The following is a 71,008-nucleotide window of genomic DNA, read 5'->3' on the forward strand; positions in this document are numbered from 1 at the left end:
TTTGCATGAATAATATCAGGGCACCCCACGGCGAAACGCTCGGCCTAATGAATTCCTTGTCGAGAAGATCCTATAATTGATCTCTCAACTCCTTCAGCTCGGCCGGCGCCATGCGATACGGGGCCTTAAAAATCGGTGCTGTCCCGAAAACCAAGTCAATCATGAACTCGATCTCCCGGTCCGGCGGCATACCCGGTAGCTCCGCGGGAAACACGTCGGGGAACTCCCGTACAACCGCCAACTCTTCGAGGGTCGGAACCACTCGATCAATCTCCACAATGGTCGCCAAAAAGGCTGCACAACCGCTGTTCATCAACTTCCTCGCTCTAGTCGCCGATACCTTCGCGGCGAAACACGAACTCTTGCAAGCTCGGTAGGTGAACTCATCATGACCCGGCTCCCGAAATGTGATAACTCGAGTCGAGCAATCGATCGACACATAGTACTTCGAGAGCCAATCCATGCCCAAAATAACGTCGAACTTCTTCAACCTTTCGAGCACCAACAAGTTGATCGGCATAACCCAGTCATTCACTTGCACTGGACATGCCAAACATCGCTCCCTAACCACAAAGGATCGCCCGGGGCTCTCAACATGCCAAATGTGCTCCCCCAGACGATACTCGATATCGTGTGCTTGTGCGAATGATCGACTAATAAATGAGTGTGATGCGCCAGTATCAAACAAAGCTCTAGCTCGAACACCTTTAACCAAAATTATACCTGCCACAACATTGCGCTCGCCGGCCTCTAAAGGCTCCTCAACATGCACGGGTGCGGCATACATCTCCCGCTCGGCACAGATCGTGCAGGCTGAGGTTGGCGTGGCGTCGCCGCTCGCCCAGTAGATGCTGCAGGAGGGGGCAAGGCATAGCGAGCTGGAACCGCCTGGGCCGAAGCAGTCGACATAGCGGGCGAAGCTCCTCCCTGAGGACAGTCGCGGATGACATGTCCCGCTTGCCCGCACTTGAAGCACCTCCCTCGGCGCTGCTCACAAACACCCGGCCGGTGGTCTCCACCGCAGAAGATGCATCGCTGAGCACCACGACCCTTGGGCTGAGAGCGTGGATACTTCGGGGGCCTCTTGGAGCTAGACTGACCGCCCGAACCACCGCCCTGTCTCTTCTTGCCTTTAACCTTATCGAGCGCCTCATGGTCCTCATGCTCGCAAGCGTTCCCGTGCTCGACCCATAGCGCGCGGTCTAATGCCTCCGCCAGAGAGTGGGACTTGAAGGCATGCACCAATCTGAATACTCCGGGCCGTAGACCTCAAACAAAACAATCCACCTCGTCCTGCTCTGTCGTCGCCACGCCCGGAACGCAGCTCAGGAGATGGGTGAACTCCCGCTCGTACTCCCGAACCGTGCGGTTGTCTTACTTGAGCTTGCGAAAATCTTCCCGCATCTTTCTCTTGTCACTGTCGGGGAAGTACTCGGCGAACAGTAGCTTGCGGAACTCCGCCCAATCGATCAGGGGAAGCTCCGGGGATCGGTCCTGCTTAACCCTCTTCCACCAAGTCCTGGCCTGCTTCTCGAAGCAATGCGCGGCCAGGTTCACCTTGTCCTTCTCCAAAGTGAAGATGTCCTCAAATAGAGTCTCCATAGCCGTCAGCCAAGACTCCACCATCGCTGGATCCACAACCTCTCCGTCGAAAGTAGGCGGGTGAAACTTCGTGAACCTCGTGAGCGCCACGTAACCGTGCTCACCCTCCGCCTCATCAGCCGCCACCGCGGGTGTAGGAGAACTCGAACTCGCCGGAGGAATATCCATCGGTGGGGGTTGCGCCACCACCGGAACCAATACGCCGCCCACACCCTCAGCCACATCAGGGGCATGAACCGAAGGCGCAGGCGGACCGCGGCCTAGAACTGCCGCCGCAGCCGCCGCCACAGCCTGCTGCTCCGGCAGCTCCTGGATCCTATCGAACCGCCCAGTGAGCGATGCAACCTGCGCTCGCAGCTCCTGCACCTCAGTAGGCCCAGGTAGCCCTGGCGCCACTGGAGGCACGGCTGGCCCGGGCACCTCTCGAGGTGGTGCCGGAGCGGTCCTACGCACGTAGCGTCTCTTTGGTGCCATAGCTCCTGAAACGCAAACAGTTGGTTAATTACTTAACCCAACAACGTCGTCGTAATTGTGAAACATAACGATTAAACAACATCAATCAGGCGGTAGCTTGCAAGTGTCTTAGTTCTCGACTTTCGGCATCGTGTTGTCGGCCGCCAACACAATCAACTCAAGCCAAAAATTAATACCACTTGGATCATCTCTAGCCATAGCTAGAGTAACAACACCAACTCCAAACCCAATCAATTAGCTTCCGCCGCGTCATAGGTTCACGTCGCACTCACGCACCTATAACCTTAGGGTTAACCAACCTAGGGTCTCCTAGGTCATCATAGACTCTCTCTTTTGCTTGCTCTTAACTCGCTCTGATACCACAACTGTCACGCCCCAACCGCACGACCCGAAAACGGTAGCTATTTGGTCCGGTTCGAGAGCGGCGGGCGTGAGGCCGAACGGACAGAGTCTTCCCCGTCCGCCCAAGGCTAACCAACGAGATTGTGTACAACAAGTCCCCAGGAAAAACAACTTGATTTCATACACAATCGAAAAAACGATAACACAAACAGTGTTAAAACTATCAAGAGTAAGCGATACTAGTAAAAGCATACAAGTATACAAAAGAGAGAAACTTAACTATTTGAACCATGAAACTAGAAGCATTTAAATACAACTTGCATTAAACTTCCTTTAAACCTTCATACATGTTTTTCCATCTTTTCCATAATGAAAATACATCCAAAAACTCTCCGAAATCTCACCCTATGCAACACCTACTCTCAAAATATAAAGACATGGTGGAGCTAATGCAAGTAGGAAGTAAGCTACCAACTGATACCGCTAGGGCGCCAAGCCCTCGCCGCGATCCTCCCGCTCGGTCGGGACACTCGAACTAGCGCCTACAACAACGGGTGTGAGAACTACGAATAGTTCCCAGTGGGTTCGGCCGCCGACTCCACCGATCTACCCACTAGGTCGAAGCAGGCATAGAGAGATATATGCAATATATATATAAAGCTAAACCAACTAAAAGCAGGTATGGAAATTAAGCAAGTAAGGAAACGTAAGCAAGTAGGTAGAATCATGAATATCTAGCTATGCCTCAATCTGATATCATGCATGCATGAACAATAGATAAAGCTGGGTAGTAAGCTATTATGAACAACAACAACAAGTAAGCTAAAATGAACAACCATAGGGAAGCTACTACAACAACAAATAATGAGTGTGACTCAATAGGTTACCCAATTTTATGGTGAACTCGAGGTTCACAAGCATAACTCACGTGTAAGTCTCATAGGGAAAGTCTCACTGAACTACTCCCGAGACCGCCTGCGGACAACACACAGACCGTCCAGACAGCACACTGACTGTCACTCTAGTGACCAACCTTCGAAGTGCACAGCTTGCGGGGAGCGACCCCTCCAAGCGCAGACAGGCTATGTGAGCATGATCAACTCACGACCAACAGCATTCTACCCTCTGAGGGTAATCTCATCTTAGAATCATGGTGTTCTAATACTGTAAGGACTGAGATTTTTGACAGTGCAACTAAACTCTCTGTTGACGATGTTTATCTGTGTAATTTAATTACATAAGCACTCGTCAAGTTTCAGGAGAAAATGAGCTTAAACGGAGAAGTTACGCGATTATTAGTTTTCACTTAAGTGAATAGTAACTCCGGTTTTCCGGAGAAGCCACGGAGTAGAGTTGGCTTCTGGTGCGTATCGGACTCCGTTCATATCAGTCCAATAGCTCGTTTCGACCGGTTCAGCTGTTCTGGAACTAGTGGCGCTGATGGATTTTGAGTTTGACGCACGGATTTCGAGAAAATCCAAAAATACATGTTTTATATGTATTTGTGTGTGTGTGTTTCCTTCTATTGGAAGAAGGTTGGATTTTGTTGTGAATCCGTGGTCGATCGAGATGAATCGTAAGTGTAGCTTTGTTGTCTCCGAGGTGCTGATCGCACTGGTGCAATCTGTTCGCAAATCTGACGGACGGATCTGCGGAGATCGCGCGTTGATCGAGGAGAGGTCAGGGATGGCAAAACGGTAATTTCGCGAAAGTCGCGATATTTTATGTACCGTTTCGCGAGAGATCGGGCATGGAGGGGTATTCGTGCCTTTTACTCACGCCGTGAGGGATTCGGATTGAATTGCTGAGTTTGGAGGGACTTTAGCGCAATTTGTTACCCTATATATATAATGTAGTTAGGGTTCACTATGGAAACCCTAACCCTAATCCGCCCCTAGCTGACCCAGACCACCCTTGCCGTCCCAGCTGAGCCCTGCCCTGCCCGTGCGCGCGCCCCGGCCGCCGGCGAGCTGCTCCGGCCACCGGAAACCCGCCAACAGCCTTCCCAGTCCACCCTCTCGGCCATCCTCTCCCCCACCTTGGCCGAGAGCAGGTAGAGAGGCTCCACCACCTCTGGAAGGGAAGCCCCAGCCGTGATCCACCTCCAGCACGTTGTTCCCCCGGCTCCGGCCATCCCCGGACACCGCCGGAGCCGCCTGAGGGAGCTGCGGCCAGCCCGGGTCAGCCCAGACCGAGCCGGGCCAACCTTGGAGCCGCGCCGCCCCCTAGCCCTGCCGCCGCTTCCCGACGGCCGCGGAGGTCTCCGCCGACCGTCCGGCGACCACCGCACCCGACCCCGGCCACCCTTGAGCGCCGCCGGCCGCCGCAGGTGCCCCCTGCCGCCGCCTTCGTGCTGTACGGGCCGAGCGCGGGCCGCCTTCACTCCCGGGCATCGCCGCCGCCCGCCGACGCAAGCTCGGCCACCGCCTCGTCCCCCGCCGTCGTCCCCGACCGGCCCACCAGCCCCGGCCGGCCACGCCGCCGGACGACTGTTGGAAGGCACCAAACCGCAAGGGAGTTGGCGGCTCCGGTACGCTCGCCGCCGCACCTCCGGCCCCCTGCCGCCGCCTGACGTAGGCCCGGAGGCCCGCCATCTGGTGCACCCATATCCCGCCGACCGCTCCGCGAATATCGCGGCGGCCACCCTAGTCCCCCCCCCCACTGTGAGTAGCCATTTGATGGTTCAGCATTGCGTGTTTTGCGTTCCGGTCAACTTTTTCCTGGGATACCGATGACTCCCTGGCAGCCTTCGGGAGGTGAGCACAGGTGATCGTTGGCTCGTTGCTGAACACGATGCTCACCCTCCATTTAGGTTAGCGGTGCCCTGGTTGTGTCGTAAATGTGCGCATTCTTCGCGCTGTGCGCACGTTCCGCTGAGGTTTTCGTCGGCTCATAGCCGCGCGTGGTTGCTGCCGGCAGTTGCTCCGAAAGGTGAGCAGGTCTCTGCACGTGAAAACCTAGGAATAAGTGTGATGGCACCACTCCGTAAATCCTCTGGTTTGCGTGGTACGCCCGTTGGAAGCCATGAAATCAACATAAAAATATGTGATTTCATGAGTGCCGGTTAGGGTTCTTTTGCGTTTCGCTTCGTCGTGGCTGCTGTTGGCGGCAAGTTAGGATGAGATAACCTCTGGACTGATCGTGCCAAGGCCCCAAGGCCTTTGCATAGTGTCGGAAAAAGACGACTTTCAGCGCAGGTTTCTCGCGGAAATCGCCGACGGGAACGCGGGATCGGTTCGGATTCCTTGACCGACAGTGCTTCGTGATGAACTATGGTAGTCGCTGGAGCCTTGTCGTCCTGTCACCTTGCATCATTTTGAGGGTTGGAAATTACGGAGGGGTGACGACGTAGGTTCCGTGTCGGATTAGACACTTCCGGGAACCCGGATCGAAAATGATTATCGACCGATATATTGCTTTCGACGTGAGGAGTGGTGTTTGCTGCCATGATGCACGATATGTTTTAGTGCAGCGGATGACTCGTAAGCACGAGCGGTAGTTCCTGGGGCAGTTCGTGCGGTCCCGACGAGGTTCCGGTTGCGGATTGCGGACATTCCAGCAGTTACGTATCGGTTTAGGAAACGACATGTGGGTTTGTTTGTGAGTTGTGAGAAGCTAGTGTTTGTTTATTTGTGGGTGAACTCTACACCGGTGGAACCTTCTATAGGGTCCGGTTGATGCTCTTCACAACCGAGAGAGAGCTGGCACCATATTTGTGCAGGTGGGTTACATTCGATCCGAAAGTCCGGTACAGGTGCACGCTCGGTGATATTCTTCCTTCCCTGTCTTCTGTTGCTCATTTTCGTATTATCATATATTGAGGCTTGCATCCCGTTGTTTCTTTTATGCCTATCATAGTATTCTATCTTAGTATCATGTGTAGGAGTAGAGTATGTTTATCCATATGTGATACCCAGGACCTGATTGGTCGGTTCTCTGTACTTCTTTCGGTGACCCTGACTTTGGTCGGTTTCTCGTTACTTCGTTTCGTGACCTAGCTTGATCGGTGCCTTTATCTTATATCTGTTGACCTGGTTTGGTCGGTTGTTGAACTATAATAGGTTGTCTGTTCTTGGACCATCTGTCGTTCGATGACCTTGAGGTCGGATATACCCTGAGGGGTAGGATTGTCGGCTGGTGCTGAGCGGTAGTTCTGGACTATATCGAAATACACTCCCGTGACCTATCCGTCGGTTCTTGCGGTTCGTACTTGTAGTTGACATCGAGCAGTATCTACCATACTATACTTTATTTACTCTGCTCCTGGTTGTTCTATGGTGTAGTATCCTGTATAGATCGGCTAGAAGTAGATGGCTCGTATTATATACTTGTGACCTGTTGTCGTTCTCCTGTTTCATCGGTGACCTTTGGTCGTCGTTACTTTCCGATATATTGACTCTCTGTCGGTTCTCCTGTTGCATCGGTGACTGTTTGGTCGTTCGTTACGTCCGTATATTGACTCTTTGGTCGTTCACGTTGTTACTTGATGACCTTACGACGTCGGTTAGCCCGAGGGGCAGGTGGAATTGTCGGCTGATTGTCGGACGTTAGGCTATTGACTCATATCCGTCATTGATCGCCACAGCTTCGAGTGCAGTTTCAGCGTACACCAGCGGGTTGATCCCCCCCGCAGTAGGGTGTTTTTTCCGTGGAAAATGGTCGTACATTCCGACCCGGAAGCCCAGCGGGTGTTCTCTTGTGTAGGGTTACATGCAAGGTTGTGAGCAGTAGTAGTGGCTTTTGCCTGAGGTCCTTAGACCGACACGTCGGTTGTAGATTGGTTACGTTGACTTCTCGTCCGGTGACGCATATAGCTATAGAGCGGTTGGCATATTAACTTTCTTATTTCTTCTTTACAGTTTCTTTTACTATAGTTTTGATATCCTTGTAGCTTGCAGTTGCACATTACAGGACTGGTAGTGTCTTTCATATATATATCTCATTCGATTCATTATTCGTTTGCTACTTATTTTATCTTAACCCCATACTGTTGTTATCTTTCCTGGATCCGGTGATGTACTCCCTCGCCCTTCTTCGTCTTCTGGTACCCGCACTGGGAGGAGACATGTTTTACATGTTCTCCCCCCACTATTTTTCAAGTACTGCATACGTTGAGTTTTGGACGGACGTGAGTACGTTTAGTATGCGGTCGATAGAGCTTCGACCCAGGTTATGTTTAGTTTTAATCCTACTATTCTTTTTATAGCTTAGATCAGTTTATATGGTTCAGTATTTTATTACATTGAAGTATATGGACGTTCATTGAACGTATTAAAAGTATTTCTGTATTTTGGAAAATAAAAGATTTTCTACCCCTCGGTGGTAGCTTCTATAAAAGATAAAAGTTTTCGCGTAACGAAACAGTTTTCAAAAGATTTTTCGTGGACTTCTGTTAAACATCGAATGTAAAATACGTGTTGAAATGTGAATGTATGAATGTATAGTATCTTAATCATTTGATTCGTGTTGGTATACTGTTTGTACTTTATACTTGTTTGACGCCGTGCAAAGTACAGGGAGACTGTGTCCGTTGTAAGCAGTGGATCCCTGTATTTGTGCGCGATTGCATACTCTTGGGTCAGGTTTTCAAAAAAAAAATTCAAACGCTTTTCCGCTGTGTTTCAAACAAAAAGGGGACCCCGGGGCGTGACAAATACTCAATCTCATAGTGTTTCAGCTACACTAGGGTTCTCATGTCATAAGCGATCAACAATCATATGCCACTTGTCATAGTTTTCTATGTTAGATGCTACTTGTCATTTTGACTCGTTATCAATACTAGTTACATTATACTAGTTCTTTAACAACATAAGCATTAATCATCTCATATAGGGTCTAGGTTTTCATCATATAGTTTTCATGCATACTAGATCATGAATCAACCAACTAAATATATAGCTACTAGCATGCAAATGTAAACAGCAACAATCATCTACTAGCCCTATATGCACATGAATAAGATGCAACTAGATCAACATTAAAACTTGGATATAGAACGTAGCCCCGCGGCTTCGGGAAGGTCACCATCCACCTTGTGGTAGTGCGGAAAAGCTAAGATACTCGGCATCGCGGTCGACGTGCGCCGCTTCAACACCTTGGGTCAAAACGAACCCTAGAGCACCCAAATCGGCGATATCTCCACGCTCGCTCGACGGATCGACGAACCGTCTTCGCCTATGCGTTCGAGAACATAACAATTAGGTTTCCGACCCATCAAAATAGATCAAAACCCTGTATTCCCAAAAACCCCAAAATCAAACCCTAGGTTTAGCACCCACGGGAAACCATAGTTTCTAGCTTCATTGTGAGCTAGATCCATATCCTCTAAACTCATTAGGTTTCATTTGAACCATTAAAAACAACAAAAAGCTCCCAAACCCAAGAAATCACAAGTTAGGGTTGAGGCTTATCTCTAGGGTTTGCTCCAAAGCAAGCCCTAGCTTGAGGAAGAGGAGGGAGAGAAGCTTCTTCTTCTTCTTCTTCTTGATCTTCTCCTTCCTTTCCTTCTTCTTCTCTTTATTTCTCTCCTTCTTTTCTTCTTCTTCTTCCCTTTTTCGGTTTAGAGAGAGAGAGAGCTAAGTGAGAGGGAGGGGAGAAGCTAAGAGTGAGAGAGGCTGAGAGAGAGAGGTATACAAAGTCTCTAATGTAACAAATCCCAAAAAGCCCCTCTATTTCCTAATTTCCAAAGCAGACCCACTGTTTCGGGTCCCTTGTACCGGTACACGGTTTCTTGTACCGGTACAAAGTCTGGGTCACAGCCAAACTCGAGCGCTCGGTTTCTCGGTTTCGCAGGGCTTGTACCGGTATAAGGCCCCCTTGTACCGGTACAATGTCTGGTAGTTCCAACCCGAGAGCTACGATGGTTGTACCGGTACAACCATCACTCTTGTACCGGTACAACAGCTCCAGAATGCTGTTTTTTTCTTCTCTTCGGCTCTACTTCGCCCCGGTCGATGTCAAAACCATTCCAACACCTTTGGAACTCATTTTTGCTCTTCCAAACTTGTTGGAACGCCGAATGGAACTTGTCCAAACCGTTCAATTGCCCACTTTGATCCATTTGGCCAAAGTTAGCCAAATTCCATCGAGTTTCAATATCTCACACACACACTACGAATAGTATTAAATACTATTCGAACACTAGAACCTTACAATTTGCTAAAGTTCAATGTGCTACACCTGCAACCACTGGTCACTTGCAAAGCGAGGAGAACCACACATACCTACAAGTATCAACCTAGGGATTCCGGAATCCACTTCCCAAGTTTCAAGGGTCCATACATTTATCCTATGTTGTCAACCTTTCTAGGTTCATAGTCACATGTCCAAGGGGTCATCCTACCACTATGTTTTCCAACCAATGTTCAATGACACTAGATTCAATAACATTCCAATCCAAGTGGTCTTCCTACTACTATATTTTTCAATCTATATTCAATGACATTAGGTTCAATACTCAATTGTGTTCTTTCCAATCCTAGTTGTTCACACCTAGGATTCATAATTTTTATAACATCTAGTCCTTGATTCCACACTTGTTGAGTTCTCTAATTTTCCTAATATATGTTTTCATATGTCTATTGTTCTCGTCTAATGGTAGGTAATTCCATCTATTAACATATGATTCATATATCCATATCTGCCACATACAACCTACCACTACATGCATCAAGTAAACATATATTAAATTTTACTCTTTCGACGTGGAAATGACCTAATCACTTTGGTGAAGCACAACCCACCTTGTAGTGCTCCCAATTGCTTGTAGACACTTGCAATTGGGCCAAACTCTTGGATCTCCAAGCTTACTCCCAAGCTTTTCTTGTTCTATACAAGAGATCCATTTATTACCAATTTCGAAGCCCTAAATAATTTTTTCTCTTGAAATCAAATTGCCCCATTTGATTTCCTAACCCTCAATTAGAGTTTTAAAGGGTTAAAACATTTTTAAAACCCTCCATAAGAAAATCCCTCTTTCAACATAGGGTTTTCCAATTTTTCAAGAATACTTCGAAATTTATGGAGAATCCTTAATCAAACTAGTGAAGAATCATCTAGGGAGCTCAGAAACCTCAATTTCAAGAGATTTAACAAAAACCCTAAACCTTAGTCCAAGAAACTCACTTTGGATCGCAAGTTTTCCAAGTCGCCACGCGCACTAGGGCTCCGTTCTCCACTCCTACGAGCTTTCTAAGCTCGATCTCCACCAAAACCTTCAAGTTTGGAGAAGAAAAGGAAGAAGATGAGAGTGAGAGAGAAGAGCTTCTCTCTCCTCTTTCTCCCTGTGTGTGTGCATGTGTTTGGGTTAATAGAGGAAAAGGGAGCAGGCTACCTTTTATATAGCCCCACATTGACTTTACCAAAATAACCCTCAAAAACTACATTCTACATAACTGCATACCGGTACTCGGATATGCGTACTGCTACTCGGGCATTTAGTTCCTGTACCCCATCTCCAGTTCCTAAAAAATCTGAACATTGAATTTTTAGATTTTCTACTGCGTACTGGTACTTAGTTTCCAGTACCAGTACCCAATACAAATTCAGTATCGCTACTCAGGTTTGATTTCTCAAAATCCGAGAGCTCATTTCTCACATTTTGTATTGAATACCGGTACTGAAAACTAGGCACCCAATTTCCAGTACAAATACTCAATACAAAATCTGCAGGTTTGACAGATTTAGCATTCCGAAGTCCGTCTTCGCATCCAATTTGTGCCGAAAACACTCAAATACTCCCCAAATTTCGCCGAAATTATTTTATTAGCTCTTAAGTAAGTTCCCACCAAAACTTCATAATTGTAGAAGTTCGGTATATTACAATACTAAAGTCCTTTAATGTCATCATCGGAACTCCTTTCGATGGACCAAAATACTTTTGGCTCTTCCAACTAAGTGTGATTAATTGTCTTAATTTCTCGTGGGTTCCACAACTCACAAATGACGCCGAGCAGTATGTTATAGCAATCCAAGTACAATGAATAATGGTCTGAACCTCTAAATATAGTAGTTGTGTGATTAAATCCTTGTATCATTTATTCCGATTGAGTCCAATTGAGCTGAGATTATGAATAAATCGTCAAACCCAATTACTCAATCATATGTCTCGTCCGATTAACAGTTGCTGGCATATGAAAACTCTTTTCCATAAATTCACAACCTTGGATAAAAACTTTTACATCTTGTAAATTAAATAGTATAAAATAATTACCTCTCTACTGAGGATAATAGATTTCACCTTAACACACCTCACAAATTTCATACTAGAAGTGCGTCCGAAGCAAGCAAATGGAGCACGCTCAAGCATTACATCTTTGTCACATTCCCAACGGAAAAACACTCACTAGCTTCAGAATATTCCCAACGGCTTTTTCAATCCTCCTACGCGTTCCTCAAATAGCTTCATAAGATGCAAGTGCCGGAAAAATAAAAAAACTCAGACAAGATTGATACCAAATTAGTAAACCGCAAAGAAACAGCGGACATCAAAATAAGGGAAAGAAAAATGAAAACAAGAGCCCGAATAGATTATTGTTAAGAGGTTGAAGGGGATGCATGTAATTTTACACTTTCTGATGAGGTTGAACATATGAGCAGAAAAAACTCTCGACCAACTCCAAACAAATTGGAAAATTATACACAATTTCACCGCATGCTGTGAAGATTATGACTACACATCTACAGCACCACAAGAAGTCCGAAAATCGTCCCCTCAATGAGAGCGCAGTTCTTGAAGCAGAGGGCCTAACTTTTGAGTCCCAAGATACAACGCATCCACTAAGATAATAAGGCCAATCTGTAATATCAAACAAAACACAATTATACTTCAGAAGTAAACAATTTAGTTAAACCAAATTTTCTCATCACATAGAAACAAGTTACTTACCAGACGGCCGGTGAAAACTAATCGATAACTCCATCCTTCTTTCGCAGCTAACGCACGTTGCTGATCTGTCCAACTGCAATCAGCATATAAATTAAATAGAAAAATAGAGGAATTACAAATATTTTCCTAAGAGAACAAGGGGAAGCTAAAGCTTCTAAGGAGACTGCCATTTTAGTTCTCAAGGGTGAGGTGGTACCCGAAGAACTCAGAAACTCCCCCAATTCCTGCAAGTTTGAAAGGTTGAGGACCTTCCCTTTGAAGATCCTGCTCATGGAAAGGTTTAATGTGTGAAAATTATAGGAACTGAACGAGTATCCATAAAATAAGGACTGCTTTATATCCCAAAGTATAAAAAGAACATGATTGTGGATCTCTCTACGGCAAACAAATGTAATTACAGCATTTTCCTTCCACCATGTACCTCTTCTTCAGCAGCTTCCAGACCTCCTTGTATCCAGAATAGGTTTCGAAAACCAGCATTGTATAGCTGCTCACAAGCCGCAAGGGATCTGCAGAAAACCACGCATATTTATGAGATGGGATGTTCTCTTTAAGGACTCACCTATATATTGTTAAATTAGAGAGTAGAAATTAGTATTTCTTGATAACTTTTAATGAGATAAATAGCTACAAAAGATAAAAGAAAATAGCTTGAGTTGTGAAGTTATGCTTGTGATGCTTTCTGTAGAGTCTTGACTCTTGAACGCCTCCAATGGTGCACAAGGATGATCCACATGGTATTCCTTACGATACAATCATACTCCGCTAGCATCCAAATGTTACATGCTTGACTCTCAATCCGGGGACTTAGAAGGACCTTAATTTGATCCAAGCTCAGTCTCTTTAATGCTCTAACGGTGTATAGATCGATGTTAATCTAGTAGAAATGTCGGGTGCAGGTCTTTGTCTAGATGTGTAAACAGTAACTACTATACTGAAGTAGAAATAAACAGATGTGGAATAACTTGGCTAAAGTTTATGAAGAATAACAACTGTTTCAGTAAACTGCATTAGCGACCACTCATAGCTACCCAATAGCTCAACACTTTAAAAAAAAAAAATCTAGCATAATAACATCTAACTACAAATATATTCACCAATATTTATAAACATAATTATTAGAATATTAGGTATAATATCAACTAAAATAAGAAGAGAGATAGTTAGGTCATATCTATATGAAGATAATTATTTGGGGTAAACTTCAATTTGGACCATAAAAAGCTGCACTTCAGTATCCAGTGTTTTGTTTTTGTTTCACCTAACGATCCACCATCAAATAAGATAGCAAAGTGATACTTTTCGCAAACCATAGGGCTCTACAGTATAACATTTTACTATCCTATTCAAAAAGTATCACCACTCTACTTGATGGTAGATCATGCTGAAACAAACACAAAATCGTAAAGTTAAGTGCAACTTTTTAAACCACAGGGTGGCAAAGCGAAAATGCGCTCAACCTCAGGGGGAGCAAATTAAAGTTTACCCTTACATTTATATGCATTATTATTAAGCATACCTGTATGAAAATAGTTATATGTGCATGTATAATCATTAACATTCAAAAATGCATTCCAATCCCACTTTAAAAGAAAAAAAAAACTGCCATATGCAGCCGTGTATGCGGCCTGTTGTCACTTATGTGCTCCAACCGCATATTGCACCGCATATCACAATGCAGTGGAGTTGATGGTTCGCCGTATAGGCTACTTTTTGGAACAATGGTGGCATGGGGCTGTGCTAACAAACACAGGCCCATGTCGGCAGAGTGAAAATGCACTCAACCTGATGGGGAGAAAATTAAAGTTTACCCTTACATATATATGCATTATTATTAATCATACTTGTATGAAAATAGTTACATGTATATATATAATCATTAACCAAATAACCCCATTCAAAAATGCATTTCAATCCAACTTAAAAAAAAAAAAAAAGAACAACCGCCATACGCAGTAGCGTATGCGGCCTTTTGTCGCTTATGTGGTCCGACCACAACATATGCAGCGAGTTGAAGGTCCGAATCGCATATGCGGCCATATAGGCTACTTTTTGGAACAGTGGTGGCATGAGACTATGCTGATAAACAAGGCCCATGTCGGTCGTGCCGTCGAATATCGTTGGATGCCGCCCAGTATCATGCCCTGAGCCAGTCTAGTCTGGTTTCTACCAACCATTGCTAGTTCAGGCCCCCGCCCCACCCTCCCCCCACGGCCCGACACAAAATCCGCTATCACATATACAGTGAGTGATGATCCGAATCGCATCTGCTGCGCGTATAGACTACTTTTCGCAACAACGTGGCATAGTACTATGCCAAACAACATAGCGCCATGTCGGTCGTGCGCGTCAATATCGTTGGATGCCGGGTAATGCCCGCCGCCGCCCGCCCCCCCCCATTCCCCCCCCCCCAAAAAAAAAATGCCCCAAAAACTCACAAACTTGAAAAATTATTCTGTAGTACACTGAACTTTGGCAAATTGCGAAATTCGAGTGTTGAAATAGTAATTGGAACTATTCTACGGTTTTTGAAGGACTGTCGAGAGGTTTCAGCAAACTACTGGAGTAAGCAGATAGCTGAAAATAAAAAAGTGCATTGCAAATGCACTATTCAAATGTAGTACTCCGAATTTGGCCAATTATGAAGTTTGATGAGTGGGATTGGTAATGGGAGCTAGCCCACATCTTTTAAAGAGTTGTAATGAGGTTTTTGACAAGTTAAAAGAGTAATCAAGAAGTCGGAAGAGAGAAAGTGCATTGGAATTTCGAAATGCAGAATTTGTATAGAGTACCGATACCAACCAAGGGGAGTACCAGTACCCAGCACAGCAGTAGCTGCGTGGCTGAGGCTATTTTGGTCTTTTCTCTTTCTAAACTTGTTCTTATCAGCCTAGCTCGACTCCTGAGCTTGTTCTTATCTTGTTGAAGCTCTGAGAATAGGGGTGAGTCTCTCTCTTTCTCTCTCTAGGTTTTTCCATTTTTTGAAGTGGAAACAAGTGATTTGAGCATGGTTTCTTCTCCTTTCTTGTTGCTAACTGGATTGGAGGGCTTTGAAGCTGGTATAGAGGGGTTAAGAGAAGAGTTTTGGTGATGTTTCGTAGCCCTAGCTCAGCAAGAAGCTGAGTGGAATCTTGGTAAAGTAAAGGATTCAACTTTTCTCTAGATTAATACTATACTAGTGAAGTTGAGTTGGTTCTTGATTTCTTTGTTATTAGCTGGTTTTGGGAAGGATTAAACAGCTATGGAAGAGATGTTTCCCTGTTATAACTCAGCTAGGAGCTGAGTTGAAGCTTGGTGAGGCCTGTAACCTAACTTCCCTCTCTAACTGAGATATTGGTGGTTGTAGTAATAAGTTGAGCCTGTTCTTTACCTTTGCTGCCAGCAGATTTGGGAATACTTGCAGCAGCTGTAAAAGGATGTGTTTGGCTGTGATTCTTCAAGCCTGACTCAGCCGAATTGAGTAGGAGCTGATTTGAGGTGCTGCAAACTGTAGGACGTGAAGGTTTAAACCTAGGTCAAATTCTAGCTTATACTATATAATTGTATTTGTGTATGGATGTTGTTTTTGATACAAGTTCGCAGCAGGTCCGCAGCAAATTATTTGATATTGTTTGACTGAGTTTTGAGAGCTTCCTAAGGTTGGATTTGGTGTTCCAACCTAAGCCAAAGTGGGGATTCAGGCATAACATTATACTAGGTGAGATTCTAATCTTAACTCTGGGAATATATAGAAGTGTTATATGTAAAGGCTGAAGTGGAACTCCTAGCTGATTTTTGAATCATTGCTAGGATACTCGGAAGCTTCGGATTATCTTCATTGGTGGAATCGACGAGGCGTCAACTATTTGGTGGGTTTGGCCTTCCCGAAATGGATGAATTCCCTCTATTTCTTGACACTATGAATTGGAATAGTGGCATATTTACATAAACATATGGGTATTTGAATGAAGTGGGACAGGCATCAATATGCATATGATAACACATAAAATGGGACCTCTATGTAGTAGAGGAAGGGTTATGGAATTACTTAGTCTACATAGACTGTTGGCTTGATTAGCATATATTTATGTTATTAGTATACTAGTGTGGACTAGTTAAGTACAACATCCTTTAATATGGAATAGCTGTAAAACAAAGAACATGACATTTGGTTCAATTGGACTACTAAATGATGATGTATCTTTGAGTTACATTTATGCCACTCCAGGTGGTCAACAGGTTAATAGAACTCTTAGCATATCATGTATAGTGAAGTCACATGCTTATATAATTATATGAAAATCATGTTAAGAGTACAGTTGAGAATGCTTCGCATGCTTGTATTGACAAGTTGGTCATTGTTTTCACCAAATAGAGATAGCATGAATTTCATGTTTGGTATATGATTACGATCTAGTTAAGTAACTGGAACTGGCATTGTAACATAACATGAATGTTATAGTATGAACATGATCTAGTAATAACTAGAGTTGAACATGATGACATACTTGTATAATCAAGTAGAGATAATTGCATATTACTTGTTTACTCCAAGTAGTGGAGGATTATATAGAACTATAGAATATGTGCAATGAGTCATTGGATATAACCTTAGAAAACCACTTTCCTTATGCATAGGAAGTAGTGAAAGGACTCTATGTGAATATGTGTGGATATAGCCATTATGATGTAAAGTATATACTTGTTTAAGTTATACTAGCCATGGGTAGAATTATGTCAACAAGTAATTGATAGTGGCTTACGATTTGGTTCTACAGCGTCGACCTTGTGTCGAGTTGAGATTCCATATTTGTGACATGATGAGATTGTGATACCTACCCTATGGATTATGCTTGCATGCCATTGTGCTCATTCGCACATACTTGTGGGGGTCGCGGCCCCCAAGCCAGCACTCCGGAGTTAGCCTAGCGACAGATTGCTCGCTTACGTACGAATTGAGCGCCGAAATGGATTGCTGTGGATAGTGTTGACTTTCACAGGGCCATTAGGCACGACGCTGCTAGGACTTTACCATGAGCAAGTCTCTTGTGAATTGGGTTATTATGAGTTACCTTAACCTTAGATGGACATAGTAGTAAGGATACTTTATGTCATTGGTTAAGTATAGCTGGTAGTAAACACACTAAAGGGCTGACATCTCTGTTGATTAGTAGTATAGTGATAATATTTGAATGTATACACTCTTGTTAGTGTAGAAAATAGCTACATGATGTCATTAACTAGTAAACATGATAATATTCTGCATATAGCATGACATATAGTTGATTAAACTGATAATTAGCATGACTTAAAGAATTCATTCATATTGTAAGGTATCGGACTTCTAAAATCATGAAGTTACGGTGTACATTTGGTTGGAGAGCTGTTTGAATGGTCCCGGTGAAGTTTGGTGAAGTTCTGGGGCAATCGGGCGTTTCGGTGGGCATAGGCGCGAAAATGGAACCCGGAAGGCTAAGTTGGGCCGTGAGCTAAATCCGGCATTAGCGAGGATGGAAAGATGATGAAAACATGTTGGAAACATGTTTGGAGAGTCTCGGTTCGATTTGAAACGAATCGGAGGTCAAACGAGCGAGAACGGACGAAAACGGGCCGAAAATGCTAAAAATTTGGCTAAGTCCTTGAGGCTGAGTTCTGGACCTTCGGGACCGGTCTCCCAGCCAAGGACCGTCTCTCATCGCAAGACCGGTCCCCGAGTGCGAAAATGGCCCAGTTTGAGCTGTTGCGAGGAAGCTTTGTGAGGGTGTTTTCTGCAATTTTGCACTAATGAGAGGCTATAGAAGCTTGGGTTATCTCTTCTCTCTCATTCTCTCAACCCTACTACACCAATAGCTCTCCTCTCTCTCTAGAAAGAAAGAGAAAAAAGAAAAAGAGGAGGAGGAAAAGAAGATGATGAAGAAGGAAGCAACAAGGTGGAGCTTCATCTTCTCATCTTCTCCTCTCCGTTGAGCTAGCTTAAGAGATAAGCATTGCAACCCCTTCAATGGTAGATCTCTAGGGTGTGATTTAAATGCTCTAGAAATGGATTTAGTAGCTTTCCTAGATGCTAATTAGATGGATTATGCTTAAATCCAAAGCTCTAATGGTGGTTTATTGCCTAGTTGTAAACCTAGGGCTTGAATTGGATTTCTTGGTAGATCATGGGTTTTGATCTCTAGAAATGGTATTTTTGGAATCCTAGGATGCTAATGAGATAACTAGTACCTAAATCTTGAACTGATTTGGAGTATTTAGCATCAATGGTATATAGGGCTTCAAAAATCGGGTTTTTTGTAAATAGTTGGGTTTGATCTCTATTAACCCTCTATAAACCTAATTGATAGGTGTCCGAACGCGTGGGAAGCGACGGTTCGTCGATTCGTCGAGCGGGTGCGACGTTCCGGCTGAAACAAGTGTCCGTGGGTTCGTATTGACCCGAGGAGCCGAGGCGGCTTCCATAAATAGTGAGATCGGATTCCGAGCATCGTAACAAAGAACCGAAGACCTTTAATAACCGGATCGCGGATTGGTGGCCGTTCGGGTGGTCGCGCAAGAGTTTGGCCCGAACCGGATCACGTGCGCCGCAGGAGGCCGATTGCGAGTGACGACGAGCAATCGGAACGCGATAAAAGGTGGGTGGTGTCCATCCCGAAGCAACCGGACTCCCTTTTATGTCTAAGTTTTATATTGATCAAATTGCATATTGACATCTCGCATTATAGGGTGATAAATGATGGTTTGGTCCTATACCTTGCATGTTCTTTGGTAGAATAATGTATTTGGCTTAGTACTTATATCTAGCATGCTTGAGGCTTATATATGTGATGTGGAACCCTATAATGAGATGATAAGTGTGGATGGAAATTTAGTAATGTATTGGCTATTGCATTGGAAACTTGTAAAGAACGAGTGGCATCTAGTTGATAGTAAACAAAAGAACAAGTGACATATGTGAGTCGTAGTGTATATGAAACCTATGGACTATATGATGATTGTAACCCTAGAGGATAGGGTATTCTCGAGATGAGGATTGGATCATGCTCACGGTATGTTTTTAAATCTTGTGATGGAAGCCCCACACAAGTAGTGCGCTCCGGAGTTGGTCACGTGGGATTGCCTATTTTGGGTCCCAAGGGATTGCCTATTTTGGCCCCGCCAGACGGTCTCGGGTTCGTAGTATGAGTTAATTCTCCCTACGCGTCGAGATGGCTAGTGAGCTGTAGGCGAGCCTTCGGGTAAGCCATGAGATTAATGAACAAGTAAATGAGGTTAATGAACGAGTGAATAGCTTCACCTTTGGACATGATAACAGGTTAGTTGCTTACCTATTTCATTGTACATGCATTCATATATTTATGATTGGGCATAGTAGAGTAGCTTTACTCCTGTCATTTACCGCTTTCCTTATCTATCTATCTATCGATTATCTACTTGTGCCCGACTTGGACCTAGTGGGGAGATCGGCGGAGTCGGCGGCCGAACCCACTGGGAACTAAGGAAGTTAGTTCTCACCCCCATTTTACTACAGGGCCGAGCGCGAGTTCACACGGCGAGGATCGCGGTAAGGGCCTAGCGCCCTAGTTGCATTAGTTTACTTTCCTATTTCTGCATTAGAGTCACCTTTATATGCTTTGAGAGTAGATGATGTATAGGATGTGAGATATTCTGGAATGAATGTAAGCTAATGTTTATATTTTGGAAGATGTAAGCTTTATATTATGTTTAGAAGCTTAATGTATAATCAAATTGTATTATAAAGGCTGAATGAATGTAATAGATAAATGTTTCTCTCTTTATCATTACTTGTATGTTCTATACTTGTATCTTGCTCTTGGTTGTTTTGCATTGATTGTACTCTCGTTGTAGTTATCGATCGTGTATGTATTCAAGCTATTTTCCTGGGAACTTGTTGTACACAATCTCGTTGTTAGCCTTGGGCGGACAGGGGAGGTGCTGTCCGTCCGGCGTCTGTTCGACGCGCCCGGGCCGAGCCAAATTGGTAGCGGTCGCGGGGCGTGACATATATGAACTAGTATATAAGACATGTTAAAGACATATCTTGTTGAGGCATAGTATAATTGAAGTAATTCTTTTATTATTGCATTTACTCTGCTTACTTATTGCTATATACTCATGCCTTAGTTGACCTAGTGGTGTACTTCGCCACTCTTGCTTACCCACTGGGAACTATTGTTTAATAGTTCTCATGCCCTTTTTTTTGTTGTTTTTACAGAGCCTTCCACAGCTGGAAAGGCTAGTGTTCCTGGCGAGGGGTCAGCGGCTAATTAGAGCCTTCTCGAAGTTAAATAGATGAACCTCTACTAGTTTTTTGGTTTAGCTCAGTGTTGTATTTTGGATTTATGTAGAATGTATTTTACTTTTAAGTTGTAAAAAGTTGTAATAAGGTTTTGTGTTGTATGAGTTTACTATACTTGTAAGTTATGCTCTGATTACCTAGTTAGAACCGAATGCTTTTACTATGTGAATTGTAAACGCCTGGTGTATACTTGAGGTTGTGATGTACACGGCGGGTCTGTGCACGTGACTGGTGAGCTTCCGCTGAAGTCCAGGGCATGACATATTCTCTGTTCATCGCCCTCGAAACCTTGCCCCATTCTCGCTCTCCATGTTCTAACCCTTCTAGTTTTCTCCTCATCCTCCTCATGTTGTCTTTCTTTTCCTCCCCCTCCTCCCTCTCTCCAAATCCATCATGCTTCTCCCGATCCCCCATCCTTCCGCTCTCTTCCTCCTCCTCCCACTTTCTCTCCAATCCCATCACAGTAACAACACCATAGTGGGCGAGTTCACGGTGGAGTGGGATGGGCCCCATGCTACATCCTCCTGCAGCGGCAAGCCACGGCGACAGAGTAGGTAACGGTGTCGGCGGTGCTTGCCCCGCTGCGCCTCCCAAAGGAGGATCTGCCATGGCCCCCCGCAGGATGCCCTCAAGAAGCCACATCTTCGCCTCGTCCTCCATCAGATGCGAAGGGTTTAGAAGTGAAAGAAAAATGTGCTGTTTTGCTTAATTTAGTTCTTTTTTAAGATTTTAGGGTTTTTTATTTGATAAATTTTAGTGAAATTAGATGAAATTTCATGAAATTTTTGAATTTAGCAATATAGGTAGTGATCATTTTGTATAATTTGTTTCATATTTATTACCAAAATTAAAACGTGAAGTAAAATCCGAGTCAGATGAATATCTCACATATCTTATTCTTTTAACAATCTAGATTTAGTTTTCATTTCATAAAGATTTTGTAAAATTATGTATTTTTATGTCGACTTTTTCAAGTAGTTGTAACTTACAATTCAATCATCAATGGATTTTGTTCTTCTCATTAATCTGATTTAATCACGTTATTAATTACATTTTTTAGCTTTATTTATGGCCATTTTTTTTCAATTTGATATAATTTACAAATGATTTATGCTTTTCTCCCTACATTGATCCACATTGTTTTGTTTAATGCAACTTTTCTCAATTTATTTTTATATAACAAATAATAACAGAGTAATTTTTTTGAAAGACAATCCAAACATTCAAAACAGAGTATTTTTTTAATAGAATATAGAGTTTTTCAACATATCAAATACATTGTAAAATGAAACTGTGATTTAATTTTCGATAATTGCCAAACAGGTCCTAAATGCTTCTAAATGCAGTGGATTTAATTTCCCTATTCTTCATCTCTTTTTTAATTCTCTTATTATCCATTACTACAAACTGTTATTCATATCTTACGATCACTATGTTTCTTGCATAGAGCTAGCAACTAAAAGTTGCTAATAACCTCTATTCTCGTTGGCTGTGGAAATATTCATGGTCCATTTTAGGTAACTAAGCCCCTTCCCTCGTAGGGAATGATAGGATTCTTCTTCTTAGGGGTGTCGGATTGGCATAATCATAATTCGGCAATGATTCAGCCGTCAAACATGATGATGCTAAGAAGATCCGCCACATAGCATGTGGGGCCACATTTTGGATCTTTCTACAAACGGTGACTTCGCACCTTTTGAAGGGGTAGAAGAATTAAGCCTTCCGGTAGCTGGTGGATTTCCTTGGTGTCGTTGTGGTTGATACCATAACCAATTTTTCTACTCTCACTACAATTGAATTACGGCCAAAGTGAAATTACATCAATCCAAGCACCCCCTTAGCCACCTTAGTGCTTCCTATACTGCCTAAATCCTCTTGAACTCTTAGCCCCTGTTTGGTATGGGGTTAAGGGGTGGAATAACCCCTTAACCCCATACTTACTCCCAAACACCCACCTTTTGGGGTGGGGTTAACAAACCCCACCCCAAAAGGGGTTAAGCAGGAATAAGGCCGACAGGGTGGGGTTTGTTAACCCCACCCCCCCTCTCTCTCTCTCTTCACGGGTTTGGCTGAGCCCTCGCATCACTCCCAAGGCACTACTGTAGCTTCTCCCCCAACCTCCTAACTCCTTCTTCCCCAATTTCCTCTCACAGCCGCTCCTTCCATCAACCTCGTCGCTGTGGGTTGGACGGCGTTGTGTACGCCCGAACCGACAACTCCCTGCTTCACCTCCTCACCGTCGGTTGCAGACCGTTCACTGCCGGTTGTAAGGGTTTCGGCAAGCCCGAAAATCCGAAGCCCCTTTCACGTCGCCATTGCTCGTAAAGCCTTCAGTAACGACGGTACCGCTTCCTCCTTTCTCCTCCCTGCTTGACTTCCGGGTTGCATCACACCCCTGGATGTAGATCTGGGTAGATCTGAGCTGCCTTCACCTCTAATTTGGGGGTTTTGTCTGTTCCTCTCTCCTCTTGTTCATCTTCTTCCTCCGAACGCCGAATCCCTCCCTCTTCTTCCACCGAACGCCGAAACTGCCCCTCCTCGATTGCCGCGGGTTGGACGGGCTTGCGTTCGGCCAAAACAAGTCCTCCCTGCTTGACTTCGTCGCCGTCGGTCGCAAGGGCGTTCGGCCGAAGGAAGTCCTGGGTCGCCGAAAATCCGAAGACCTCCTAATCGTCGCCGTTGCTCGTAAACCCTTCATTGTTGGTCGCCGGTTGTAAGGGCTTCGTGCTTTGTGTTGCCGCATTATTTGCTCTCTCCTTGCTTTGGCCGAACCCTGTCTTTGGGCCTTCATTGGCCGAGGTTGGCCGAGGTTCGCGGAGCTTGCTCTCTGGTTCTTCATTGTTGCTCCCCTGCTGTGCGCTTGGTCTGTGTGCTACTATCAGGTCTGAAAAAATTTTTATATTTTACCTAGCTGCAATATGAATGCCGAGATTCAGGATTATATATTTGCATGATGGTTGCGCATATGCCGATGATGAATATTGGTAGATCTAATCCAACTTATGAATGTTCGGTTTATGTTGAACATTGGTATGCTATTATTATTGAATTATTTGGTGTTATAAAAGATTTGCGGTTGACAAGGTTTAGTTTATGTATAAAATTGCCATGTCATTGTTGTGCACAGACTGTTGATTAAGATAGCTTGGTAATATGATAGACACAAATAAAGGTTTACAAGTCGTGGTTCGGCGATGATGAAGGTTTGCAATTAACATAAGATGGATGGCATCGATTGTAAAATCTTTGCAACCCCATGTTAGTTGGAAACCACTTGAGCCAACAGTTGGAACGAACCACCTATCTGTGATTACCTTGCTCATTTATCAAATCTATTGCATGTAACTGCTAATTTATTGTCTAGGCTATGCCATTGTGTGTAAATGTGTAGTCTCTATTGCATTACTTATATTGTAGGCAATGCTAATACAGTATCTTATTTCGCATGTACTTTATCTCGCCATTGAAATTGCATGTAAATGGTACAGTATATTGAACTCATATTCATGCATCCATCATGCACTTGTGCATTATTAACTACAGATGCGTCCCTTCAAAAAAGTTTCAAAGTCCAAACAAAAGCAAAGTGGGTTGGCAGATAACCCACCTAATGAGGCTAGCGGTGGTATTCGTATTGATACAAGAACAAGGAGTCAAAATTGGAGCAACATGTTGGATGCACAATTGTTGGGGCTGATGAGAGATGAACATACATTTGGTAATTGCGTAAATGGATCATTCATTCCGATTGCTTGGAAGCGAATGGTAAATGATTTCAACAGTCGAAACAATTTGAACCTAACAAAGACACAATTAAAGAATCGATTTAAAGTGTTAAAAAAAACTTTCAATTTGTACCATTCTCTTGCCAATAAGAGCGGGTGGGGATGGAACTCTGACTTGCACATTCCCACACCTGGTGACGCAAGAATCTGGGATTCTGTAATAGCGGTAATTATAATTTCTTTTATAATAGCGTCACTCTGTTATTAAGACATGTACATTATATGATAGTATTAAATTGAACGTTATTATTATTTCTTCAGGAGAACCCGGCGTACGCCAGGTGTAGGGATAAGCCCTTTCCCGCCTACGATGATATGGAATTTCTTACCCAAAATACAACTGCGACAGGAAGATATGCATTTACAAGTGCTGTGGAGCTTCCCCCTATAATTGAAAGCTCCTCTGGGTCATCCCCTGGTGAGGATGATACTATTGCTGGCATTGGAATGTCAGCTTGTAATCTCTCATCGGACCCATTCGAAGCAGGGGGATCTGGGTGCGCCAGAAATGCTAACTTTGATGAAGCAAATACGTCACGCTCCCCAAGCCCTCCCGTGATGCCTACAACTGGTGCAAGTGGTTCTGGTCATAGCTCTGGTAGTAAAAGAGCTCGTTCTCCAGAGTCTAACAAAAAGCAAGCACAAACGGCAACTACATCTGGGGGACGAAAAAAGAAAGTAGATGCCCGGACTTCTGCTTACCTTGACATCGCGGAGCAGGGTAAGGAAAAGCTTGGTTGGGTGCGGCAACTATGTCAGCTAGAGCTGAGCAAGAGCACTGATATGCCATCGCAGAACCAATGCATGCAACGAGTGTATGGGATGACGGGGTTAAGTGATGATGATATCTTAGTTCTCTGTGATGCGTTTAAGGAAGACAAGAATCGCAATGCTTTCATGTCATTGAATGACAAGCATGCAAGAAAGTGGGTTGAGCGAGAAATTGCGCAGCAAAATCTATACTATAGGCCGTCATTTTCCGGGAGTTAGACAAATGGCATATTGGTAGTTCTTCTGTATCGTACCTCGACCCATGCTTATTGCGTGTGGATGTCCATATTTTCTAGCTTGTCGTGGTATTGGTAGTTGGAAGCTTATTGCGTGTGGATGCTTCTTTATCTTAGCTTTGCATACTTTCTACTTTGTGGTGGTGACTCTTGAATGTATGACGCTTTGATTTATATTTCCTCTACTCTTATTAGCTTTGCATATTTTTTTGCTGTTGGAAGATTATTATATGTTTGCGCTATATATATTACCTCTTGCTATAGTTATATGTTCGTGTGTATTTATTTATTTTTGGATGTGCATATTAAGTGCTGATTTATTCGGTATTTACAACAGTTGCAATTAGAAAGACATTAATGGCGAACCCACTATACAAAAGCATTTTTTCTTCAGAGACCATAGCCACCATTATGACAATAATAGATGATGATGATGAATCTATCGAGGCTATGATGCTACTTAAGTTAGAATCTGCAGTTGCAAATAGAGTACCCAGACAAAGGTGTCGGACTCGACCGTTTACCGGACATCAAATGTTGTGTGATATCTTATCTGGTCATCCTGAACGTTGCTGTCATCACTTTCGTGTGAGTGCAACTACATTTATTGCACTCCGCGATGCTTTAGTCGAGAAGGGCTTAATAAGTAGCACAAGAAATATGACTGCTGATGAGCAGTTAGGCATCTTTCTATATGGCGTAGGGCATGGCGTGGCAAACCGAATATTGGCGGAAACATTCCAACATTCCGGAGAAACCATTAGTAGGCATTTTAACAATGTACTACGCGGCATTGTGAGGCTAAAAGATGACTATATAATGTTGCCGTCAAGTAATGCTGCCGTGCATCCAAGAATTCGGGATAATCAAAATTTTCATCCTTTCAAGGTAACCATACACACTTTTACGTATAATACATTGGTGTATAAATAAAATTTTTTACTAATATTTTTATCTTTTCTTTTGTAAAACTGTAGAATGCTATTGGTGCGATCGACGGGACACATATTCCAGTAGTGGTCAAAAGGAGTCAACAAGCACCATTTCGATGTCGAAAAGGGTTCACCTCACAAAATATGATGGCTGCGGTGTCATTTGATCTTAATTTTTTATTTGTATGCACAGGATGGGAAGGCTCTGCTGCCGATATGAGAGTACTTCGATGGGCATGCGAAAGAGGTGGTTTCGTTGTTCCCGAAGGTAGTCTTGCTAATAAATTATTTGTTAAATTTAAATATATATGAACACTATTGTAGATAAGTTTTTTATACTAATAACATATGGTTATTATATTATTTGCAGGCAAGTATTACTTAGTAGACTCGGAATATGCAAATACTGAAGAATTTCTTGCACCCTATAGAGGAGAGCGTTACCATATTAGTCAGTTTGACGCAAGCACACGAGCCCGCGTTCATCGAAATCCACGAGATTTGTATAACCACCGGCATGCTCAATTAAGGAATGTGGTTGAGAGAACATTTGGCATTTTGAAGAAGCGTTTCAAAATTCTAAATGTAGCAACACCATTTTCGTATAAAGTTCAATGCTTGATTGCTATGGCATGTTGTATAATACATAACTTTATTCGCCGTCACCAAGCAAATGATAACATTTTTCCTGATGAGGGTCCAGATGAACAGAACGCTGAAAATGAAGGTGGAGTGGACGATTTAGTGGGAGTAATTGAGGACTCCCAAAATGGTGAGGATCTACGTGCTAATATTACAAATCAATTGTGGAACACTAGAATATAATTTTATATAAATTAGATAATTGTATTGATATTTGGTAGAAATGAGTGTAGTGGTTATATTGTTATTTGACAATTGGGGCTGATTATGATGTATGAGATAGATATACTTTGTAACACTTGTTTTTTTATGTCTGTTATGGAACATGTATTAATGTTATATATTGTGATGATATTTTCTGCGTTGAATATTGGTAGGTAGATATGTTGGTAGATATTCGTATTTTTGTACTCTGTTATATATTTGTACTATTTCGGTTCTATTTTGGTTGTATATGTTTTTGTTTTTGATTCAATGTGTTGTTATCTGTGTAAATGTTCGTTGATGTGCAGATTGACTTGATGTACATAAATATTTCAGAATTATTAATGATATTCGAATAGCAATGCAAAGTTTGAAAGATCGGAACAAATCGGATTTGAAAACGCCTAGCGATACTCAACTCCACTAGGGGCTAAATTTGAAAGGTTGGAAAATAGTATTTTTGGAGGGTATAATGATATTATAACTAAAAGAACAGTGGAAAATAATTTTAGGTATACAATTACGCAAAAATTTTTATAATTTTAATCCTCATAATAATTTGAAAGCATAGAATATTTAAAATAATAAATAAAATATTTATTTTAAATAATTACAGTGAGGCTATTTTAGTAATTTTACTTGATTTATTAATCATTATNTCGAATAGCAATGCAAAGTTTGAAAGATCGGAACAAATCGGATTTGAAAACGCCTAACGATACTCAACTCCACTAGGGGCTAAATTTGAAAGGTTGGAAAATAGTATTTTTGGAGGGTATAATGATATTATAACTAAAATATTAATTGTAATTCAGAAAATACTATTGTGCGTGAAATTTATAAATATGACAATTTTAATATTGTTGTTTGAAAATTTAAGAAATTTTTCAAAATTACAAAAGAACAGTGGAAAATAATTTTAAGTATACAATTACGCAAAAATTTTTATAATTTTAATCCTCATAATAATTTGAAAGCATAGAATATTTAAAATAATAAATAAAATATTTATTTTAAATAATTACAGTGAGGCTATTTTAGTAATTTTACTTGATTTATTAATCATTATTTTTTTTATCCCACCTACTCCAACCAATCATTATCCTTCTTTATCACTCATTATCTTCTTATCCCACCTACTCCAACCAATCATTATCCTTCTTTATCAATCATTATCTTTTTATCCCACCTACACCAACCAAACACTATTTCTCATTATTCTAGCTTAACTCTAACCCCGAACCAAACACAAAAAAACTTTAACCCCACTTTAACTCTGAACTTAACCCTATCCCTGGAATAGCTACTTTTTTCTTAACCCCGAACCAAACGGAGGCTTAGTTCCTCTGCCTGAGATTTCAGGTTAGCCACTATAATTTACTTGTCCATACACCTCCTCCTAAATTACAATTGGTCCACAAGTTCAGATGGTTTCTTTGAACCAAGCAATGTAGTTAGAGAAAGAACTCTATCAACTAAGCATATGTGAAATGCTAAGATTGTCGACTGTCAGACCATCAGGTGTATTAAGACCAACTGCTTGTACCTCTGATCTGCACAGCTGATCTTTGTCAGACAGTTACATCTCAAAATGCCTCCCAGTTGCCAAAGTGTAATCTTAAATTTTCAGAACATAATCATAAAAATAGGATAGCTAACCAAATTAAAATCATCATTAAGAAAGTGGCAAAAACAGGAAGCCTAATTCAATTTGATAGATGTCCCACCAGATTTATCATTACCTTTTCTTTCAGCAAAAGAAGATTAGAGTTTCCAGGAGGTGTCCTTATCATGTCTTAACATCACTATAAATTGTATCGCAGCACTAGAAAATGAGATGCTTAAAAGAAGAATACAATTTGTTCTGTTCTTACCTCTATCAGGTTAAGAGATACATTCCGAATAGCTAATATTCTGAAGTGTGTGCCATAACATTGGCAATTGATGCACGTATCTACTCCAAGAAATATAGCTCTCTGCTACCTGTTGTTCTTCGAATAGCTTATATTCTGTAGTGTATGCCATAACATTGGCAATTCATGCTTGTATCTTCTGCAAGAAATATAGCTCTCCTCTACCTGTTTGTTCTTCCCCAACATGGATACCTTTTTGGCTGAGTTATCACAAAAAATATAAGTTCGCAAATTTCTTCAAATTGGAACTATGGTGACCAAATTTACCGCCTTTGATGCTTTAGAGGCTTCAAAAAAAATCTATAAATCTGTTGAAGTTTCCCTCCTACTGTGATATAAAATATTTGTAGTTTACTAAACTTTAGCCAAACAGGCAATGAATTTGGGAGCGTAAAAGATAATCTAGAGTGGTTCATGTTGGAATTGAAATGAAAACAAAAATTTTGAAAATTTCGGTAATGTACTCTGAAATGTTTGTTGCTTATAACTCTGCTGAATATTAATAACGGCGAAAAATTATGAAACTTTGAAAAGTCATCAGTTTTAATGTATTGGGACTAGATTTAAAGTTTCGTGTCATTCGGACACCTGAACATTAAAAACAAAGTGTATCAATAATCCATCAAAAATTTTGCTCGGTAGGGCTTTCGAAGGCCCAAAGTGGTCCAAAGTTGAAAAGTTATAAATTACCACTAATTAATTTTAGTTCAGCCTGCCTGTCAAATTTGAGCTAAACCGACGTTCGGATGGGCTCCATAAAGCTTATCAGATCAGAACCGGGCAAAAATTATAATTTTTCATAGGTACAAGGGGTTTCTTGAAAATGGGCTGATCCGTCCTTCTTCCCCGTGGATATCATCTCCTCTCTTTCTTCTCCTCCCAAAACTCCTAATCCTCCTCTCTCATTCCACACAAAATAGGCGCAAAAGAAAAGTCCTAAAAAATTGGGAAAAAATTTGATTGGAGCCCAATCCAACTTTTTTGGATCATGCAACAAATTGGAAGAAAAGGGAATGGGAAAATCCTACATTAGGGATAGTTGACCGATCAAATGCTGAAATCTAACCATTTGACGGCGATCTTCCAGTTATGGTGGGTTATGGCTCTCCGATAGTGGTGATATCTCTGTCTAAATAACTCCTTTCTTGTATGCTACATTTTGATTGGCACAATCTATGTTGCACAGATACGGATACGGGGATACGGATACGGTGATATAGCTATTCCTAAAACTTTTAGGATACGATACGCGGGATATACTTGAATGAAATATTATTTTAAATATATTTAAATATATGTTGATTATATGTAATGATATATTGAGAACAATCAGAATATCTGAACTATATTAAGGAATATGTTCTAATATGCATTAACTTGTCTAATTGTTCTACATATGTTCATAAAAAAAGATAATCAATCATATAAAATAATAATTAAGAAAGTATCAAACCAACTATCATCCAACTTGATTAAATGATAACAATAAATATGTAGTCGCACAAACTAGATAATTAGCCATTCAATATATATGTCTGTTTTGTTAGTTCTATTATTAAAATAGTAACAAAAAAATATGCTAACAATTTAATAGAGAAGGAAAAAAAAATCACATTTTCTATAGCCTTTGTTGCTTAATGCTAGGTTGACAAATTAGATGAAAAAAAGTAAATACTGTATGAAGATAGAACAAGAGGGAGCGCCTTCTACCATTCAAGAGCAAAAAGATAGATGAAATGACAAATTGAATAGAGATTGACGTTTTTCTCACTCTTTTCCTTCTTTTGAATAGGTTTGGATGTGAGCTTTTAAAAAAATTTTAAATTTCGATCATTTTAGACCAAAAAAGAACCTGGTCGTGTCCCCCCCGTATCTCCCCGTATCCGTCACGTATTCGAGCCGTATCCGATATTTTTTTATTTTTTAAAAATGCAGGATACTTCATTCCCGTATCGGACACGTATCGGGCGCGTATCGGTATCCGATACGTATCCGATACGAGTACGACGTGAAATTTGAAGTATCCGTGCTTCATAAGGCACAATTGTCGTATAATAATGGTAGTGTTTCTTGAAAATACTTCATGATGCATGATTAATATTGTTGATAGATACTATACCTTCGAAAATCTTTGAATTGCCGTGCCTAATCACCTAGTTTCTTGAGGTGCATCATTAGTAGTCATTGTTTGAGAATCTTGTAATAGCATGCTTTATATTTTCCATTGTTATCCTTTTACCTTGAAGTAGGCATGCTAAGATGATAGAATATATAATCCATTGCTTTTGGGTATTATTACTATGCTATTGCATTCTTTTGAGTTGATAAATATTGAGATCAAGATAACGGAATATTCAATTGTTGAGATAATACTATCGTTAAATAGGACATTCTTGAGCATGAGTAATTTTGATGATTGCCAAGCATGCCTTGTAAATCTCAGTCTTCATCCGCCTTCTACTAAGCATGTTAAAACTAACGAATATACTTTGTATGGTCCTACGGATGTCGTAACGTAATAATCATTTTACATGTTGAGAACATAGTTGTTGGTGAAATAATTCTTGGGATGACCTTATGACAGGAGATGACGATTGAGCAAGAGAACTCTTGTGATTAATTGTGTGTGGTCCTTTTGATCATAAGCATATGACTAAAGCTTGCAAGGGCCAAATTGAGCTCAACGAGCAATTCGCTAGTGGGGTTCGCTACCCCACGGGACTAGGTCTTCGGAGTTCGTTGTTGAATGTCGAAATGGGCGATGGATGCGATACGCGACCTTGAGTGATGGATGCACATCACAACCACATAGGATGATGGACACAATGGTCGTGACCCATAAGGCGCGACGCAAGTTGGGACTAGACCTTGCGTCAGTCCCCAAGAAATTGGGTAAAATATTACTGGTATTTAAAATGAACAATTGATGTATATACTAATTGAGTTAGATTTGATGCCTAGGATATTATTTGACACTCATGGTAACTCAGTACATACGCTGATTTAGTTGAACATAGTGTTGATTATAATCGATACTCTCATGAAACTTGATGCATATGTCATTTACATTAGTCATATTGATAATACACTCTCCATTCTTTTAGAGGCACAGTAGTTGCATTGTAGCTTGACTGTATATTATTCTCATTCGCTAGTTATTGTTTATTATTATTATCCTCCTTACTATTATGTCTCGTTTAGACCTAGTGAGTGCAGATCGTCCCTTTCGGCAGCTGAACACATTGGGAACTATTTCATATAGTTCTCACTCCTATTTGTTGTTTTTTTTTACAGATCCAACCATCGGGGAGGTGCGTGACCGTGGAAAGAAATTCCCGAACTAGCTAAGCTAACCTTTATATTATTTGGTGAAATGGACCTAAAACTAAGAGGCAGTAATTATAATCCCCTTTTCATGTTGTAGGGATAACCTAAATTGCAGTAATTTTGGAATGGTTGAAGTTAGATGTCTACTTCCTTAGTATTTCTTTAGTTGTAATTGCTTTTCTACATGTGTATGGTTGAAAACTGATTGTAGAAGTGTTTTCGCTTCGTGCGGACAAAAAAGATCTGTCCATGCAGTGAGTCTATACGAATCCGGTTGGGCTTCCGCACCGGGACGTGACAATATTGGTCCAAATCGTTACTCGAGAAGCATCTAACCAATGCTTCTCTGGTGGTGATTCACACCACTAGGGCTGGCAAACGAGCGAGCCGGCTCGTGTTCGACTCGNCGTGTTCGGCTCGATATTCGGCTCGCTCGAGCTCGACTCGAAATTAAATGAGCCGAGCTTGAACAAAATAAAAGGCTCGAAATTCATTTCAAGCCGAGCTTGAGTATTACTCGGCTCGTTCGAATTATTCTTAAATAGCACATACATTTCTCCATCTAGTAACTTACCATGAGTAGGGCTGGCAAATGAGCGAGCCGGCTCGCGTTCGACTTGATATTTGGCTCGCTCGAGCTCGACTCGAAATTAAATGAGCCGAGCTTGAACATGAAAAAAGGCACGAAATTCATTTCAACCCGAGCTTGAGTATTACTCAGCTCGTTCGAATTAAGCTCGAAAAGCTCGAATATATATATATATATATATAGGCTGGGGTTACTATACTCTTATGAGTATAGACCCCCTTGTACTCATAAATTTTTAACCGTTGATTGATGGAATGTGTGGTTAGGATGATGGTGGTCCCCATTTAGAATGATAGTGGTCCCCTAGGGTTGAGTGGGTAGTTGGTTAAATAGTATGATCTAATGGATAAAAATAATTAATGGAATAAATCTAAGGGTCGAAAACTTATGAATATAAAGGAGCCAATACTCATAAAAGTATAGCAGCTGGACTCTCTCTCTCTCTCTCTCTCTCTCTCTCTCTCTATATATATATATATAGTAGGGCTAGAATACTTTTACAAGTATCACCCAAGTGATACTTGTGTGTTTTTAGCCCTTGGATGGAGAGATGTGAGGTTGAGATGATGGTGGTAGGTGGTGGTAGGTGGAAAAGTGTTTGATCCAAGGGCTATTTGTAATCAAAAAGTAGATCCAATGGCTAAAAACGTGATAGCAACATGGGGATGATATTTATAAATATAATGTATTTTAATTATATATAGGCTTTAATTTAATTTGGGCCATTATTGTTGGCCCATAAAATAAACCCAACAAGTACAACCGTGCAATTGAGCCCAACTCTAAATTTACATAACACACTCTCTCTTTCAGACTTTCACTGTTGCACATAACCCTAAAACATGATAACATTTAAATTTTCAAATCCCTACTTTTTTTCCTCTCTCTCTCTCTCTCTCAGACCCTCATCTAGTCAGGAAGTCACCCTAGCTCATATTTCTTATAATTATTTTGTATTTTGAACTATTGGACATGTTGCATCAAATTGTAGGTAATGTTCTATAAAAATTAAACTATTGATTATATAATGTCAAGAATTTCAATTGGCTCGTTTAGAGCTCGAGCTCGGCTCGACTCGAAATTAGGCTCGCTCGAGCTCGGCTCGAATTAATTTCAAGCCGAGCTTGAGCCTAGATTTAGGCTCGAAATTAATTTCAAGCCGAATTTGAGCTGACATAAGCTCGCTCGAGCTCGGCTCGTTTCCACCCCTACACACCACCATTCTATAGCATAGGAAGGAAGCTCTAAAGCATTCTGGTATTTTAGGCCCACTATAGTATCAAAGTAGGTGCATACATTAGGCCACTGCATTTGCAAACGCAACCTTAGCTCATGATCTACCCTATCCCTATCCCAAAAAAAGAAAACGAAAGATACTTCAAATTATGGTTTGAAGAGCCGCCCGATGCCGTACGGCACGGGGCGGCACGTATGGCACGATACGGAAGGGGGGGGGCTCTCGCACCCCCCAACCCTCGTGCCGCGGTACCCACGGGGTCCAGCATCCCCACGCCGTGCCGCGGTATCCCGTGGGTATCGCGCAAGACAGCACAATACCCGCGAGGGTACTGCGGCACGCGTGCCGTGCCGTGGGGATTTTTTTTTTTTTTTTGCTTGTTGCTTTTCTTTTTGGGTTCTGTTTGGCACTTGAAGCATCCAAGTACCGCACCCCTCCTCTTTCTTCTTGAACTTTTGCACTTATCTTTTTTCTGGTTGGATGCACTTTTTTTTTCATTTTTTTTTTCTCTTTGGGTACCCGAGGCATCCCGAGAACCCCCCTTCTTTTTTCTTTTCTCCCCTGCCTTCCTCCCATGCCTGGCTACCTTCTCCTCTGCTCTTTTCTTCTCTTCTTAGTTCTTACATATCTTCCTAAAATTATTTTTCTCCTTTCTTACTGTCGCTTAGAAAGGAGCAAAAACATTACAAATCGAAGATCTACTTCTTAGGTAAGTCAAAAAAAATTATAATTTAGTTTTTTGTTTATCAATATACGGGTAAATTTTTAATTTACATATCCGATCCATACATGGTAACTTATCAATATCCGATCCATACGTGGTAATTTACATATCAGATCTACTTCTCTTTTATATTTCTCAATATGGGGGCTCCGGCCGAGTTCTACCACAGACATCTACTTTTTCTTCACAAATTATTTTATAAAAATTTATCACCACAATTTTCGACAAATTGGAGGAACAAAATCAAACTCGATAAACAAATTTTGAAGCACATCAAACAATAAATTATATTTTTGCGTTAGAAAATTGAAAATACTAATAAAATTTAAAACTAAAATAATCAATTGTTATTTAAATTTATTTGTCATATAATTTATTGCTAAATTTTTTCAATGGATCTACCAATTTTTCTTAAAGTATTAATTAAAAATAACTTTTTTCAAATAATTTTAAAAATTATTTTTTTGTATTTTATAAAAAAAAACTATAATATGGTCAAAAGAAAGAAAGAAAGATGTCTTCGTATTTTAAAAATTCTAACATATAATAATTTTAAAAAATAATATAAAATAATTTTGGAAAAATTATGATTTTGAGAAAAGTTTTTCTCTAATCTTTTATTTTATAAATTTTTAAAATTCAAATAAACGAAAGAAAAAATTAAAAGAATTTTAAAAGTTAATCAATTCTCACAAGTTTTCTAAGGATTTTTTAAAAATTTATTTTCTTCAAATTTTGATTAAATATTTTTTAAAAGAATAAAAAATAAAAAATTCTAGATGTAATTATAGCCCTATTCTGCTTGTTCTAGTCATTATATGCTTCCTGATCGAATCAATTTATAGATCTTGAAAAGTTTTTAGAAAAAATAAAATTTTCTATAATTTTATCTTATTATACTTTTTTAAATTCTAAAAAAGAAATCAAAAGAATTTCAAAGTTGATTGATATGATTTTCTTTTCATCATGTTGTTCTTTTTCTTATTTCTTTGGAATAGATTTTACGATAGTTGTCTTTATGTTAATAAATTGTCAAAAAATGATAGTTGGCAGCATGGACAAATGATTGGTGGGAACAGATTTCATTGGAAGTGCATTACTGTAATATGGTCAGAATGGGCGGAGGTGTCACCCGCCTAAAGAAACATATCGCTGGTGGTTTTTCTAAAGTAGTGAAATGTCCTAAAGTCCCTCAGGAGATAAGACATGCAACAAAAATTGAGTTACAATATACAAAGATAGCAAAAAACAAAGTGAAAGACGATCGGGATGAACTAGATAAACGAACGGCTCCCCCTGTTGACCCATATGAAGGTACAGGTGATGAATTAGATGCTGATACTAGAGCTACCATGGAAGCATATCTACAAAAAGGATGGCAGCAAGATGAAGTCCAATGACATAAAGCACAATTTGGACGCTCTCAGTTTGATGCCCGTGGTGGGTCTAAGCCTGGCTCCGGATCTGGTTCTACATCATCTAGTTTAGCTCTAAGTGGTTCTGTTGGCCGCATGTTCGACAGATTAAAAACAGGACCAAAAGGAAAAAATGGAAGACATCCAAATATTATAGATATAGATCCAATGGCATTTTCTGGCCCAGATGCTCAACAATAGCGCACAGATATAATGCTAAACAAAGATAAGAAAGGCAGAATTGGTCGAGCAATAGCAAAGTTTTATCACCTCAGTCATATTTCTTCTCATGCAGCAAGCACTTCATATTATAGATCAATGATTGCTATCATACAAAAGGAAAGTCCAAGAGTTGAACCCCCAACGTCGTATGAGATCGCTGGCAAATATCTTGACATGGAGATCAATGATATCCATGCATAGGTAAAAAACTTCAAACAACAGTAGGAAATGTATGGTGTTATCTTGATGTGTGATAGTGGGACAGGACCGACAAAAATGATCATCATAATTTTTTTAATTTATTGCAATGGCAAGGTGGTCTTCCACAAGTCAGTCGATGCGACCAATCGATTTGAAGATGCTGACTACATATATATACATTATTGGAGCAAGTTTTAAGTGAGATTGATGAGAAATGTGTAGTACAGGTAGTATCGAACAATAGTGCAAACTTCAAGAAAGCTGGCAAACTACTTATGCAAAAGCATCCATATTTATTTTGGACTACTTGTGCAGCGCATTGCATCAACCTAATGATGTCTGACTTTGGTGAGAAAAACTAGGTGAAAAAAACTATAGATACTGCACAACGTGTATCTAAATATTTGTATAATTATCTTTGGGTCCATACTTTAATGGTGAAATTCACAGGACGAGAGCTCATACATCCTGGTATCACACGATTTGCTGCAAATTTTATCATTCTAAACTGTATTCTTCAAAATAAAAATAGATTTAAGTCCATGTTTCCATCAGATGAATGACAAACTTCTCGTTATGCCTCCACGGCTGATGGAAGATCGATTGAGCAAATAATTCTGTCCGCTAAATTTTGGGATTATGTGAAAGAGATTGTTGATATTGTGGAGCCGGTATATGTAATGTCCCGAAAAAATAGTTAATATTATTTTGCCGAAATATTTATAGTTCTAGATTTAGTCGACACGTCTGGACAGTATCGGGACAACTCGGAATTAATTTGGACGCAAAATGGACGTCACAAATAATTCCGAACTAGAGATTTATTCTCAGCTGGAATACATTAGATAGGTGGAGCTTGTGGTACATTGCACCAAAGCCAACCACCCTTAATTGAGAATTTGGACTGTTGCATTCAGCTGATAGTTGGCCTCCCAATTCCCTCATTCTTCTTCCTCCTCTTTTCCTCCTCCTTCTTCTTCTACTCCTCTCCCTGCTGTCCTCCATGCGCAGGCAGCCAGCAACATTCTACTGCAGTTTAGTGTTGTAGCAGCAGCAGTCCACTTGTGGCAGCAGCAGTGGACTTCTTCGCTTCCCTCTTCTTCTCGACGAACTAGAGCAAGCAACACCAGCAGTAACTTCATCATCATCTTCTACTACTGCTTCCTCTTCATCTTTGCTGGCTACAGGGACCTCACCAACACCAGTATTGCTGCCAAAGCATTTCAGCAGCAGCAAGACAAGCTTGAAGATGGATGCAATTGGGTGATCCCTGGGGCTCCAACTTCAAAATTGAGCACATGTAATTGTGTGGGGGGAAGTTGGGGAGTCAGCCTATATCTTCCTTGAGCTGAAATTGAAGGTTAGTGGCTTTAATTTTAAAGTTGATCAAAGTTGGTCCAATGCTGAAATTTCAGGCTGATTTCGTCCACTGTTGGAATTCATTAAAGTTCGTTCAAAATTTTTATAGGAGCTGAGCTTTGAAAAGGTTGGGAGTGATCTTGACTTCATCCTCTACTGCGTAGAATCTTGTTTGGATCAATTTGAAGGTAAAATGAATGAGAAATTCATTTTTCGTTGAGGTCGAAAACCCAAAAAGAAATTGTTTTTCGTCAATGCTGAAATTTTGACATTTATCTTTTATTTGTAGTGGAATTTCATAGGGGAATATTGGGTTTTTCTTGTAGTGGAAAGACCTAAGATCACTCATGGATAAATTCCAATTCCCAATTTCGTTGTGGGTTGGTTGGTGGAGCAAGAAGGAAGCGCAACTCACTGCTGGCAGCTTGGAAGCCAGCAGCTACCTCAGCTACAACAGGAATCCAGTGGTGGTTTGGGGGGGGGGNGGTTGGTGGAGCAAGAAGGAAGCGCAACTCACTGCTGGCAGCTTGGAAGCCAGCAGCTACCTCAGCTACAACAGGAATCCAGTGGTGGTTTGGGGGGGAGGACAACTTAGTGGCTACTCAAACTTCAATTTCGAATTCGAGGGTCCTTCGCAGTAAGGAAAGTGTCAGGGCTCAACTTGTCCCTATTTGGAGTTGGATTCAAGGTTAATACGGCTGAATTACATCTATTGTGCTATACTGAAATTTTCCAGGAATTGATCCCATTCATTAATCGAAACTTCAATTTCTCTGTATGATTCTAGTAAGGGATTCTAGCGGAGCCACGCGTGAATTCTAGTTGCTTAAAATACGCTCCCAGCCGAATTCGAAGGTACATTGTTTTCCACTTGGACTAATTGGGTTCCAAAAAGTCGAATTCATTCAACATGTTGATTTTCATTGGAAACTCTATCCGACTTTTAATTTCATCACTTCCGGCAGGGATTTTTGGATTTCGACGCCACTTTCCTTTTACTTGGAGTTAGAGAAAGGAGCTCGCGGAGTTTCAGATCAACCCATGGTTGGATTAGCGAATAAGGAGGGTTAATGTCCACCGAAATCTTCGGAATTCTTCCTAAGTAACATATAATTTCAGCATGTATAGTTAAAGTATTGATCATCATGTTTAGTGGCTCAAAATTATAGATTTGCATATTTATATACGAAATCTCATTTTGGAGCATGATGTACTTATTCTAGAAGTTTATAAAATGCTAAATTGGGAATTGGCTTAAGAGAAAACCTACACATTGAACTTTGCGATAATTCTATTAGATTTAGCTTTAGGAGCTGTGTTTACCTTTGTATCGCCGCTGTTAGTGCATCGTGAGTAATATATGGTATCTTGGAGTTGCGATGTCAACTTTGATCTATTGGATCAAAGTGCGGATTGAGCTAGTTGGACATCATCCCCGAGGGATTTTGGATGCGTGTGAATGAATTCTGGAGATAAATAAGTGTTTTGGCGCAAATTGGGCGCGAAACGAAATGTAAAGAAAATTGTCAGATTCCGACGCTAACTTTGATTAAGAGAATTAAAGTGTGCAGAGTATCTATAAGTCTGGAATGACTCGTGTTAGAATCGGAACGAAAACAGAAGAATTGAAATTTTCTGTACAGAATGGGACTGAGAAATTAGCAGAAAATGCACAGTGTCAAAAAATTCTGAAAATTGGAGGATATGTCAGGAATATGTTTATGAGGCCAGATTTCAAGTTTCATATTATTCTGACACCTGTAGAGAGAGAAATTGAATCCGAAAGTTATCGGATAAAGATTGCATTTCGGTACAGTTCGCAGTGACCAAATGGGGTCGGAACTGAAATGTTAAAATTTCTTTGGACTTGTTAAGTAAAACCGAACATGCCTGTCAAATTTGAGCTCAAATGGACTTTTAGAAGAGCCTGCGAAAGGTATCTAATCCGTGCGACTAAACGGAATTAAGTCGAGGGGCAATTTGGTAATTATACATGGCTTAGTGGATTTCCACTAAACCTGCCAGAAGGGGAGCCCTCAGCCATCCTTATCTCCCTCTGGTTCCATACGTAGAGAGAGAGAAAGAGAAAAGAGAGAGGGAAGGAGAAGAGAAGAAGAAGAAGAAGAAGAAGAAGAAGAAGTAGAAAAAAAAAGAAAGGTAGAGTTTTTATTTCTCTCCCTCTCTACCCTCTCCCTGCTGCTACTGATTGTAGCAGCAGCAGCAACAATAGCTCAGCAGCAGCAGCAAGCTCCTGCTGGTGCAGCTGTAGCACCAGCAGCAGCTGCTGGAGTAGCAGCAGCAGCTGCTGGAGTAGCAGCAGCAGCAGCATGCGCCAGCAGTAGCAGCTGCAAGCAGTAGCAGCTGCAAGCAGCAGCAGCAGTGCAACAGCAGCAGCTGCAGCAATCAGCAGCAGCAGCTGCAGCTAGCAGCAGTAGTAGTGGCACCAGCATGAGCTGCTGTCAGCAGCAGCAGCAGCAGCAGTGGCAACTGCTGTCAGCAGCAGCTGTCAGCAGCAGCAGCAGCAGTGCTGCTGACAGCAGCAGCAGTGGCANAGTAGCATCAGCTGCAGCAGCCAGCAGCTGCTGGAGCAGCAGCTGCAGCCAGCATCAGCAGCAGCCTTAGCAGCAGGAGCAGCTAGCAGCAGCAGCAGCCTTAGCAGCAGCCTGCGCAGCAGTAGCATTAGCAGTAGCAGCTGCAGCAATCAGCAGCAGCAGCTGCAGCTAGCAGCAGCAGCAGTGGCACCAGCATTAGCAGCAGAGCAGCAGCAGCTCAGCAGGAGCTGCAGCAGCAGCAGCAGCAGCAGCAGCTTAGCAGCAGTGGCAGCAGTGGCAGCTGCTGTCAGCAGCAGCAGCAGCAGCAGCAGCAGTGGCAACAGTGGCAGCAGCAGCAGCTGCCCTGCAGGGCCAGCAAGAAAGAAAGAAAAAAAAAGAAAGAAAGAAAGAAAAAAAGAAAGAAAGAAGGAAAAGAAAGAAAGAGAAAAGAAAGAAAGAAGGAAAAGAAAGAAAGAAAGAAAGAAAGAATACGAATGAAAAATGAGAAAAAGGGAGAAATGGAAAGAAAAGAGCGAAACTAAGTTGAATTGCATAGAAACGGGTTTAATGAATTTTGACCCCGGTAATGCACTTTTGCAGGATAGGAGTCCTAATGCGAAATTGACTGCGTGCAAACCAAATTGAGGGTAAAACAAACTCGTTGGCGAAGTCGGTTCGGCAATCCGACGAACCTACGCAAAGATAGCGCCAAAAGGACAATTTCGGCTACGATTGTCGCAAGCGCGGGTCGCGGTTCTCGGGAAAGTGCGAGAAGTGGATTTCTCGCGTTCAGGTATCAAATAAAGGTAAGTTGAGTTCATATCTAATTATAATTGAGTTGACTACCTTAGAGAAGAGGCTCACATGGATTTATTGCAACTTTAAGTTGCAGCCTGGGAGTTTACAGCTTATGAGAAGTGGTCGAGCACCAACCTGGTACTCTTGGTGCTGAGGGAAAACCTTGGAGAAGCTTCGAATTAGGTAAATGATGCTAAACTCTTGATTGGATCATGGGTACTTGTATAGAAATGAGTTGAATAATATATAATTAAACATGCAGAAATTCAAAAGAGACTGAATTAATAAGAGGAAGTGAGGAATTGATTGGTTTACAAGTTTCCTGCTGTGTGATTGATAGAATTGGAAGAAGTAGGCTGTGGAGAGCTGCTGAGTGGGGTTTGGACTGATTTGGAGTAGCTGAATTGAAAAGTTCAATTCAGGAAATTGAAATTCAGCTGACGAAAACTTGGGAATTGAGATAAAAGACTTGTTGTTCGAATTGGGTAGTTGTAACTACTATGAAGTAGTTTCTCAACGAGCCAATTACTATATGCATGCAGGAATTTCTACGAAGCTCTAAGTAGAACATGTAGAGGGAATGAAATTCAGCCTACACCATTAACTGTTAGAGTTGAAATAGAACTTGATTGAGCTTTAAATTCAGGTAAGGTCAATGCAAATTCTTGAGTCCATGAGTAATAGTTACTCCAGGAAAATTACAAACGTTAGAACTAATCGTTCTACATTTATAGTAGCTGCCCAAGAGGATGTGAAATGCTGAAAATTCAGCCTAAGGTTAGATTTCAGCATGATGCTGAATTTAATAGTAAAGCTGAAAGTTGAAATGACTGAATGGCAAACGGAAATGACTATGTTTAAGAGAGAACACCGAGATTCAAGTGGCATTACAAGGACATGCTACTTGGTTATTCTGTGAGAGTTGTAAGCTGGAAGTAAATCAATTAAATTGAATTGGAGTTGCAGTTGAGGTCAGATTACTATCTTGATGCGGTCTTAATGCTGGAAATTCAGCATAAACTAGGATTTCAGCATCATGCTGAAATCCTAAGGAAGCTGCAACCTTTCAACCTCAAATTCCTGAATTAGTGTAATGACGATTGCTGAAAAGAAAGAATAAGAGGCTCCTTTAATGCTGAAAATACAGCATGGGAATGATTTCAGCTTGATGCTGAAATCAGCGTTGAGTGGATATATGTAGTATATACACATACATTGATACTTGGAGTTGAAAGGCTAACTTTTAAATTATGAGATTGGGACTCAAGTTTAATCCATTTTAATTTCCTATAAATGAAAGTAAATTTGCCTAAAAGTCTAAATTGACATTCTGACAGGTCGACGACGCGCTAATTACGGTAGAGACCGTTCTAGTTCCATTTGCACTGAGTCGCGAGTGATAGTTGTCGACGCATTCCGAGACCTTGATCTTAGTTGATTGACACCACTACAGGTGGGTGGTGCTATCCGAAATCTTTGAATCACCTTTTATGTCTATGATTATTCATTGAGCATATTTATAATTGTTTAGTCATGCATTGTAGGGTATTTGGCATTGTGCAAGTGAAAATGTGAATTTCTATCAACAGTGAGAACTTGTGAACTTTAGAATGTGGACATAGAACCCTATGAATGTATGGACTATAACAATAGTGAACTTGGTGACATTCTAACTAGAGGTTTGGTTAGCATCGAGAAATGAATTTGTGAAACTAGCATAAAGAACTAGTTAGAGTAAAGTGTGACAGTGTTTGTAGTTGAATCCTCTAAAGGGGGATCAGATCATACTCACATTTGTTAGTTCAAGTGAGGTCGCTCCTCCTTGAACGATGAGCTCCGGAGTAGTCATCTTTACTGGACCAGGAGGTGCGTCTCCCCCAGTTGACGGTCCCGTCGGGTGCAGGTGGCGTCTCCCCGATATTTGGGATAGCGTCAGTGAGTAATTGTTAACCAGAGGGTTAACTAAAATGAATTGGGTAAACTCAGTAAAAGCATGCATGCATATTTACCGTTTTCATATATATCGTTTCTTTCAGCTTGTACAGGCATTGTAGTAGTTACATATTATAGTTGGTTACTATCTCAGTTTACTTTTCTTGCCTACATATGCCTGAGTAGACCTAGTGGGTGAGTCGGCGAGGTCGGCGGCCGAACCCACTGGGAACTTTCTTGTAGTTCTCACACCACTAACCATACAGGTTCCAGTGCGAGCGTTGTGGCCGAGGATCGAGGCAAGAGCCAGCAGCCTAGCTAGTGGACACCCGAGTACTAGTGGTATACCATTTTGGGTTCGTGTATCATCTATTTTGATGTACAGAGACATGTAAATGAATGTATATAAAGCATGTAATAACTAAATGTTTCAGTTATGTAAAGTTTTAAATTACAGTGGATTTCATGTTTAGCTAGCTTTACTATCACTTGTGTTTGTTGCTTGCCATCGTGCAAGCCATGTATATTGAAATGTGATCCTGGAAATTGTTTATTTCTTTATACATGTATTCGTTGTTGTTGAGCCTTGGGCGAACAGAGGAGGTGCTGTTCGTTCGGCGTCTGTGTACGGGCCCGGATCGACCAAATTGGCGATAGCGGGACGTGACATCGTGGATACTTAGATTAGTGTAGGTTGAAATTACGCTCGTGCTGAGATGCCGAGTCAACCTTTACAGTAAAGTTTAGACTGTTTTGTGTCACCGGGTGCCATCAGGACTGATGGTGGACTCGGATCCTTACTTTTTGTATCAGTTTGTGCCGAGGGAATGTGAGCTTTAGTTTTTGGATTCGTTTGACCATTTGCATCAATTCTAGCCTATGGGAGTCTAATTGAGCTCAACAGAGACACGCTTCTATACTCGGTAGGGTCGCGCCCTCGAGTGCCGCTTCAGAGTCTGGCTTTCTTGCTTTGATGTCGCAGTTGCCCTAGTAGGCGTTCTACTTAGGCCGGCTACCCCACGTGAGTGGTGCGCGAGGTAGCTCAGGCACAGGCTGGACTAGCCGATTAGCGGCCCTTCTGGATTAGATCAGTGGTGATTGTTTCCTTGCTAGTGATGCATATATTCACAGGGCTTGACATGAGTATAGTGTAGTGGCATATTAGTGGTAGGTTCCTTCTAGCTTTATGTTTTTGTACTTTACCTACCAGTTTTACTTTCAGCTTTGAGGACTTAGTAGGTAGGCTGTTGGGGTCGGTAACGGTACCCACTGAAGACTATTTTGTTTAATAGTTCTCACACCCATTATTACCATATTTTTTTGCAGAGCCATCAATTACTGCCGCTACTACTGATTAAGGTGAGAGAGAGCTGCAAGCTAGATACTTATCTACCCCGATCGGTGTGCTAGAGTACCTTATTTTGGATATAGATTATTTTGGTTTAGTCATGCACATACTATATATATATGTGACTATGTGAGTAGAGTTGATGATGTACTTGAGTTATTTTGTAATTTTGGACCATATGTATGTACAGTTTGCTATAAATATATTTATCTCAGTATTAGTAGCTACCCTTTTGTAGTATTTGCAGGTGTTTCTGTCACTTCGTGTGCACGGGACTTCCTGTGTATGCGACGGAGCTGTTGGCAAGCCCGGGTTAAGGTGGAACTCGGGGTGTGACACTATAAGTGGTCCTTCATTTAGTGGATCAGGACAAAATACCTCAAATGAGACATGTCTATTATAAACTGAGAATAGCTAAAGATAATATCAAAAAAAATAATCCATTGCGGTGTCAATCTTATCTAAAAATTATTAACAAACGTTAGGATGTCAAAATGAGTCGGGATCTACACCTAAGAGGTAATGTAGCGCGCTGAACTTCTTCAAATTGTAGAGTTCTAGTGAAAAGTGCCTTAAGAAGCTGTTCGAATAGTCTCGACGAGGTTTGGGGAGTATTCGAATGTTTTCGGTATAAACTGGGCGTGAAGAGTCCCCATACTTGATTAGCTACAAAATAGAAACAATCAAGAGGACCCATTGCTCGATAAGCCTGGAGATCCACCACGACCATTCAGAATAATCGCTAAGAAAGCAGGAGTTAGTGATGTTGAAAGATAGATTGACGAGAATATAGGGAGGTCTCAGGGTGATGTGAACAAGCAACTATGGACGAAGAATCCCAAAATCTTGCAGATGACTCTGATTCAAAATTTGAACGTCTTATGCCAGGACATGGACATGGTCGCCCACGACATACTCAAAGTCAATCTAGAGATGAGAAGACGTCGTATATCACAAAGAGGAATTCAGCGACAGTCCGAAGAGGTAAGAGTAAAAAAAGTATGACCTCGATGGATCAATTAAATGCAGTTTATGCACTCCCATACGATGATAATGATACATCAACACCAGCAGATTCTGGGTTACCACGGTCCAAAGATGAATACAGTGATGATGATGATGATGATACCACTAATGGCAGTGAGGATGGTGGTGACTTAATTCCACCAACACAAAAGGAAGGTGAGGGTGGTTTTATATTTACTAAAGAGCAAAACTTCACGCATACCACTCAAGATACTGATCACGGGTCTTGACCATGTCAAATATTTGGAATGGTATATGATTGTAGAAGAGGTAATAGATCCTCACAACAAGATTATAGGGAGATAAGAGAAGGTTTGGAGGCAGTGTCAACTACACATTCACGAAGGAATGATACTTTGTACACAATTTGATTCGGTATCATCGTTTCCCTCATATCAACATGGCCTTTATAGAGGGAGATTCGATTATGATGCATCAATTCATGGCAATGAATCGCAATCCATCCCTCATCAATTGGAGCAACAACAATCCGGTTACTATCCATCTGTACCTTCATATAGTGAAAGCCCATATGGCGAATCTACGTCCACTGATACGTATGGATACCCACATTATGGTTCTTCTATTCTATACAATCCTTATCCTTTATGATGTTTCAGTCCATATGCCACTGATCACTAGCGTCCACTACATCCACGATCCAGTTGCATATGCAGATTATCTATGACAATACAATGAGATGTATCAAAAATATATGACTTTCTCACAATACCAATAATATTTATATCAATATTGTCAAATAAATCTTATATCTACAGATAACAATATACCATATGATCTACCGCGACGATCTATGTGGAATTAAGTAGTATCTGTGTAAAAATATAAATTTAAATAATTATTATACTTGTGAATTTTATTATTGTATTTTAATTTCTATTCTACATCAGGTATAGTCGTACTTTACATTCAAAAAAACTTATAAGTATGTTAATTGATGAGCATAGTAAGCTATACATAGAAAATATTCATAATTATTTGACTAAATCTTTCAAAGTAACATTACAAGAGCTTAGAACCAAAAAATTTTAAAAAAATTTGAAATAAGTCCGTGCCAAAGCGTGCCAGTAGAAGGTCATGCGTTTCCATCGGCATGCAAGCGTACTACGTGTCGGCATAGAAGCATGTCTGTGCCATACCGTGCCAAGCAAACAACAGCATGCCCTCCTGCCACGGCACTTTAAACCTTGTTTCAAATTATCATCTTCCTTCCATCCATGCATTGAGGTCAAAAGTTGATCCAACAAGCTTCCGCTTAGAATTATCAAATTCATCAATTTCGATGATTCCTATGAGACAATTGAGTTACATTAATTCTTGTTTTTTTACCTAAATAGCTCATCTGTTCAATATAACTAAACATCCCCAACCTTTTATAAGCCTTACCTTTTTTTCTTTTTGAATCAATAGCCAAGCTTATGATCCAAATAGTGCATAATGCAATCATGCTACTCATAAATAGTAGCACTAAAGTAACTAACTAGTTGGATGCTAAAAGATGTATTTCATAGAAACAGCTTTTCTAGAAATAAAATATGAGTATATTTTTACCTACCACAGCCTACACATGTAGTAGCCTTGTGAATTGGGACGTCTTATTTAGAAGAGATAAAAAGAGTACAAACATAGAAGTTCCAAGTATACACCACACAGACGATAAAGTTTTGGGTTTCCGACATAACGAGTATCAACAGCTATAATGCGAATATAATATGCTCAAGTATATAGATGGCAACAAATATCATCAAGAATGATTGATAGACTTTACCTCAAACCTTTTTGGCAAGCCACAATAATGTCAGTATCTTTTGAAAATTTCTCCTCAACCTTTGGTATGAAGCTCCTAATTATTGTGATACATCAAAATCTAATGTTTACTCAGGAAAACAATTATAGAAGGGCTAGTTGAAGCTAAGCATACTTATCATATGCTAATGTCGGACTGCCACTCCACCAACCTCCTGTTAAACATTTACCATAAGTTAATCTTAAATGTGAATTATTAAAGTTACCAAAGCTCAAGGAAATTTTGTACAAAGGAATTTGACGAACAAACAAAGCCCATCGAATGACATGCATTTCCCTCATATACTTTGCATATTGTCCTGTTATATGCACAATACTATAATTCAGAATAAATTTCAACATGGCATAAAAATTATCATCAGACTAGTAAAATCTCATTTATCAAAATATTCTAGCAATCAAAATGACAATGTAGATTAAGGTGCTAGTTTACGTGGGATCATCCACCAAATAGTTAAGTCTAGAAAAATTTATCATAAACTCATCCATGTTCATAGCCTTAACTAGAAATTAATGTCAACACGTTCTTCAGAGATCATGCTAACAGATGTTGCGTTAAAAATAGAACCAAGGAATTAGAATGATTATCATTTATGTTCAGCACCTTTCCAAAAAGGAAGTATCGACGATAATACAAAGAAAAATGAATGTGTTCTTAGAATCTTAGTTAGAAAACAAAGAAAGGATTAAGTTAAAAAGGCAGAATTATCTTCGACAGTTATCATGACGAAGATTGCAAACTTTGCAGAGTTCCATTAAACCCAGCTACATAAAAACTAAGCCAACAAAGATTTTTGGTAGCAACTACAGATGCCTACTAGTCTACTACATAAACTTGCAATTAGGTGTATACATAGATAAAAGACAAGCAAGCAGCTTTCTATTCGGTAGAATGTACTACACCGTTTGTATGCTATTTGAAGCGGCTGGTAATTAATATGCATAGATAGAACATCACTTAAATTTTCTTAAAATCATACGCACTATATCTCCAAAAAAGCACTAAGCATCTAAAAGCTATGTCAAAGTATTATCTTATGCTTCCTATGAACGACAAAAAGATAAGTACATGCAAAAGTTGCACCAAAGAGGAGCTCTAATGGAGCCTATATTGCATAAAGAGAAGTACAGCTATAGCTTAAAAAAATTTATATGCATACCCATAACAAAATTTGTTATTTGCTTGGAAAGAGCTCCAAAGTCCACATTGTTGTCAACGTCGAATATGGGTATCCAAGTGGAGCCTTTAACCCATGCCTACCAAAATTTTTCAAGTTAGTGGCACTACAACAGGAGAAAGACAAAATCCGAAATCAAGTAATTTAACTAGTGATTCTTGATTTACTTGGTAGACATGCAGACCTTGTTGCGTTCAACTGAGGGACGAACATCAAGAAGGACTTTATTGGAAAGTTGAATTGCATAACCAGCTTCTCTCGGTGTGAGGACCTTAACTTTCTGCTCCCTAATCTTCAAGTACAACATGTCAAATCAATTAAAGCCTATCCTACTTGACACAAAATATTTAAAATGTATGCTAGACTACATTTGAGAGACTATATTAACTACACTGCAGACTAAATCATCAAGAAAAAAAATGAGATAGCATCACTTACTAGAATAATAATAATAATAATTAACAGATGGCAGAAATTGCAATACAAGAATAGCATTTTACTCCATTGAAGCATATTTTTCTGGTTGACTTGTCACATTTTTCCTATATTTGGTTCTCTTTGTGATTGGTTAGGCTGTTCCAACAAGATTATCACAGTACACCTATAGGGAGATAACAGTGTTGCTGCAGGGGGCAAAAGGTTGTGCTCGTTTCAACACTGGTGACGGAGGGTGATGACACAGTTCAGTAGTGGTAGCCCTAGGAACAGGGGCAGGAGCAGGGGTTGCAAAAGTTGCACGGTAAACGATGTTGGCAGCAGTGTTTGGTGGCTATGGTGGTGGCAAAAGGTGGCGACAGCGGTGACAACAGTGTCAGCAAGAAGCCGCAACAGGTGCATATGTGGTGGTATTCCTTGCAAGTTACAATATAGTCGATGGCAACAGCAAGGAAATACAATGTGATTACCGAGGGAGGCAATGGGGTATGGATTTCCAGATATTTTTCTGAATATGAAATTATCAGGGAATCTTAATTCCCACGCGCCGTATCTTCCTCCCAAGCATTTTCGAAACTTAATGAGGGCTCCTTGAGCCAAAGAGCCCTAAATATTTGAACATTTGCATCATTCCCACATTTAAAGATCTGTTTCTCTGAATATTTGTCCACAAGTTCTGGAAACCAAGAGTGGAAACACCTATTCAAGAAATTCCGAGTAGTAGAGGATCTGAAAAAATTACCAGAGTCTCCCATCTTCTCCTGGCCGCGGCCATCTCCTTCGCTTGCCTTGTCTCCTCTTCCTCTTCTCCGCCCACTGCCGCGCCCATTTTAATTACCGTGCTCAACTTCTGAGATAAAAAAAAAAATCCAGCGCAAACCCATAAACAAAACCAAAATAGAGGGGCAAAAAAAAGAAAGAGAAAGGAAAAAAAAAAAAAAAAAAAAGAGAGGAGAAAGAACAAGTTACTTTGGAGGGCGACGCAAAGCCTCTTCCGGGAAGCCTGTTCCAGCTGCTGCTTCCGCATCGGCAGTCTCTGCGCGTCGGACGGGAGAAGACGATGGCGGTGGGGAAGCTGTGCCCGAGAGCTTCCATCCTCGATGGCACGATATAAACTCGTATCAAAAGTTTCATCTCATTTTCGGCTTACATGAGCTTGCTTTATCTCCTTCTAAGGTCACCGACCGGTCTTGGGTGGAAATTATTGCATGCGCCGGGCTGCGTACACCGGAATGTCCTCCGTTGAGATAGCTTCAAGGGGCGCATTTGTTCCGGGCTAGGGAATGAATATCTGATATTACTAGCGGCGGATAGTCTTATATAATATGTAAAATTATAATTGTATTCTTCCAACCCTCTTTAAAACCCTTCCAGTACGTCATTTTTATTTCACTCTTCTTCTGTTCCTATTCGCACAAATCCTTCCCTACTACCAATCTAGCCCAAGTATTGACCACCGCCACCTCAGCCGCCTCTCTACCGTCGAGGTCGCTGCTGCCACCCTCACCGCCGCCTCTCTGCCACCGACATCATGACCAAAGCCGCCACCAACGCTGCTGCCACCACCCTCTCTGCTACCGACACTATAATATACCGAAACCTCGGTAAACGAATATCGAACTTTAGTCAAATGACCAAAATGCGAGGTTGGTACGCTTCGGAAAAGCCGAAGGCTTCAAAAAGAACAAAAGTGCATTATAAGAGGTCTTCGAGAGCAAGCTGGAGCAAGTCTGCAAGACTGCAGCTTTTGTGCTCTCGGGGACTAGTCCCTAAGTTGAAGGACCGGTCCCCGTCCGCGTGAAAATGGGCAAATGCCCGTTCTGTGCTGAATTGCTCTCGAGGACCGGTCTTTCGAGCAAGGACCGGTCCCCATAGCTGATAGTTGCGCAGGCGCCCGATGCAACCGGTCCCCAGGCGAGAGGGACTGGTTCCCGTACGCGTGCTGCGGGAGATTGCTCTCGGGGACCGGTCCTCCAGAAGAGGGACCGGTCTCTCCGCCCGAAAAATGCCCTGGCAGGGCAGTGTGAGAGGCAACAAGTTGAGGGGCTTAAATACAATTATAGCTTGGTGGGGTTATGTATAAGGGAAAGAGGGCTCTTTCTCTCATTTCCTCACACACACACAAACACTCTAAGCTCTCTCTCTCTAGAAGGAGAAGAAGAAGAAGTAGAAGCTTGGAGAAGTAGGTTTTGGAGGCTTTGGTGGTTCTTGGGGCTCTCCAATAAGAAGGATCTTGGGTGAGCGCGTGGCTAAAGTAAGTTTTGTGCATGAACTCCTCTAAGGTTAGGATTTAAACCTTGGGTTTGGAGTTTTGGTCTTTTTGGAGGCTTTAGAGGTATAGTAGAGCCTTGAACCCATGAAAATCCATGGTTTCTCAAGGTGCTCTCATGGTGGTTAATTAGGGATCATGTTAGATGCCCTAAGAATGGTTCCAATAGCTTAGAGACGATATTAGAGAGCTTCCTAAGTGATTCTAAACTATCATTTGTTTAGAGATGAGATCAATCTAGGAGAAATTCCATTGTGACATTGTTAGGGCTTGAAAATTCGGGTTTTTGCCTCCGATTGTTTTCGAGGCTAATTGACCTTTTGGAAATCTAATTGGGGATATTCCCGATGCGTGGGACAACTCCGTTTAACGTTACGAAAAGGTTTAGTATGAGATCTTGTATATAGGGCCTAATTTGGCTTCATTTTGGGTTTAGGTCGCTGGAGAGGCATCCTAAAATCCCGGGAGTCGAACTAGAACCCTTCTACACTATTTGAGGTAGGGGGTGCACACCGGAATCATCGGATTCCCCTTTATGTCTATTTCACCTTCTATTGAGTATATTGTTGTGTAGTCATTCATGCATAATAGGGTTAAATTACATGTGAACCTTGGTTTGATTTCATTTACATGCTTCTAACGTAGTTGAACATAGAGAATGATAGAAGCATAATGGACATATATGGTAGAGCCCTAAAGTTGTATGAATGTGAGACTTGGACTTGGACAATAATAAACAAAAGTGACATTGACAATAGAGACATGATTGGCATTGAGAAATCGATTGTTAAACATAGTTTAACCATAGAGACATTGTCACAAGTATGACTTAGAAAGTAGTATGAATAAATAGGTAGAAACCTATTATGACAATGGCATTGTGACTAGTGGCTATGTATCCTCAAGTTGAGGGTTGGATCGATACTCACGATAAGTCTTGGCTTGAGGGAGGTAGCTCCCCCTCGAGTGGTGCACTTCGGAGTTGGTCACCACTGGGCATGGTAAAGTCCCCCGAGATGACGGTCCCTAGGGTGGTTCGAGTCCCCCGTTATTAACGAATTTTGAGTTGTGAGTTATTGGGGTTAACAAGGTTAACCGGCAAGATTGGGTAAAAGCCAAAGTAAAGTTATGGAACAAGCATGCATGCATGAGCATTCATTATTCGATTATATATCCACTGACATCTTTCTTGTAGCCATAGTATTAGCATTAGCATTGGTTACAGTTTTCCTTTCCTTTGAAATACTTATGCCTGAATAGACCTAGTGGGTAAGTCGGCGAGATTGGTTGCTGAACCCACTGAGAACTTGAACCCACTGAGAACTTTGTTGTAGTTCTCACACCACTAACCCTACAGGTCCGAGCGCGAGCGGGGCGGTGGAGGACCGTGGCAAGGGTATTGCACCATAGCTAGTGGCCACCGGGACTTATGCATTAGTCATTCCTTTTGCCCACATGAATCAACTTTTATTTTGTTTATTTAGAATTGTAAAGTTGAAAACATATCATGTATTTTGGAGAATGACGAAAATGTAAAGAATTATGGTTGAATGGAAAAAGATGTAATAGTTTTAGTTCACTTGTATTTGGTTTAAATCTAATTAAATATCATGTATGGTTATATGTTTAGCTTAGAGCTTTCGCTTCCGTTGTTACTTGCCCTCGTGCAAGCGTTGTATAATTGCATATCTCTTTGTTGATTGCTTAATTATACATGTTGTTGGAGCCTTGGGCGGACAGGGAAGATGCTGTCCGTTCGGCGTCTGTTGACATGACCCGAACCCGACCAAATTGGCGGGGATTGGGGCGTGACAGTTATAATGGTATCAGAGAGCACGGAAGAAAGCAAAAGTCTAGGATGGACTTAGGGACCCTAGGATTGGAGACTATGGGACTTAGGAAATGTTTAACGTGGACTTGGTAATTGCGGAAGCTAATTGATTGGGTTTATGTTGGTACTTCTCTAAAAGGAATTAGAGATGAATTCAAGTGCTAAGTTGTTTTCTTCTTAAGGGATCTTGTAGGGCGGCCGACCACATAGCATCGAGAGTTGGAAACAATTATGCTTGATTGCTTTCGCTTAATTGGGTAGTTAATTGGAACATGTAAGAGTCACGTGTGTCGAGTACTAATGCCTGTGATACGTTTCAGGAACAATGTCCCCGAGACGCTACACGCATAGAGCCGCTTCGGCACTGCTTGATGAAGTGCCCGAGCAGATGGGAACCGAGGAAGTGCGCGAGCTGCGAGCCCAAGTCGCGGCATTGGTCGGGGCTATGTGGCTTCCAGGGGAGAAAATTGGATAGCTCCACGAGATGATGGCGCGACAGGCAGCGGCGGCGGCATTTGTGCCGAGGGATTCGCCCGCACCTGTTGCACCTGTAGCACCACCTCCTGTGGTGGCGGCGGCATCGGTGACGGCTATTCCTCCGACAGCATCGGGTTCATCGGCTCCTATTCCCGATGTACTTGAGGGCGAGCAGGAGCGCACGTTGGCGGCGTTGACGGCATTCAAGCGGTTCAACCCTCCGACCTTCAATGGCGATGTGAAGGATCCATGGGTGACGGAGAGTTGGCTAGCCGTGATGGAGACGTTGTTCGAGGATGTCTACACCCTTGAGAAGGATAAAGTTCACCTTGCGGCTCACTGTTTTGATGGGTTGGCTCGATTGTGGTGGACTCAGGCGAAAAAGAATCACTCGTTGAATTCCGCTTTCGTTACTTGGGAGGCGTTTCGGGAGATACTACTCATGGAGTATTTTCCCGAGAGTGATAAGCGAACAATCAAGAAGGATTTTCGAAAGTTAAGGCAAGGTAGCCGGACAGTGCGGGAGTATGAAAGGGAGTTCACGCACTTAGTCAACTGCGTGTCGAGCTTGGTTCACAGCGATAGGGACAGGGCAGAGGCTTTTGAGCGCGGGTTGCGACCCGAAATATTCAAGGTTATTCATGCGTTCCGGTTGAAGACCTATGAGAAGGTTCTTGACCGCGCATTCTGGGTAGAGCGCGGCAATGCTATTGCGTGAGAGGAGCGCAAGGCATTTGAGAAGGACAAGGAAAGGGATAAGTCCAAGAAGCAGGCATTTAGTGGATCCGCAGGGCAGTCGAGTTCTAAGCGACCCCCACGACCCCAGCGATCATAGTGGCGAGGCGGTAAGAGCTACTTACCCATGCGTGATATGCGGCGGAGATCATAGAGTCGCTACTTGTCCACAGCAGGAGGGGCGATGCTTCCGATGCTGCAAACCGGGGCACATGAGCCGAGAGTGCCCGGGCGGCGCATCCCCAGCTCTGTTGTCAGCTTCAGTTCAGTATACTCAACGACAGTTGGCGGGACTGCCACCCGCGGTGTCAGCTGGGCGATCGTCGGTGCCTCGACAGCCGGAGTCTTCTCGAGTACCTAGTGGGCGGATTTTTGCCACTCAGGTGGAGGAGCAGCCGATTCCAGTCCCCGACGACGTCGTGGCAGGTATTATTCTTATTAGAGGCACTAGAGCTAGAGCTATATTCGATACGGGTGCATATCATTCATTCATTGATGCATCATTCGCTAAGACTCATGACATCGAGATCACACGTAATGAAGAGTATTGGTCGATGAATACTTCGGAGCATTCGTTTCATGTACATGACGAGTGCTTGGCGTATCCGGTACAGATAGGCGATTGGATCATACCGATCGACCTTTTGGTATTAAATCAAATGTGGGGCTTCGATGTAATCTTGGGGATCAATTAGCTCTCCAAGTATTACGCGGTCATAGATTGTGAGAGTAAGGTGATCACATTCCGTGAACCTAATCAAGAAGAATTGGTATATCGGGCTTGTAAAAGTAAGCGCTTCGCGGCGACCGTGTCGGCGGTGAGAGCGAGGAAAATGATTAAGGGTGGTTGTAAGGCCTATTTGGCGACTATCGTAGACGCCCAAAAGGAGTACCCAGAACTTGAAGGTATTCGAGTGGTATGCAAGTATCCGGATGTATTTCCGGTGGAGTTACCGGGATTGCCACAAGATCGGAAAGTCGAGTTCGTCATTGACTTAATTCTCGGGGCGGCGCCAATTTCGAAGGCTTCGTATAGAATGGTACCGGTGGAACTTAAGGAATCAAAGGCCCAGTTGCAAGACTTGCTCGATAAAGGCTTTGTACTGCCGAGCGTGTCTCCGTGGGAAGCTCCGGTGCTATTTGTGAAAAAAAGGATGGCACGCTTCAACTTTGCGTTGATTATCGCAAGTTGAACAACGTGAAGATCAAGAACAAGTATCCGTTGCCGAGGATTGACAATTTATTCGATCAGTTGTAAGAGTCAAGAGTATATTCTAAAATTGATCTTCAATCGGGGTATCATCAGTTGAAGATACGGCCTAAGGATGTGCACAAAACGGCATATCGTACACGGTATGTCCATTATGAGTTCACAGTCATGCCATTCGGGCTTACTAATGCCCCGACGGCTTTTATGGACTTAATGAATCGAGTCTTCCGTCCGTTACTGGATCGGTGCATCGTGGTATTCATTGACGATGTATTGGTATATTCTCGGACCGAGGAAGAACACGAGAAGCATTTGAGGATCGGGTTGGAGACACTCCGAAAAGAAAAGCTTTACGCAAAACTAAAGAAATGTGAGTTTTGGCTTTCGGAGGTTACTTTCTTGGGTCACGTTATATCCAGGGATGGCATCTTGGTGGACCCAAAGAAAGTGGAGGCTATTAAAGATTGGCTTCACCCGACAAGTGTATCGGAGATTCGTAGCTTTTTAGGACTTGCGGGCTACTACCGGCGGTTCGTGGAGGGGTTTGCTAAGATAACTACTCCACTAACGCGCCTTACCCACAAAGGGGTAAAGTATGTTTGGAGCCCCGAGTGTGAGCGGAGCTTCGAGGAGCTGAAGACAAAGTTGACATCGACCCCGGTACTTGCTTTGCCTACGCTGGGGAAGAGCTATGTAGTATACAGTGATGCTTCTTATATCGGTCTCGGGTGTATATTGATGCAAAATGGCCGAGTTATAGCATATGCTTCGCGCCAATTGAAGAGCTATGAGAAGAACTACCCGATTCACGATCTTGAGCTAGCGGCGGTTATTTTTGCGCTAAAATTGTGGAGGCAATACTTGTATGGTGAGCATTGTAAGATCTACACCGATCATAAAAATCTCAAATACTTGTTCACCCAGAAAGAGTTAAATTTGTGTCAGCCGCGGTGGTTAGAGTTGTTAAAGGATTATGACGTCACGATTCTCTACTACCCCTGGAAAGCAAATGTCGTTGCCGATGCTCAAGTAGAAAGTCGGCGAAAAATTTGGCGACGGCAATTACACCCCGCCGGTTTTGCAAAAGGAGATGCAACGGTTTGGACTTGAAGTTGTGGCACCGGGAGTGCCGGCAACACTTACCACGTTGATTGTACAACCAACCTTGCTGGAGAGGATTAAAGAATTGTAAGTTTTCGATTCATTTCTCCAAAAGGTGCGGGGTAAAGTTGAGAGCGGTAGTGCCGATGATTTTTGCATTGGGACCGATGGCGCACTACGATATCGGAATCGTTGGTGCGTGCCCAGGGATGACGATCTTAGAAAGGCGATTATGTAAGAAGCGCATCAATCTCCCTATAGCATTCACTCGGGCGGCACTAAAATGTATCAAGACTTAAAGCTACATTATTGGTGGTCGGACATGAAAAGGGACATAGCAGAGTTCGTGGCACAATGTCTCATGTGCCAACAAGTTAAGGCAAAACGGCGATTCCCGGCGGGAAAGTTGGAAAGTCTACCTATACACGTGTGGAAGTGGGAGAATATTGCTATGGACTTTGTGACCGGGTTTCCTAGATCCCAAGGTTGACATGATGCGATTTGGGTAGTTGTGGACCGGTTGACAAAATCGGCACATTTTTTGCAGATCGACACTACTTGGTCGGGGACAACCTAGCTCAGGTTTATCTCGACGAAGTTGTGAGGCTTCACGGGGTTCCGGTATCAATTGTATTTGTAACACACTGGACCTTTGCAAATTGCGAGGTCCGAGTGGTTGGTTGTGTGCTGAGCAATTCCAGACTTTCTGGTGGGTCGTTGACAGTGTTCTGACCTATGGCTCGCATCCCGAGAAGTGAGGTTTAAAGCCTAGCACAAAAACCTAAAAAATCAGATTTTTGGTCAGCTCTCGGGTAGCCTTTAGCAGAGCTTGTACCGGTACAAGGTTGATGGCTGTACCGGTACAAGGCTGGTGGCTGTACCGGTACAAGGCTGGTGGTTGTACCGGTACAGGGTAGTACAGGGCCGGTTACCCCGCCAACCCGAGCCTCGGGTTGTGATTTTCGTGGGACTTGTACCGGTACAAGGGCCCGTGTACCGGTACGAGGAGGCTGATTTCGTGCTGTTTGAACTGTAGAGGTGTTTTTGCAATTGTGGACCTCTTATTTGAACCCCCCACGCCCTAAGGGCTTCTCCTGAGCTTGGGACCAGCAAGAGGAGAGGTAAGGGAGCCTTCACACCCTCCCCCTCCATTTCTTTGATTTTGGTTGGGTTTTTAAGAGATTAAACCCCTCTTTTGCTTTTTTTTGGTTATTGGAGGCATTTCCACTATTAGAGCTTGGGCTTGGAGCTTGTTGGAGGAGAGATTCTTGGACCTTAAGGACTTTGAACCTTGTTGGAAGCTTCTAAGAGGTTGGTAGCTTATTCTCTCCCTCTAGATTTTGGTTTTGAAGCTTTATACTAGATGAAACCCTAGAATGAGAGTTTATGGTTGTTTTTGGGGCTTTTTGATTAGAGGCTTTTGGAACCAATCTAATGGGATTAGAACTTTGTATTAGGTTCCTTTGAATGAGATTTGGCCTCCATCTGAACCTTGGAGATGGATTTTTACTCATTAGGTGAGTTTTAGCCCTTTTGCTATAATTGTTAATGTTTGATCTTATAGTTGATCGTAATGCCCGTGTATCTCTTCGCTCAATACTTTTAGGGTGATTTGAGACTCGTGGACAACTTCGTTCGGCGAGACGAGGCAATACGCGACGGTTCGGTGGGTTTGACCTAGCCACACAATCAGAAATTCTCATTTGTGATGATTTAAGTATCGTTAATTGAAAAAGCATGCATATTCTTGTTATATGCATTTATTGTGAATTTTAGAATGCTTAAAATGCCTATGTTACATATGATGAAATTTTGGACCTCTATGTAGTAGAGAGTTGCTTGGGAGATTTATAGTTGCATTTAGCATTCTATATGAGACTTGGTTTCATACTTCTATAGTGTAAATGAGCTTGGATTCATGCATTTAAACTTAAGTTTATTTGAGACATGAAAGATGACAAAATTGCCATAGAGGGGTATCGAACTAGAATGCATGTGAATTGGTGAGCTAATGTCATTAAGCGGCATTGAGCTCGGATTATGTGTGAACCTAGTGGTTAGAGCCATTGCGGGATTTGGTTTATGTTGAACATTAAATTGCCTAAGTGTCATCAAGGGGCACTAGGCGTAGTGAGTGTTTGGAACTTCGCTTTGTGACTTAACTAGATCTTCGGAATGCTAGTGACGATACCATGTTAGAGACATGAAGTTTGGGTACTTGAGACTTGGACTATGCTTGCTTGCCATTTGTGCTCATTCGCACATGCTTGTGAGGGTCGCTCCCTACAAGCCGGCACTTCGGAGTTAGCCTACGCGACCTATGTTCGCTCGTGCGGTATTGAGAAGCCTACGGGGTCGAGTGGGACAGACACATTCCAAGAGTAGGAATGTTGGGCTACTACAGGCACTTAGGCGGCACAAGCTGAACTACCTTTGGTAGGTCCTTAATTGGAAATGAAAATCGACACGATGTTGAGTTTATTATAATCACTACTAGATAGAGAATAGTAGTTGGATTACGTGGACTTGCTTTTAGCATAGTTTTGGGTACTTGGATATACATACATGCATGTAGCATACTAGGAGATGTTGCCTATCGCATTCATACATACATTATTGCCATGATAAAGCATGATCTTCATAATTTCATAAAACAAATAATGATTATTACTTGTGGTCATGTCAGGACGTACTTGTTCATAATGAAATAGGTGTGCATCATATTTGACACAATGTAGTACCTTAGTATGTTTATTTATGCTTTCATAAATGCACTTTATTCATTACTATTGCTCTTCCTTGACTTACCTTTTTCTTTTGGGGCCTAGTGATGCATTGAGCTGAGGTCAGTAATTGCCCACTGGGAACTATAAATTATAGTTCTCACGCCCTCTGTTTTATGTTTTCTTTCAGAGCCTTCCACGCTGGGAGAGGCTAGGGACCGAGGGAAGGGAGTTGCTTCGAGCTAGCTTTCTTCGAGGGCGATTTGATAGGTGGTCTACCTCTCGTGGTTTTATTTTGTGAGAGGTTGTGAGTTGTACCCGTATATGTATAGAGACCACCCTTCGTTTGGATCTTTGTATTTCTTTTGAGGAGATAGCATTGTATCACTTTGTGCTTTACTTTCATTGTCTAGTTATGTTTCTTTTACTCTGGTTTAGATGATGGAACTTTACTCGCTCTGATATCATTAGTTGTTATTATTCTATTTGTTCTATTTATTGCTTTTACTTTCGCTTTTATTGTAGACGCCTTATATGTGTAGACATATGACGGGTCTGGGCACGCTACCGGGAGGGCCTCCGCCGATCCCGGGGCGTGACAGATTAATTTGGTATCAGAGCCTAGGGTTAAGTCTTAGTGGACCTTGCAAACCTTAGGCCGGTTGGACTATAGGAATTAGGCTCGTGAGAGACGAGGTCTAATTGACTTGTGAGCAAAAGTATTTCGATTGGGTTTATGATAACTCTAAAAAGTTAGAGTTTGATCGGAGTGTATGGCTTCTAACTTCGCGGAGGGTTACGTTGGCGGCCGACAACGTAACATCGGGAGTTAGCAGTGAAGGACACTTTCTTACTTTCGCATGATTTGGGTTTTATCTATTTGAGCGGGGTTGCGATAGCGTGGGTTACTAACTTGCGCTTTTATGTTTTGTAGTGACGATGCCGGTTACACGCTCCCAGTCTGCCGGGGCGGATGATGCGGCACATCCCGAGGAGGTCTAGACCTCCGCTACTTTCGGATCTAGTGAGGTCCGTGACTTGAGGGCCCAGCTTGCGGTTCTCACTGATCTGTTGGCGCAGCAGACGGCAGCGGCGCCGCGACAGGCTGAGGTGGCTCAGCGGCAGGAGGCACGGATGAAGCATCTTGAGGACCTTCTACTTCTGCAGGCGGCAGCTTCGAGGGAGACCCAAGGTCCCACACCGCCAGCACCCGTGGTGGACGTCGCACCGAGGGCGCAGTACCCCGTGCCCAGTTCTTCACGTACGGCACCGGCGACTGCACCTCGGGAGAAGGTGGCTGCGGCACTACCAGTTCAGAGACCGGCGACAGGGGCGGCATTCCCCGTGATGGCCGAGGGAGCCGAGCGGGATCGGCTCATGGATCGCCTCAGTGAGTTAGGAAGTGCAGCCCGAGGACGTTTGATGGCGAGAACGTCGACCACTGGATTGTTGAGAAGTGGTTGATGCATATGGAGAAACTTTTTCGAGACACCTTTGTGGAGGAGCGGGACAGAGTTTGGCTCGCCACTCACTTTCTGGACGGCGAGGCCTATCGTTGGTGGTTGGATATCCAGGACAACCCCAACACCGATTTGGCAGCGATTACTTGGACGAGGTTCAAGGAGCTTCTTCTAGCGCACCACTTTCCTACCAGCGTTAAGAGGAAGATGGAGCAGGATTTGCGCAACTTGCGCCAGGACGAGCGGTTAGTGGCTGAGTACGAGAGGGAGTTCTCCCGGATACTACACTGTATACCATTTGTTGTGAGGGATGACAAGGACAAGGCCCGCATATTTGAGCGTGGTTTGCGGCCTTCTATCTTCCGGTTGGTGCAGTCTTCCAACCTCCAGACCTATCGGGAGGTTGTGGATCGAGCATTTATAGTGGAGGCAGGAGCGGCGGATTTGCAGGAGCGTCGCGAGAGCTCGGAGAAAGGGAAGGGAAAGAGGCCCGTGGCTGAGGGTGTGAGTCAGACGCACTCACGGAGGCCGCCGAGGCACCCCAGGAGCCGGAGCCAGTCGCGAGGACGTGGCTCATTTACTCAGCGAGGAGGACCCGACCGTCGCCAGGCTCCCCGCTGCGTGATCTGTGGTGGTCCCCACTACCCACGACAGTGTACACGCAGCCGGGGCAGGTGCTTCTTGTGTGGCCAGGAGGGCCACTTCCAGTCGGACTGCCCGAGGAGCCCATTGCCAGCGCCATCTTCGGCATCTGCACCAGCATCACCGGGTCCCAGTCAGGGGACATCTTCTGCGCATCACCAGGCCGAACGACCACCTGTTCAGCGACAGGCGGAGGGGTCACGACAGGCCCCCAGCGGCCGCTTGTACGCGGCCCAGACTGAGGAGGCGGCGGCAGCCGAGAATGTGGTCGCAGGTATCATTTTACTTCATGGCATTCGAGTTAGAGCATTGTTTGATACCGGTGCATCGCATTCGTTCAATGATCGGCTGTTTGCCGAGCTGCATGGCATCTCACTTGTATCCTTGTTGCACCCGGGACGAGTTGTTGTACCCGATCATTTCTTGGACATTCGGGAGTTTTGCCCCAGCTGCCCTATTCGGGTTGGAGATTAGATCATGCCCATAGATTTGCTAGCCTTGCATAAACTCGGGGAGTTTGATGTTGTGTTGGGCATGGATTGGTTGACTAAGTATTTCGCCACTATCGATTGTAAGGATCGAACGGTGACTTTTAGAGAGCCAGGGCAGGCGGAGGTTGTGTACCGAGGATGCCAGAGTTCACTGTTTGCGATGACGATTAGCTCCTCTCGAGCTAGGCAGTTGATTAGTAGAGGCTGCGTAGCCTATTTGGCTACTGTCGTGTTGCGGGGCAATGCGGACGCCCCTAGGATTGAGGATATCTCCGTAGTGCGGGAGTTTGGAGATGTGTTTCCAGCAGAGCTTCCAGGCATGCCTCTTGATAGGGAGATTGAGTTTGTGGTAGATCTCGTCCCCGGGACTACCCTGATCTCAAAGGCACCCTATAGGATAGCACCAGCAGAATTAAAGGAGCTGAAGGCACAGTTGCAGGATCTTCTGGATAAGGGTTTCGTGCGACCGAGTGTGTCACCTTGGGGAGCACCGATTTTGTTTGTAAAGAAGAAGGATGGATCACTTCGCTTATGTGTGGACTATCGTGAACTTAATAAAGTCACGATCAAGAACAAGTATCCATTGCCGAGGATCGACGATCTATTTGATCAGCTCCAGGGATCTTGTGTATATTCCAAATTTGACCTGCAGTCGGGATATCACCAGTTGAGGATCAGACCTGAGGATGTATCGAAGATGACTTTTAGAATACGGTATGGACACTATGAGTTTACTGTTATGCCGTTTGGGCTTACTAATGCCCCGGCAGCTTTTATGGATCTAATGAACCGTGTTTTCAAGCCTTATTTAGACAGGTTTGTCGTGGTGTTCATCGACGACATTTTGGTCTATTCCCGAAGTGATGCGGATCACGAGGAACATTTGAGACTTGTACTTCAAGTGCTTCGGGAAAAGAAGCTCTATGCCAAGTTGAAAAAGTGTAAATTTTGGCTTAGAGAGGTGGCATATTTGGGTCATTTGATTCTGGATCAGGCATGGCCGTCGACTCGAGAAAAATTGAAGCTATCAAGGATTGGCCGAGGCCGACGAGTGTGACCGAGATACGGAGCTTCATTGGTTTGGCCGGCTATTACCGACGGTTCGTCGAGGGATTTGCAAAGTTATCTACTCCTCTCACGAGACTCACGCATAAGGGCACCAAGTTTATTTGGAATGATGCATGTGAAAAGAGCTTCCAAGAGTTGAAGCAGCGATTGACGACCGCCCCGGTCCTAACATTGCCGACTGCTGGAGTAGGGTATGTGATTTATAGTAATCCTTCCTTTAATGGATTGGGCTGTGTGTTAATGCAGGACAGAAAAGTGATCGCGTATGCATCTCGCCAATTGAAGGATTATGAAAGGAATTACCCTACTCACGACTTAGAGTTGGCGGCCGTGGTCTTTGCATTGAAGCTATGGCGCCACTACTTATACGGCGAGCGATGCGAAGTATATACGGATCACAAAAGTTTAAAGTATCTATTCACTCAGAAGGAGTTGAACTTGATGCAGCGCAGATGGTTGGAGCTACTCAAGGATTATGATTTGACGATACTTTACCACCCGGGCAAGGCTAACGTGGTGGCTGATGCGCTAAGTAGGAAATCGACGAAAAACTTAGCGATGCTTGTGGTTACTCAACCGCCGTTGATCGAGCAGATGAAGCAGTTGGAGTTGGAGGTGGTGGCTCCTGATACACCTTTGAGACTCATGACTTTGGTAGTGCAACCTACACTTTTGGAAAAGATTAAAGAAAAGCAAGCTTCCGACTCGGAGTTGCAAAAGATTCGAGCTAAAATGGTTGATGGTTGCACTGGTGACTTCACTTTAGACGGTGATGGATTGATGCATTTCCGCGGACGACTTTGTGTACCGGCGGACTTGGGCATTAAAGAGGATATTCTTCAAGAAGCCCACCGAGCACCATATGCTATACATCCGGGAGGCACCAAGAAGTACAAGGACTTGAAGTTGCTTTACTGGTGGCCCGGGATGAAAAAGGATGTTGGTGAGTTTGTTGCTAGATGTTTAACTTGCCAACAGGTGAAGGCTGAGCACCGAGTTCCTGCAGGAAAGTTGCACAGTCTACCGATTCCAGTGTGGAAATGGGAAAAGATCACCATGGATTTCGTGATGGGATTGCCTCGCTCACAGGCCGGGTATGACGCTATTTGGGTGATTGTGGATAGATTGATGAAATCGGCACATTTCATACCTATCCACACTACTTGGACTGGTGAGAGACTCGCACAGGTTTATTTGGATGAGATTGTGCGATTGCACGGGGTACCTACTTCTATAGTATCGGATCGAGACCCCCGTTTTGTATCCCACTTTTGGAGGAGCTTACAGGACGCTCTGGGTACGCGTTTGGACTTCAGTACAGCTTTCCACCCTCAGAGTGACGGGCAGTCGGAGCGTACTATACAGACTCTCGAGGACATGCTTCGAGCCTGCGTGATTGACTTCCAGGGAGGATGGTCGCAGCATCTACCGATGGCAGAGTTTGCTTATAACAACAGTTATCAAGCAAGCATCAAGATGGCACCGTTCGAGGCACTCTATGGACGGAAGTGTAGATCGCCACTTCATTGGAGTGAAGTTGGCGAGAGATTGGCTTTAGGCCCTGATGTGCTTCAGGAAGCAGAGGACAAGATTCGCATTGCTCGGGAGCGATTGTTGACGGCCTAGAGTAGGCAGAGGAGTTATGCTGATCGGCGTCGACGAAACTTAGAGTTTCAGATTGGAGATCACGTCTTCTTAAAAGTCTCGCCGATCCGAGGGATTAGAAGATTTGGAATCCGGGGTAAATTGAGCCCCCGATACATTGAACCGTATGAGGTTTTGGAGTGTGTAGGCCCGGTAGCATATAGACTTGCTCTACCGCCGAACCTATCGGGTGTACACAATGTATTCCATGTATCGGTCCTTCGGAAGTACATCCACGACCCGGCTCATGTTTTGGACGCTACGCCTTTGGAGCTGAGGGAGGACCTGAGCTTTGAGGAGCAACCTTTAAGGATTTTGGCTCGCGAAGTAAAAAGATTGCGGAACCATGAGATTCCCTACGTGAAGGTGCTTTGGAGCAACCACGACGAGCACAAGGCCACTTGGGAGTTGGAGAGCGCGCTGCGAGAGCGCTATCCCCATCTTTTTCAGATGGAGGCTTGAGGTATCTTTACTTTTCGAGTTTCGTGGACGAAACTCCTTTTAGGAGGGGTGAATGTAACACACTGGACCTTTGCAAATTGCGAGGTCCGAGTGGTTGGTTGTGTGCTAAGCAATTCCAGACTTTTTGGTGGGTCGTTGACAGTGTTTCGACCTATGGCTCGCATCCCGAGAAGTGAGGTTTAAAGCCTAGCACAAAAATCCGAAAAATCGGATTTTTGGTCAGCTCTCGGGTAGTCTTCAGCAGAGCTTGTACCGGTACAAGGTTGATGGCTGTACTGGTACAAGGCTGATGGTTGTACCGGTACAAGGTGCTTGTACCGGTACAGGGCCGGTTACCCCGCCAACCCGAGCCTCGGGTTGTGATTTTCGTGGGGCTTGTACCGGTACAAGGGCTTGTGTACCGGTACAAGGAGGCTGATTTCGTGCAGTTTAAACTGCAGGGGTGTTTTTGCAATTGTGGACCTCTTATTTGAACCCCCCACGCCCTAGGGGCTTCTCCTTAGCTTGGGACCAGCAAGAGGAGAGGTAAGGGAGCCTTCACACCCTCCCCCTCCATTTCTTTGATTTTGTTGGGTTTTTAAGAGATTAAACCCCTATTTTGCTCTTTTTTTGGTTATTGGAGGCATTTCCACCATTAGAGCTTGGGCTTGGAGCTTGTTGGAGGAAAGATTCTTGGACCTTGAGGACTTTGAACCTTGTTGGAAGCTTCTAAGAGGTTGGTAGCTTATTCTCTCCATCTAGATTTTGGTTTTGAAGCTTTATACTAGATGAAACCCTAGAATGAGAGTTTAGGGTTGTTTTTGGGGCTTTTTGATTAGAGGCTTTTGGAACCAATCTAATGAGATTAGAATTTTGTATTAGGTTCCTTTGAATGAGATTTAGCCTCCATTTGAACCTTGGAGAGGGATTTTTACTCATTAGGTGAGTTTTAGCCCTTTTGCTATAATTGTTAATGTTTGATCTTATAGTTGATCGTAATGCCCGTGTATCTCTTCGCTCAATACTTTTAGTGTGATTTGAGACTCGTGGACAACTTCGTTCGGCGAGACAAGGCACTACGCGACGGTTCGATGGGTTTGACCTAGCCACACAATGAGAAATTCTCATTTGTGATGATTTAAGTATCGTTAATTGAAAAAGTATGCATATTCTTGTTATATGCATTTATTGTGAATTTTAGAATGCTTAAAATGCCTATGTTACATATACACATGAGTTCTAATGCATGGTTTCCGAGAAAAGGGGTTTGATTGGATTTACATATACACATGAATAAGGTTACATGGTGGAATGTAATGAGGGTTGACTTCGTCGCAGATCGGCGACCAAATCAAATGAAGCGAAATGTTAGATTGGATGCCCCAGTCGTACTGAACGCGCTGGCGTGATCCGTTCGGAAATTCGACGGACGGATCTTCGGCAATTGCGAAATGTTCGCTGAGGGGTTAAATTGGTAAAAATGGAAAAATCACGAAAGGTCCAATATTTTATGCGCTGTTTTGCGCGATTTCGAACATTGAGGGACTTGTGCGCAATGTGCACGTGCTAGAAGGGGACCTAACTTAAAATACTAGACTTTGATGGGGTTTCGTGCAAAATGACACCTAGTATAAAGGTGGCAGCTAGGGTTTCCATGGTCCTTTTACTGCCCAAGTCCACCCAGCTAACCCTAGCCACCCCACCTGCATCCCTGCCCTGCCCGTGCGCACGCCCTAACCGCCAGCGAGCAACTCCGGCCTCCGGTAATCCCTGCAGCACCACTCTCTTCCTTTCTCTCGGCCACCCTCTCCTCCATCTCGGCTATAGAACTCGGGGAAGCTCCAAATCACCCCCGGAAGCTTTCCCTTGGCAAAGATCCCTCTCCGGCGTCGTCACCGGCCGTCCCCGCCGTCAACACGCATCGCCGGAGCCACCTATGCGAGCCGCGGCCAGCCTGGGTGAGCACGGGCCGAGCTGACTTCAGCTTAGGGCTCGTTTGTTGAGGCTGCCTTAGCTCGGCCGCCCCGACGTCCTCCGGCCTCCGGCGACCTCCGGCACACTTCCCCACTGTCCCCGCGTGCCGCCGGCCACCGCTCGTGCACCCTACAGCCGCCCAGTTTTGGTGCTGGCCGAGGCGGAGCTACCTCGGCCATCGCGTGTCGCCGCCGCCCACTGCGGGGCGCATCAACTTCCCCTCGGCCTCCGACGACGGATCGCCGTCTTCCCGACCTCCTTCGGTCACCGCCGGGCTGCCGTGGACACTTGAAACCCGAGAGCAGCTAAGGGCTTGATCTCCTCCACCGCGCCACCGGCCGTCGCCCATCGCCGGCCAGCACCTGCCTCGGACCCCTCCGACCAGACGCACCCTTCCACGGCCGGATCTCCCGCCGTCCGGTCGCCGGCGACCAACCCTAGCTCCACTGCTCTGGTAATGCTGTAATTACGGTTCGAGCACTGTATTTTGGGGTTCTGGTCGCCTTTCCGATCTGAAAGCAACCCGATGAATGTGGAAGTGAGCACGATCATCGTTGTTTTGTGCTAAACATCGTGCTCATCTCCGTCGGGGTCAACCGAGCGTTGGTTGGCGTATTACATGCGATCTTAGTGCTGTGCGTGCTATTTCGCTGAGTTTCGTGTCATTCATGCGCGTGCCACAGTGCCCGGCAGTGCCCCAAAAGGTGAGCACGGCCTCCGGCACGCCGAGACCTGTCAGTGGGTGTCTCGGCTCGGCTGATTGACCCCTAGTTTGAGTAGACGGACCATAAAAGCCCAGAAATCACATGAAATAACTGATTTCATGTTAGCAGGAAGGCTTTTACGCATTTTAGTATGCCATGGCTGCTGTTGGCAACATGTGTACGCTAAGAGTAACCTCTGGACTGATCGTCCAAGGCCCCAGGCCTTTGCGAAAATCGTAATGTGATCTCCGAAGCGTTTTTCGGCGAAATCCGCCGACGGAACGTGTTTTTCATTCGGAAGTCGTCCGACGGTGCCTCGTGGTTGATTGCTAAGTCGCTGAGCCTTGTTGGCTGGTCACCCGCATTATTTTGGAGGTTCGAAAATGATGGGTGAGCAAAGGTGGGTTCCGGTGTCGAAATTGACACTTCCGGGAAGCTGGATCGGAACGATTATCCGACGATAATCGTTTCGATTAGAGGCGATGTGTTTGCTGCCAAGAACCATGAATAATGGTGTTTTGTGGCAGCGGGTGACTCGTAACACGAGTCGGTGCTTTCCGGGACAGTTTGTGGATCCCGGCGGAGCCCCGGTGCAGTTTTCGGGACTTCCGGTGAGTTCGGCAATCAGTTTTAGGAAACCGATTCTTGTAGGGCTATAAGCGGGGATTGGGAGTTAGTGTTACATGTTAGTGGGTTAGATTCTAACCCGGTGGACCTTTTGTAGGTTCGATCGTTCCATCTCTGCAGTCGAGAGACCAGTTCCCATAGTAGTACAGGTGGGTACTTCGATCCAAAGTCGGTACAACGGTGCACGCTCGGTGATATTCCTCCTACCCTTGTTCTCCTGTTATTATTATTGCACGTTAGATATTGAGCCTTGCACCCCGTTATTTCCATTACACTCTACTCGTTATTTGCATGCCTATTATCCTGAGTAGGAGTAGAGTTGTTTTATCTACATAGGATATTTGTTGACCTGGTTGGTCGGTTGTTGCATTCAGTATCTATGACCTGGTTGGTCGGTTCTTGTATTTCGCTTACCTTACTATTGTGACCTACTTGGTCGGTTGGATTAGTTGATGACTTGTACGGTCGGTGAGCCCTGAGGGACAGGATTGTCGGCTCGTTGCTGACGGTTGGCTATTGAGCATATCAGCATTAATCGCCCGAGACTCATACGCATTTCACGAACATCAGCGGTCTGATCCACCGCAAGAGGGTGTTCTTTTCCGAAAAAGTGGTTGGGTGTGCCAACCCGTGAGCCCATAGGCTACCTTGGGTTATATGCAGATAGAGTAGCAGTGGCACAAGCTTGAGGTCTGCCATGCGGACCAACAGGGCCAAGTTTTCAGATTGGGTACTTTTTGGACTTATCGTCTGGTTGACGCATACATACAGTAGCGGCAGTTCTGCATTTATACTTCCTGTTCATATATTATCCTTGCTACTGTATTTCGTTTACCCTCACTATTGTTGATACTCCTTTGCTGGTGCGTACCCTCCCCCTTGTCGGCTTGCGGTACCCACCAGGAGGGGAGACATGTTTACATGTTCTCACCCCCCGCCCCCATTACAGGTGACGTCGCTGGTCCGAGTAGGACGGTTCGTGAGGAGCGAGTCTAACTGTTGATAGTACCACCGTCCCGTCGTTTGATTAAATCTCTAACTCAGCTTTTATAAATAATTGACTTAGACATCTATTATGGTTCAGTTTCGTTATTACTTTTGAATATTGAGATTTCAATGGGCTTGTGAATGTAATTAAAGGATTCGTGAATTTTTTAAAAAAATATAAAGGTTTTCTACTTCTCGTGGTAGCGAGTTTTTAAAAGAAAAAGGTTTCCGTGTGGAAAACAGTTTTAAAAGGTTTTCTCGTGGATTTTGTAACTTAGTATTTCAAAACAAGATTCCGAGTAGGAAACATTTTCAACTTATAGTTGTGGTATTATGATTGAACGTTGAATGGTAAATCTGCTGTGAATGGTGAATGAATGTTGAATGTTGTATATTCATTATGGTGGTTGTACTCTGTTTAGATGTCTTGTACTTGTGCGAGGCCGTGCAAATACAGGGAAGACTCTGTCCGTGTGAACAGTGGATTTCCTGCATTTGTGGCGGATCTGGCACACCCTAGGGAGTCAGGTTTTCAAAAAAAAAAAAAATTGGGCACTTTCGCTGTATTTTCAAACTAAACGGGACCCCGGGGTGTGACAGATTAAAGTGGTATCAGAGACAAGTTACAACCACAATACCATTCACAGGTTGTTTGAAAAACAAAAGAAACTGAACCATTGGTTAGGTTGACCCATAGAAAGACCTACGGTGTATAGGCACGTGAGTGCGGGGTTAGGGCTTGAGTCCCGGTGTGAGTTAGTCGAGTCGATTATTCGATTGACGGTGTTTTTTGTTACAGATGGCTCGTGGTATACCCACTCGTTCGGGTCACGGCAGTGGACGCGCTGATGCAGGAGCATCGGACAGTCCGGAAGGGCGTTCCCCTATGGGCCGAGGTGGCGGGGAGGAGGTCGGCCCTGAGCCGCTGGGTGATGTGCATACACAGCAGCTTGAGACCGAGGTAGCAGCGATGAGGGGTCAGCTGACGGCCCTCTCCGGGATGTTCCAGCAGTTTCTTCAGTAGCAGACTGCAGCTGCTGCTCTCCCGGTTCCACCTCAGGCACAGACTGCTCCGATAACTGTGGACCTTCCTGTGGTGCCTGCACGGGCTGTGGCTTCGACTGTCACGGCGACGACAACGACAGCCACCACGATGATTTCCACTCGGGGTACTGATACCCCTGCAGCGGAGGGCGCCCGCATTTGGGCAAAGTTGGCGCAATTCAGGAAGTTTGATCTGCCGAAATTCGTCGGCAAGAGTGACAACGCTTGGGTGATTGAGCACTGGGCCACCCGCATGGAGAAACTGTTCCGTGATCTCCATATAGTGGAACTGGATCGTGTCCCTCTAGCCGCCCATTGCCTTGAGGGAGACGCGTACCAGTGGTGGATTCA

The 71,008-nt window shown here is 43.2% G+C and overlaps 5 protein-coding genes and 1 long non-coding RNA gene across 8 annotated transcripts in view; 5 read left to right on the forward strand and 1 right to left on the reverse strand.

The window, feature by feature from the left end:
- Positions 1 to 11,909: 11,909 nt before the first annotated feature.
- On the reverse strand, positions 11,910 to 50,440 carry LOC109705514 (rhodanese-like domain-containing protein 11, chloroplastic). Of its 2 annotated transcripts, XM_020226245.1 has the most exons (10): positions 50,199 to 50,422; positions 49,972 to 50,079; positions 48,979 to 49,086; positions 48,777 to 48,873; positions 47,732 to 47,771; positions 47,579 to 47,653; positions 12,726 to 12,813; positions 12,501 to 12,568; positions 12,305 to 12,377; positions 11,980 to 12,214 (listed from the first exon to the last, which is right to left on the reverse strand). In XM_020226245.1, the coding sequence occupies exons 1-10, from the start codon at positions 50,361 to 50,363 to the stop codon at positions 12,131 to 12,133; spliced, it is 906 nt and encodes a 301-aa protein (XP_020081834.1). In that variant the 5' UTR covers positions 50,364 to 50,422; the 3' UTR covers positions 11,980 to 12,130. The 2 variants fall into 2 exon arrangements, with proteins under 2 accessions (XP_020081833.1, XP_020081834.1); XM_020226244.1 differs by lacking the exon at positions 12,501 to 12,568 and having other exon boundaries at positions 11,910 to 12,214; positions 50,199 to 50,440.
- LOC109705513 lies at positions 23,834 to 25,753 on the forward strand. The gene is made up of 2 exons (XM_020226243.1): positions 23,834 to 24,548; positions 24,644 to 25,753. The coding sequence occupies exons 1-2, from the start codon at positions 24,141 to 24,143 to the stop codon at positions 25,370 to 25,372; spliced, it is 1,137 nt and encodes a 378-aa protein (XP_020081832.1). The 5' UTR covers positions 23,834 to 24,140; the 3' UTR covers positions 25,373 to 25,753.
- LOC109705515 lies at positions 26,398 to 27,356 on the forward strand. The gene is made up of 2 exons (XM_020226246.1): positions 26,398 to 26,589; positions 26,692 to 27,356. Exons 1-2 carry the CDS (start codon positions 26,466 to 26,468, stop codon positions 27,144 to 27,146), a joined length of 579 nt encoding a protein of 192 aa, XP_020081835.1. The 5' UTR covers positions 26,398 to 26,465; the 3' UTR covers positions 27,147 to 27,356.
- On the forward strand, positions 41,153 to 43,740 carry LOC109705516. 2 transcript variants are annotated; one of them, XR_002214774.1, is made up of 4 exons: positions 41,153 to 41,491; positions 41,572 to 41,666; positions 42,821 to 42,936; positions 43,682 to 43,740. It is a non-coding gene; the product is annotated as an uncharacterized LOC109705516 (long non-coding RNA). The 2 variants fall into 2 exon arrangements; XR_002214775.1 differs by having other exon boundaries at positions 41,578 to 41,666.
- Positions 50,441 to 54,083: 3,643 nt separating the features above from the next.
- On the forward strand, positions 54,084 to 54,524 carry LOC109705511. The gene has a single exon (XM_020226240.1). The coding sequence runs from the start codon at positions 54,084 to 54,086 to the stop codon at positions 54,522 to 54,524; it is 441 nt and encodes a 146-aa protein (XP_020081829.1).
- A 15,975-nt stretch (positions 54,525 to 70,499) lies between these two features.
- Positions 70,500 to 71,008, forward strand: part of LOC109705512 — a 1,568-nt gene continuing 1,059 nt past the window's right edge. The window contains exons 1-2 of the mRNA XM_020226242.1: positions 70,500 to 70,574; positions 70,674 to 70,955. Of these exons, the coding sequence (XP_020081831.1) occupies positions 70,500 to 70,574; positions 70,674 to 70,955 (357 nt within the window). The remainder of the gene's footprint in view (positions 70,575 to 70,673; positions 70,956 to 71,008) is intronic.

The sequence above is a fragment of the Ananas comosus genome, unplaced genomic scaffold (assembly GCF_001540865.1).
Source record: "Ananas comosus cultivar F153 unplaced genomic scaffold, ASM154086v1, whole genome shotgun sequence".
NCBI lineage: Eukaryota > Viridiplantae > Streptophyta > Magnoliopsida > Poales > Bromeliaceae > Ananas > Ananas comosus.

Bases quoted from the DNA above. Each gene is read 5' to 3' on its own strand.
- LOC109705515 (XM_020226246.1), top strand. From the start codon at position 26,466: ATGATGGCTGCGGTGTCATTTGATCTTAATTTTTTATTTGTATGCACA. The intron at 26,590-26,691 runs GTAGTCTTGCTA...TATTATTTGCAG, and splicing joins TGGTTTCGTTGTTCCCGAAG to GCAAGTATTACTTAGTAGAC.
- LOC109705513 (XM_020226243.1), top strand. From the start codon at position 24,141: ATGCGTCCCTTCAAAAAAGTTTCAAAGTCCAAACAAAAGCAAAGTGGG. The intron at 24,549-24,643 runs GTAATTATAATT...TTATTTCTTCAG, and splicing joins TCTGGGATTCTGTAATAGCG to GAGAACCCGGCGTACGCCAG.
- LOC109705511 (XM_020226240.1), top strand. From the start codon at position 54,084: ATGGAGACGTTGTTCGAGGATGTCTACACCCTTGAGAAGGATAAAGTT.
- LOC109705514 (XM_020226244.1), bottom strand. From the start codon at position 50,363: ATGAAACTTTTGATACGAGTTTATATCGTGCCATCGAGGATGGAAGCT. The intron at 12,378-12,725 runs GTACATGGTGGA...TGCTGATTGCAG, and splicing joins TGGAAGCTGCTGAAGAAGAG to TTGGACAGATCAGCAACGTG. The intron at 12,215-12,304 runs GTAAGTAACTTG...TTGATATTACAG, and splicing joins TAGTTTTCACCGGCCGTCTG to ATTGGCCTTATTATCTTAGT.